General features: G+C 40.3%; 3 protein-coding genes across 5 annotated transcripts in view; all 3 read right to left on the bottom strand.

The window, feature by feature from the left end:
• The window catches only part of LOC124283297 (GTPase IMAP family member 9-like), a 7,428-nt gene extending 4,890 nt beyond the window's left edge, over positions 1 to 2,538 (bottom strand). For 2 of the 3 annotated variants that reach the window (XM_046719326.1, XM_046719328.1), the window contains exons 1-2: positions 2,271 to 2,538; positions 1,776 to 1,880 (exon numbers count right to left, since the gene is read on the bottom strand). In XM_046719326.1, coding sequence (XP_046575282.1) covers positions 1,776 to 1,779 — 4 coding nt within the window. In that variant the 5' untranslated portion in view covers positions 1,780 to 1,880; positions 2,271 to 2,538. Of the gene's footprint in view, positions 1 to 1,775; positions 1,881 to 2,149; positions 2,242 to 2,270 lie in introns of those variants that run through there. The other variant, XM_046719327.1, reaches the window with a different exon arrangement.
• Positions 2,539 to 10,427: 7,889 nt separating this feature from the next.
• LOC124283298 (GTPase IMAP family member 9-like) lies at positions 10,428 to 17,603 on the bottom strand. The gene is made up of 4 exons (XM_046719331.1): positions 17,516 to 17,603; positions 17,021 to 17,056; positions 14,454 to 14,615; positions 10,428 to 12,957 (listed from the first exon to the last, which is right to left on the bottom strand). Exons 1-4 carry the CDS (start codon positions 17,586 to 17,588, stop codon positions 11,858 to 11,860), a joined length of 1,371 nt encoding a protein of 456 aa, XP_046575287.1. The 5' UTR covers positions 17,589 to 17,603; the 3' UTR covers positions 10,428 to 11,857.
• Positions 17,604 to 35,468: 17,865 nt separating this feature from the next.
• LOC124283276 lies at positions 35,469 to 45,926 on the bottom strand. Its single transcript, XM_046719303.1, has 5 exons — positions 45,719 to 45,926; positions 44,325 to 44,548; positions 38,046 to 38,209; positions 36,592 to 36,770; positions 35,469 to 35,644 (listed from the first exon to the last, which is right to left on the bottom strand). Exons 1-5 carry the CDS (start codon positions 45,924 to 45,926, stop codon positions 35,601 to 35,603), a joined length of 819 nt encoding a protein of 272 aa, XP_046575259.1. The 3' UTR covers positions 35,469 to 35,600.
• Between the last annotated feature and the right edge of the window lie 20,987 nt (positions 45,927 to 66,913).

Here is a 66,913-nt window from a genome sequence, read left to right as displayed (position 1 = left end):
GGTTTAATGAATTGTGTCAGGTGGGTTTTATGATTTGAATCATGTGGGGTTTTGATCAGTTGTACCATGTGACTGACTGACTGACTGAATTTGGTTTTACGCCGCTTTTAGTAATATTCCAGCAATATCACGGCGGGAATGGGCTTCAATCATTGTACCCATGTGGGGATTCGAACCCCCCGGGTCTTCGGTGTGACGAACCAACGCTTAAACCACTAGATTACCCCACCGCCCCTGTACCATGTGAGGTTCAATTAATTGTACCATGTAGGGTTTAATGCATTATACCGTGTGGGGTTCAATGAATTGTTCCATGGGTGTTGAATCAATGGTAACATTTCGGGTTTACTATAGAGTACAATTTGGGGTTTAATAAATTGTAGCATGTGGGGTTTGATTAAATATACAACAGGGGAACCCATGCTGGCCCCGACGTGTGGGCAGAGAGTTTAGTCACTACACTATTGCAGTCACGAGGTGAATGTTTAATGCGGTATTTGCAACTGGTTTTCTCGTCATTCGATGGTGCGTGCATCAACGTGTTATCTGTGTGTCGCTGTTGATAGTTATAGCGTATTTGGCTTCTACTTAGCCTTACCTTGATGAGGAAAAGTGTCAGTATCTAACAATAATCCCTGATAAAGCTTTACAAGGTCATTGAAATGGCGAATGTGGCCCTGTTAAATACCTACATAAAATATTCTAATCCCCCAACTTCCACACTACCGATTTATCGAGGAACCTCACTCTCTCCTCAGTATTTTGAGTACTGATCAACACCCCACACCCTTCACCCCAATCAACGATTACCCACACTCTTCACCCCAATCAACAATTACCCACACTCTTCACCCCAATCAACGATTACCCACACCCTTCACCCCAATCAACGATTACCCACGCTCTTAACCCCAATCAACAATTACCCACACCTTCACCCCAATCAACGATTATCCACACCTTCACCCCGATCAACGATTATCCACACCTTCACCCCAATCAACGATTATCCACACCTTCACCCCAATCAAACGATTACCCACACCTTAACCCCAATCAACGTTTACCCACACTCTTCATCCCAATCAACGATTACCCACACCCTTCACCCCAATCAACGATTACCCACACCCTTCACCCCAATCAACGATTACCCACACCCTTCACCCCAATCAACGATTACCCACACCCTTCACCCAAATCAAAGATTACCCACACTCTTCACCCAAATCAACTACTATCCACACCTTCACCCCAATCAACGATTATCCACACCTTCACCCCAATCAACGATTACCCACACTTTCACCCCAATCAACCTCGATTATCCACACCTTCACCCCAATCAACGATTATCCACACCTTCACCCCAATCAACGATTACCCACACTCCTTCACCCCAATCAACGATTACCCACACTCTTCACCCCAATCAACGATTACCCACACTCTTCACCCCAATCAACGATTACCCACACCTTCACCCCAATCTATCGAGTACGAGTTCACACCCTTCCACCCGAACTATCGAGTACCCACACCCCTCACCCCAGTCTTCGAATACTGACATCCCACAGTTCTCATTCCCAATCTTCCAAGTACCCCGACCCCTCCGATCTATCGAATGCGTTAGAAATGTTGACCAACAAAGACCCAACACTAAATACAAAGAAGGAAATAAATCAACACCATATTTAGACATGGAGAAAGTTACACATCACAAACTGGTTTCACGGTACACTTCCCACCCCACTAGCCCACCTCGTAGTACTTACCCATGTGTGTCTCTACTTCGATTTGGCTGACGAGATCTGCAGTCTGAACACACTTGTCAACCAGCTATATCCACAACGCAGTTGAACACGGCAGAAAAATACAAACTGGAAGCAGAGATGAATGTGTGCGTATATTTATTGCTGATAACATAGTCCCTAGTTTCGCTTTCACATTCGCGAGATATCAAAGATTATTTCAATGGTTTTTATATTAAGTTTTCTTATTATGTTAAAGTAAAGTATTGGTTGCTATTAAGAGAATGAAACAATGCCATATAGATGTATTATAGAGACATAAATATCAGCCGAGATTCTAGACATGAACCGTGACGGCGACGAAATCAGCATTAGAATGCATTATATAACCTACTTACACAAACTCCACAGACCTCGGTCCTTTCAACTTACATCAACCATTTGTTAAATTAAAGATTCTGTATTATTTGAAGACAAGGAAATGTTAATCATCAGTGAGCTTTAAAATGATTTACTCACCGTTCAGCCCAGTGTCAGCTTTCAGTACGGTCGGGTTTTCCGGATCTATTTTTAGCACATGAGCTGGCGCACATTCTTTCTTCAAAACATCCCCGTGTGGTGTGATGACTTCAGCTTTTCCTGGCAGTGTTCCAACTAACTAGCTACGTCGACACGTTCTGCGATCCAACAAAGCCGGAAAATCACACTAGCAGTAATAGCATACAAAGTATGCGAATATTACAATGGCTGCCGTGCTAACATGTTGACATGGATGTCAATCGGTAAAGTCCGCCACTTTTCGTTTAAATAGCGTATGTGGCGAGTCGGTTAGAGGCGCGTTCAGAGAGAATCAGATGCCTTGAAATAACATCTAGAACATGTGCCTGATAAAGAGTTTTCCTATTGCAAAAGAACCTGTTATCCATCAAAGTGATGTGTATTGTTATAATACATACGCTTTAAGATTTTTAGTTGTTTGTTTTCATTCTTAAGCTTATTTGTTATTGAAACGAAATCAGCAATATCCCAAGTGTATGTAATTGGTCAAGGCTGTTCTTAGTAAACCAGTGATTGATATGATGAGCGTAATCCGACGACGCGTGGTTCAATAGAAGATGTGCCGACTTCTTACGAATAGTATGTAGACTGTGTGGGATTGTCTGTAATTTGATAAGCTATTTCTATTGAAAGTTTACATGTATTTACCTAGTATCTTATAGTTTCTTACTATCTGATAGTTGGAACATTGCCAAGAACGGCGTTAAACAACAACCAAAAGAAACCATAGTTTCTTTAAATTGCGTGTTTCTTTGGTAGGTCTGAGTATATGCAAGGTCAACGTGGATATCTTACATTCGCTTTACATTCCGATCACTAACGACAATCAGATCACAATGGTCGCTCTATACAATGGTCCCAGGCAATAAAATCAGCGATCTGTATTTCTGGTGTAGTAGTCTAAGGGAGGTAACTCCAGCGTTCTTTCACCAGTGGTTGTCACTTTTGTCAGATATCGATACCATCGCTTTTCGTACCCTGACAAAATTCATTATGTTCGTTTTAATCATCACTCATTTCTGTGGCTGGGTAGCCTTTGTAAAAATATAACTGGTTCAATTAAAACTGCGATGCGAAACGAATTTGGGACTACTCTACCATGTAAACGGTGTACATTTCTGCCCCAAAAGAAGGTATTTTGTTTACAGATAAGATGACTCAGATACCCACCAGCATCATTCGATTATTATGTTTTATTTCTTACCGGTCAGGCATCATATGAAGGGAGACTGGCTAAAGATACAAACTGACCAAAGGAAGCTTCCCCAAACATGGAATGAGGGAAGCCGGATACGGGCCAGGAATGTCAGTTATGCTAAGTAATAGAATGTATGTACATGGAGTAGTAAGGGGACCGCACATTTCCGAGGTGACGTAACGTGACGCAACCTCAGAAATGTGCGGCCCCACTGACGTCATACACGTATGACGTCACGACGATAGGTCTCGTGACGTCACGATCTACAAACGAAGGTGGTGACGTCACTGGTTGTGACGCAGCCTCGGAAATGTGCAACCACACTGACGTCATACACGTTTGACGTCACGACGGTAGGTCTCGTGATGTCACGACCTACAAACGAAGGTGGTGACGTCACTGGTTGTGACGCAACCTCGAAAATAGGCTACTACACTGACGTCACGGAGACGGTCATGAGCTGACCATCCCTGTGACGACACACAAATGGCGGCAATAAGAATCCGAGTGCGTCCGTCAAACTAAAACATAAATCTCAATTGCTCTCGCACACATGTTTTTTACCTCACCATTAGCGTGCCATTAAATACTTCAATACTTAAATACTAATATCTGGTTTGAAGGAGGCTAGGGAATGTCGTACTGTCTATGTAAAGCTCTCTACAATACTAGACCGCAAGACATACCTAGACACTCTTAATCACACGTCTGTGTAAAGCTCTCTACAATACAAGACGGTGATATTCTACATAAAAACAAATCTGTGAGGTAGAAAATGGCAAAGCAGCAAGAGTAGTACGGAGTGTTACGTTCTTTACCTCGTATAGTAAACCCCAAACAGGGAACGAATAACAATTTTGAAAGAGGTCTGTAAATGTCGTGCTGTCAATGTAAAGCTCTCTACAATACAAGGCAGCAAAACAAATGTACCAAGACGCTCAATAACACGCCCTCCGGTTTATGTAAAGCTCTCTACAATACAACACGGGAAGGCGGTTATATTCAACCATAGAAGACATGACTTGATTGACCGCACACAATTCCAGAAGGTCCGGATATCAAGGTCATGGGATTGTTCGAGTTCTTGGAAAGTCTGTGAGATATGGTTATCACTTGCTTGCCTCATGTGCTTCCTGAAGTCACGGGGTTTGCCATCAGCAAGCCAAACACGACGCTTAGCAGTCATGCGATTATGATAATCATTCACAACTTTGTTCCAGTATGGTTTCAGGAATGACCTGAATGATTTCATTGGTAGTGTCTCCCTGCTGGCATGCAAAATAGTACATGTTATTGCTGAATAATATTCATCAATATCAGTCAATTCACAATCCTCTGTGGGAGGTTTAATACTCCACAGCAGATGGGAAACAGCAAAGGTATAATCCTTCAACATGTCCTGACTTCGCGCCTTTTCCCATGAGACAATCCCTCGTCCCTCTCGCATGAGTGTTGGTAGAGGTGATGGCAGGGACAAGGTGCAGATGACCGGGTTGTGGTCAGACACATTGAAAGGGGCATCGTCTAAGATACGGGCACATAAAACATCACTCAGGGTCGTCTCAGGCACCAAGATATGGTCAATCATAGTGCGTGGTCCATGCTGATAAGAGCAGAAGGTCCAAGTTGGACCTGAACAGAGATCCAGAGTGTTCACTGAAGTAAGGCCTGACCTTTGAATTGTCTCGTTCATTCTTCTTGATCGAATATCTTCTGTGAATCTGTAATGAGCACATTTGACTTTTGTATTTAGATCCCCCCATGATAATTACTTCACCAAGTTCTGAGTAGGCAGCATATATGTCATCGACAATGTCAAGGCAAGTAAAGAACAACTCATTTGGTCTAGTCACAGCCGGTAGGTACACATTAAATATGTACAAGGAGATTATATACCCGATCCCGTTAGTCGCCTCTTACGACAAGGATGGGTTACTGAAGATCAATATTCTAACCCGGACCTTCACGGGTCACATTGAATGTGAAAATAGTATACCAGTGTAATAGGTGTGGTTCTCAGTAGACAATCACAGCCAGTGACAGCTGAGTTAACTTACATAGTGTGTAGGAACATGATGTTTAATCAACCTTGTTTTGACTTTGCGTTGTGTACTTTTCTTTTTATAGGGGTGCGTTCAGGTTAATCTGTTCTCTACTCAAAACTCAGTGACCAGTTCGTAAATCGGGCATAAAGCCTATTGGGAAATAACAGACACAAGATAACACTGATAATAATTTATTACAAAAGACAAACAAAACCTTAACAGTCTGTAAACTACACTTCTCTCTCACATAATTAAAAAAACCAGCTTTGTGTGAGAAAAAACACCAAACACCAATAACCTCTTTAAAATAGAACCTCCCGAAACCAACCCCGTCTAACTGGACATTACCCAAAGTCTATAACCTAATTCCTATTCCGTTTCCTACTCCTAATTCTCCCCCAACCCGACCTAACACTAGTTTAACAGGAACCTAACTTCCCCATCTCAACAATCTATAGAGAAACTTCTTCTGAAAAGCCACCCCAAACCAACCCCGTTTAACTGGACATTACTCAAAGTCTTAAGCTTAATACCTATTCCGTTTCCTACTTCTACTTTTCCCCCAACCCGACCTAACACGAAGTTAGCATCCCCCTACATAAAACCTAACATTCCACTCTGCAAATGGGGAGGGAATGATCCTGAAACAGGACCTCGGGACAGAGATATTACCTGATGCTCGGATGACCGAAAGCTAGACACTGAATCCAGAGAGCCAGGTGACTTATATAGTGCTCTAGAACGACCTCTGACATGGGTCAAAGTTCACCTACTGATGACGGACGTCTCCGCCAATCAGAGCCTACCCAACATATTTAGCACCAACCACGTGGCCTACCCAATGTATCTAGCGCTACGATGAACGGTAACCCCGGACAAGAAGTTGTCCCGTAGTAGAGCAAGTGAAACAATGTGCTACAAGACTATCTGGTAGACAGTTATTCTACATGTGGTACGTATAGTTTGAATATCCTGTTATGAAGCTCCTGCCCCCCCATGCTTACGCTATAATTTAACCCAGTATTCCTACACCAGTATACATCTGCAAAACTGGATGAGTGACAAAATGCATGATATGTATATAACCATAAGAACACAACTGGGAAAATATGTCTTGCTCACTGATTATATGCAGGCATGCATTAATCTTCAACAGTTAGAGTGCGCTAATAGTCCTACAACCTTCGTGAACACCTCACAACACTGAGTCAACGACTGTATCATGTCAAACAAAATTCGTTTGGCCACAAAATCAGACCCCAAGTCATTTTGGGGTATCCTAAAATCTTTCTCAGCAAAACGTAAAAATAGCAATATTGAGTTGGATAAACTTTTCAATCATATTGAGTGCCTGAATGAAGTGGATCTAATTGATGTTGTAACTTTTGACACGAGCGAGCTTGGTGAGTGTGAAATGTTAGATAAATTGCGTGTTCTGTGAAAGCCCTTAAAAACGATAAGGCTTGTGGGCTTGATTGTGTCTTCAACGAATACATTAAATCCTCACTTGGTGTAATGATGTCTGCATACGTAAATCTTTTTAATTGTGTTTTAAACAATGGTGTGGTACCTGAAGCTTGGGTAACAGTTATATAACACCAATTTTCAAAGGCAAGGGGGACCTATCAAATCCTGATAACTACAGGGGTATTACTATTGTAAGCTGCTTGGGCAAACTATTCGCCTCAATTATTTCGGACAGGCTTCAAAATTAAAGTTGATAAATAAATAACAGGCAGGCTTCCGTAAATCCTTTTCAACTGTTGATCACGTTTACGTACTTAAATCACTCATCGATATACAAAAATCTTAATAAGAAATTATACTGCGACTTCATTGATTTTAGCAAAGCTTTTGACACTGTATGGGGAAATGGGTTATGGATGAAATTGATCAAGGCTAATGTAAGTAAAAAATGTTTTATAGTTATTCATAACATATATCATCAAATCATGTGTTAAGCTTAACAATGACACGTCACCCCTATTTTCATGTAACACTGGTGTTAGACAGGGGAGAATTTATCCCCGTTTTTATTTGCTTTAGACATAAATGATCTTGAGTCTTTCCTCTGTGAAAACAACGTACAAGGTCTTACTTTTGTAAATAGCTTCATTGATGAACAACTTAGTATGTATATTAATACTGGTTTTACTATATATATGCAGATGATACTGTTCTACTAGCTGAAAACGCAGAAGATTTACAGTTAGCTTTAGATAGATTCTCAGAATATTGTGTTTTATGGAAACTTAAAGTTAACATTAACAAAACTAAGATTATGATATTGTCAAAAGGCTATGTTAGGTTGTTCGAGAATGTCTATATTTGGGAATATTATTTAATGCTAATGGTAAATTCTCAAAGGCAATTAAAGGACTCTCGGAACAAGCATCAAGAGCCATGTTTTCCATCTTCAAAATTATCCAAAAATTACAAATACTAATCGATTGCCAAATAAAACTCTTTGATCAATGCGTCTTACCAATCCTACTTTACAGTTCTTGGAAAGAACGCACCTAAAGGTTTGTAAATATATTCTTAAAGTAAAACAATCTACTCCAAATTGTATGGTTTTTGGTGAATTGGGCGTCCTATTGATGTTCACATAAAAGTAAAAGTCATCAGCTACTGGTGTAAAGTTACAACTGAAACCTGTAAATTTCCCCACATTCTCTATAACATTATGAAATGTAGACCATCTCTACAGAATGCTGATTTCGACCAACTAAAAGCATGTCAAAATTTCATAAATTGACCAGTTCAAACATGCATGGTATGCCGATGCTCAAAATTCATCTAAAGGAAAATACTATCATTTATATCAAACCTCACTCGCTTTAGAACCTTATCTTTTATATCTCCCATCAAAATTTCGTATCTGGTTAACAAAATTAAGAACTTCTAATCATAGATTACCCATTGAAACGGGGTGATGGTTTAATATTAATCTAGAAAACAGAACATGTACAATTTGTAAAAATAATGTTATTTGTGGCGAATTCCATGTAATTTTATCATGTACATATCTTAATGTTAAACGTAAGAAGATACTTCCCTCTTATTGTTGCCATAATCCACATATGGACAAATTTATCTTACTTATGAAATCAGATTATATCCCACTCCTATTGACACTTTCTCTGTTTACCAAAACTGTTCTTAGTCATTTCTAAATCAATATACCTACTCATATGTTATTGTATTATAAACGATTGTATGTTCTCTATAACATTATGTATGGTTTACGAGAATAAAATTCTGTTCTGTTCTGTCAGATCTTTAAAAGCAAACGTAAATCTTGTTTGGACAACAACAAATGTCAAAGTCATAACAATGATATAACAGATCACTCAAACCTTTATCGCTAGCAATATCATACAACTGATGTTGACCAAACAACTGATCTATCAGAGATTGGACGTTGTTCTTGCACGTTGCCTTCTGAAACGAGTCAGCTTCTAATTCCGTGATAAAATTGGCTCGCGTGATTGATAAACGGAACACAAACACACTGACGCAAGCCTGAGAAGCATCTCGTTTCTAACGAGAAAACAAACGAGCCACGGTATGTTGCTAGTCTTAGTCACAGTAAGTTGAGATAGATATACACGTTATCTATCTAGCTGTACATTCCGTCTTCTCGGTTGTTACAAAGCAAGTGCATGTCATTGATACAAAAGTCATCAAACAAATTTTCGTTGGACTCATCGGAACCGTCTATCTCTGTGACGTTTGCACCGTTGGCGAGGAGGGTGGAAACGACATCCCCGAACCCCACCCTGCTGCAAGACGAAGAGGGGTCTGACCCCCGTAAGTCCTGCAACAAATGTCAAGATGACGCTGTGACAACAGGAAGTCAAGAAGAATATTCCAGCTATATGACAGCGGTCTGTAAATAATCAAGTCTGGACCAGACAATCCAGTGATCAACATCATGAGCATCGATCTACGAAGCTGGGATACGATGACATGTGTCACCAAGTCAGTGCACCTGACCACTCGATCCCGGTAGTCGCCGCTTTCAAAAAGCATCGGCTGTTGAAGGCCAGTTCTAACCCGGATCTTCACGGGAACTAGGTTATCGGGCTCCGGACAAACCAGGTTACACTATTTATGTATGTCAAAGGTGGTTTGTGTTCAAGTTAATGAGGGCTGTCCCCGCAATGTGTTAACAATGCCATAGAAGGATCTCACAAACAAAAAAACAGATGTCGTGAACAGCCGAGCCGGATATGCGATAACCATTTCCGCTTCGCGCTGCATCATGTAAACATGACAGCAGGCAGGAACTTATTTTCACATTGATGCGATGCTGACTCGATAAGTCAACATCTCCTTAAGTTTAGCCATCTTGAATGTGTGAACACACATGGCTCACGAATGGATCAGTTAACTCTGCGATCTCTTAAACATTACAATTTACAACTTGAATTATTTTCGGAATAAAATTGTACTATAGCCGCCGAAAAAAAATTGAATCCCGTTATGAGATTCGAATCGTTGACCTTCTAATCCAAGGTCAGACGCCCCCATGATCACTGAGGTTAAAGATGTCATCTATGGGATAGACCCGTGAAGATCCGGGTTAGAATTGATCTGCATTAACCCATGCTTGTCGTAAGTGGCGACTAACAGGATCGGCTGACTTGGTTGACACACTCATGCTGTTGATCACTGGATTGTCTGGTCCAGACTCGATTATTTACAGACCGCCGCCATATCGCAGGAATATTGCTGAGTGCGGCGTAAACTCACTAACTCATCTGTGGGATAACTCAATGGTGTGCCAAAGGACGATCGATGCAGGTAGTATTATTTCTGTTTTCGAGTCGTGGCCAATATATTGGGAATAAACTACTGCATCACTCCCGCTAAAAGATCGTATCATGTCTTTTATTCCAAAATATATTTCCTACATAAACAACATAATATACTATCAATCACTATTGACATCATCCTTGATATGTCCAGGGTATACGTTCCGATACCGTATACCCTGGACATATCGAGGACGTATTGACATATATATGTTCTCCAAAGGTGCCTCTCTTTTAAAAGAGTTGAAATGGTTATAGGTAGCGTGTCCTTGCGGTATAGACATTACCTTATCTTTTAGCACTATTCCAACAATATCACGGCAGGAGTCACCACAAATAGGCTTCACATATTGTACCCATGTGGGAGAATCGAACCCGGATCATCGGGCGAAAACTTTAACCAGTCGGCTAGCCCCATTGTCCCTCTAATGGGCAATGAAGATGTACGCAATACCGCTGGGTAGATATATAGGGTTTCTCTATTCCATCTACACACAGAGCATCAACATGGAAACAACATAACAGTACCTTCACATCAAAGGTGCATTAACGTTCAAGCATATGTTATAATTGACATTCTTTTAAAGTTTGCATCAGTACTGCCATATGTATTATCCTAATACTTGTGCTGGAATACAGTCAAAACATAGTTTGTTGATGAAACATCGCTATTCCAGACCGTATCGTTTGTAGTTAAATGTTCGGATTACAAATTTCTGTAATAGCAAATCATTGGCTTTGACAATGTTCCTTTGTATTCGATAGATGTTTTTGAAAAAATTGTCCGTTTTAAACGGGTTTCATGTTAACGGTGTTTCACCGAACTGAAACAGTTCCATATTCATGGCATCAGTAACATCCCATACATCATTACTTGACTGTAAGACAATATTTACAGCTGAGAGGATTCATGTACATCAGCTAAAAGTGAATCCCCATACATCCCATACATCATTACTTGACTGTAAGACATTATTTACAGCAGAGAGGATGCATGTACATCAGCTAAAAGTGAATCCCCATACATCCCATACATCATTACTTGACTGTAAGACATTATTTACAGCAGAGAGGGTGCATGTACATCAGCTAAAAGTGGATGTGTAAATGCACAGCGGGTAGGTCGAACGACTTCTGGAGGGATGTGTCACATTCTCGTTTGTCCTGAATATCAGAAACATTCACTTACGTTCTCCATCTTACCATGACCTGACATCAGTGATAAAGAATTCTATACTGAGTTAACGTTTTGTGAAATTATGAAATTTGCCCAGCCCTAAGCGACATTTAAAAAACATTGATGAAGTTTGCAACCCAAACCAAACTTAACTCACGAATTGTGCTATAGCAATATGACTGGTAACTCTTGTAAGCGTGTCGCAAATCAAGACGAACATACATAATTAAGACCACAATGTCCACATACAGCGAACAGTATTTTTAAAGTCATACAGCATCAGTATGACATTCATTTTCTATGTAACTTTATGAGAATATGCTTGTAATTCCTTTCCAAAGCCCCTTCCCAAAGTGCTTGATTCCTTTCCATATCTCCCCAAGAGAAGACTCTTCCTCCTTTTCAACAGCTTCCCGTGCTCTCTCCCGCGCTCGTTTCTCCAAGTCCCTATTCTTCCGTTCCAGGTTCTCCATCCTTTCCTTGTGGCGTCGTCTGCGCCTCTCTTGCTCTTTTTTGGCTTCTTTCTTCATTACTGCGATTTGCTTCCGGAGCTCTGAGACATCAGAGTTACCTTTCCTTGTCGTCTTTTCAGCCTCCATTGCGGTTATACTCATCTGCATCTGTTCAATGATCTCCTGCTGTTCAGACATGTCATGGTTGTACTTCTTCTGGAACTCCCTCTCAATAGCCTCTTTCTCTCGCCTCTTCTTCTCCTCCAGTTCCATCCTGAAAACCTCCTCCCTCTTCACCATTGCTGCCTCGGCCTCCCTGAACATCGAATTCGTGTAGTACTTCCCACCATTTGCTCGGACATTCTGGTCAATCATGTCCAGTAAGCGACTGACCTGTTCCTCCTTCTCACACTGCTGATCATTGTTGTTAAAGGCGATGTATCGTCCACCACACGCCGAGAGAATCTGTTGGAGTTTATCTGGAACATGTTTCACATATTCATCTATGTTAGATTTTTCATGATCCAGATCGTCCTTTCTCGTGAACAACACAAACATGTACTTCATCATGCCATCTCCGAACACGTCTCTGAAATGATCCACCGTATCCTGCTCTTCCTTGGTAAACCGGTCGATCCTGGTGACCAGCACGATAGCATGAGGGCCTGGGCTGGTCATCCCAACACATTTAACAATCTCCTTGGTAATAGCAACATTTGTCATATCTGTGTCAAACAACCCTGGGGTGTCGATCACGTTGATGTAGCGTCCCATCCTGGTAGCATTTCCACCTTTACAGCTCTTGGTGATAGACGACCCTCCGGCCCTGGAAGTGAACAAGTCCGTACCGAGAAGGGTATTCCCTGTAGCGCTTTTCCCCGAGCCTGTCCGCCCAATAAGAACAATACGGATCTCTTTGTTTAAGAAGGAGCCTCTGCTTTGGTCGACCATAGCGCCTGGAATACAAGAAGCAGTTCAACATATAACTGGAGCGGTGGCATAGCCTAGTGGTTAAAGCGTTCGCTGGTCGGTAGTCACTCTGATGACCCGTGTTCGATTCCCCACATGGGTACAATGTGTGTGTTGATGTAGGTGCACCGGCCACATGTCCACTCTGATATGGAATTAACAAGGAATTTATATCACAGCGTCCTCAACACGAGGCATATGGAGAGACCGTGGTCTGGTGGACAAAGCATTTTCTGGAAAGCGGAAGGGTGGGGTTCGATACCCGACCCCACCGTGTCAAACCAAAATACGTTCCAAGAGGCAATTGTTGTTACCCCGCCTGGTGTATTATAAGGAGATAGAACAAGGACTGGAGGGCATAAAGTTCGCTTTAGTCCGTACTATTAATAGCAGATACACACATTGACACGCACACGCACACGCACGCGCATACGCACGCACACGTCGCTACGAACGCGACTATTAAACCCAACTTCACATCTCCCTAACTACAACGTCATTACATCAAAAACGGGGCGGTGGGGTAGCCTAATGGCGTTCGCTCGTCACGCTGAAGACCCGGGTTCGATTCCCCACATGGGTACAGTGTGAGAAGTCCATTACTGGTGTCCCCCTCCGTGACATTGCTGAAATATTGCATAAAGCGGCGTAAAACCATACTCATTCAAAAGCGAACACACATGTCGAGTGATCACTTCCCTGTCGTTACAAGCGAGCCAGTATGCACTGTTGTTTGGTTGCATTAAACGGATCCAGACACGGATATGCTATTTTTAAAATCGCTTCTTCCGAAAGACGTGATTTTCTAACAATGAATCTAAGATAATCATAGTTAATTTGCAACATACACAAGGAAAGCCGAATCTGTGCATACAACGCTAAAGTTGTTTCTGGTACCAGGTTAAGAAATTTAGCGTTCCAGACCAAACAAATGAAAAAGGTAGCCAAATGTAAAAACAATTTTTAAGTGGTATGAAAGACTGTACCTGTACGTTAAGATAATTAATTGAAACATCTGAGGGTGAGATGAGATGTCTAAATAATTATCTCAATATTTTGTATTTCATTCAGAGCATTCGTGAAGGTGCCCTCCCTCAATCATTAACCTGAACAATGCATCACACGTCACAACCAGTGCGTCACACTCTGATTGGGGCTCTTTTTTCCCTCACACGTTTCAATTTAATGATGATTAACATTCAATAATATACCTGTGTCTGACAAAAATAAATAAATATACATGACATAGAATATTTCCTCATGACCTATAGTGCACCCGTGAAGCTAAATTAAATAATGTATCAGAAATTCGACTTATCTATTTTACCCTTGAATCAACCGCTTATTTATTAGTTCAAAACCAAACGTTCGCCTCAAATTAGCGCCTTCATGTTTAACAGGTAAATCAGCTCTTCACAGAATGATCATATTTAAATAGTATCGGTTTAAGTGTGTTGGTGAAGTGTACAGGACAGCCGCTGACCTCCGGGTAAACTTGTCTCTGATCCCCCGAACAGGAAGTCATCTCTGGGGGGAGGATCCACATGGTAGGCGGGGTTAGGGGCGTAGCATACGGAGCAGTAGCGTCTGCCAGGCAGGTTGATCAGGGTACAAGCTGGACACTCCCACTTCCTACCTGATGAAGCTGCAACCAATCAGACAGATGTAATGTGTAGTCGTGAGAGTATTGCTCAACGATGGAGCCTCATTGGGAAGGTACACAGAAGAAGTACTGTGTGACAATACAATGTTCCGGCTGGGTTACGTTGTACCGTGTGGGGTTTGATGAATATTTTACCATGTAGGTTTTAATGAATTGTACCATATGGGGTTTAATTAATTGTACTGAGTAGGGTTTGATTTAATTTACCATGAGGAGATTTATTAATTGTACCGTGTGTGGTTTAATGAATTGTATCATGTAGGGTTAAATAATTGTACCATGTAGGGTTTAATTAGTTGTACCTTATGTGGTTTAATGAATTGTGTCAGGTGGGTTTTATGATTTGAATCATGTGGGGTTTGATCAGTTGTACCATGTGAGGTTCAATTAATTGTACCATGTAGGGTTTAATGCATTGTACCGTGTGGGGTCCAATGAATTGTTCCATCGGGGTTGAATCAATTCAGGGCTACAGATAAGGGGCCTCAAAATCAATTAAGTACGACATAATATAAGATTTCAAGCGTATTGTGTACGCACATAAATACCTTCGTACGTCTAACATTTAATTTCCGTGCGTATCGTGCAAATGGAAATCTATTTCGGATAAATACTTGTTCAGTTTCTTTTTGCGAAACACGATTTGACACATAAGGAAACCCCGACAGTAGGAATCCCTTGCGTTGCCATGCAACGATATGCGTCACTATTTTTCGATTGGCTAAAAAACCACACTGTTCCTATCTATATCCAGTCGGACATGACATTTCGCGCATCACACGGTCGCTCAGTTATTTCTCACGCGTCTTCAAATACAATTACATGGTTGGAAATAGTGATCGATGAATCGTCCAGACAAACCACATCAACTCACTCACACAAAAACATGTCGGTACTCTTTCAAAATTCTCAGTACACCTTCACTTGCAATATGATGTGTAAGTACACTCACCCCCCCAAAAGTTATCTGGAGCCCTGCAATTGTAACATTTCGGGTTTACTAGAGAGTACAATTTGGGGTTTAATAAACTGTAGCATGTGAGGTTTAATTAAATCTACAACAGGGGAACCGATGCTGGCCCCGACGTGTGGGCAGAGAGTTTAGTCACTTCACTATTGCACTCACGAGATGAATGAATACCTTTAATGAGGTATTGAGGCAACTGATTTTCTCGTCATTCGATGGTGCATCAACGTGTTATCTGTGTGTCGCTGTTGATAGTTATAGCGTATTTGGCTTCTACTTAGCCTTACTTTGATGAGGAAAAGTGTCAGTATCTAACGATAATCCCTGATAAAGCTTTACCAGGTCAATGAAATGGTGAATGTGGCCCTGTTGAACACCTACATAAAAAATTGTAATCCTCAATCTGTGAAGTTTCTCACCCACATTATATCGAGTACCCACAAAACCGATTTATCGAGGACCCTCACTCTCTCCTCAGTATTTTGAGTACTGATCGACACCCCACACCCTTCACCCCAATCAACGATTACCCACGCTCTTCACCCCAATCAACGATTACCCACACTCTTCACCCCAATCAACGATTACCCACACTCTTCACCCCAATCAACGATTACCCACACCCTTCACCCCAATCAACGATTACCCACACCCTTCACCCCAATCAACGATTACCTTCACCCCAATCAACGATTACCCACACTCTTAACCCCAATCAACGATTATCCACACCTTCACCCCAATCAACGATTATCCACACCTTCACCCCAATCAACGATTTCCCACACCTTCACCCCAATCAACGATTACCCACACTCTTCATCCCAATCAACGATTACCCACACCCTTCACCCCAATCAACTATTACCCACACGCTTCACCCCACTCAACGATTACCCACACCCTTCGCCCCAATCAACGATTACCTTCACCCCAATCAACGATTACCCACACTCTTCACCCCAATCAACGATTATTCACACCTTCACCCCAATCAACGATTATCCACACCTTCACCCCAATCAACGATTATCCACACCTTCACCCCAATCAACGATTACCCACACCTTCACCCCAATCAACGATTACCCACACTCTTCACCCCAATCAACGATTACCCACACCTTCACCCCAATCTATCGAGTACGAGTTCACACCCTTCATCCGAACTATCGAATACCCACACCCCTCACCCCAGTCTTCGAATACTGACATCCCACAGTTCTCATTCCCAATCTTCCAAGTACCCCGACCCCTCCGATCTATCGAATGCGTTAGAAATGTTGACCAACAAAGACCCAACAATAAATACAAAGAAGGAAATAAATCAACACCATATTTAGACATGGAGAGAGTTACACATCACAAACTGGTTTCACGGTACACTTCCCACCCCACTAGCCCACCTCGTAGTACTTACCCATGTGTGTCTCTACTTCGATTTGGCTGAAGAGATCTGCAGTCAGAACACACTTGTCAACCAGCTATATCCACCACGCAGTTGAACACGGAAGAAAAATACAAACTGGAAGCAGAGATGAATGTGTGTGTATATTTATTGTTGATGACACAGTCCCTAGTTTCGATTTCACATTCGCGAGATATCAAAGATTATTTCAATGGTTTTTATATTAAGTTTTCTTATTATGTTAAAGTAAAGTATTGGTTGCTATTAAGAGAATGAAACAATGCCATATAGATGTATTATAGAGACATAAATATCAGCCGAGATTCTAGTCATGAACCGTGACGGCGACGAAATCAGCATTAGAATGCATTATATAACCTACTTACACAAACTCCACAGACCTCGGTCCTTTCAACTTACATCAACCATTAGTTAAATTAAAGATTCTGTATTATTTGAAGACAAGGAAATGTTAATCATCAGTGAGCTTTAAAATGATTTACTCACCGTTCAGCCCAGTGTCAGCTTTAAGTACGGTCGGATTTTCCGGATCTATTTTAGCACATGAGCTGGCGCACATTCTTTCTTCAAAACATCCCCCGTGTGGTCATTCTCTTCCCACAGAGGTTACTTGTCATATCTTCCTACGAACCTCTGTTCTAATACGGCCACATTTCCCGGTTCTCATAAAATCCCCTAGCGGCACAAAATCGCAACACAAATTGTCTCCCTTCTTTCTATCCAATCAGAATACGTGTTACATCGACTTAGATCGAACTTGACTAATACCAGCCTGGTTCCCTGGGTCCGTTGCGCCTGCGCTACGCTCCGACACTGACCTAGGCCACCACTGCCGAATGGCGGCCTTCGCTGCAGGGAGACGCGCCATACATTTACTATAGGAAAATCCAAGAACGGGTGGTTAGAATTTTTTCATAGCATTTTCATCGATACTATGGGAAAATATACGTCACCAGAACAACGGCCATCGTTACTTTCAGTGAACAAACACGTTATTTAAGCAGTTTCGAGACACGAAAATCGTCGTTACATTGGCGATATGTAAACAATGACACACACCCTATTTTCATCACCGACATGTGCTTTGATATTTCGTGTCAGCTCGCTATTGCCACGAAGCAGTAATAGCATACAAAGTATGCGAATATTACAATGGCTGCCGTGCTAACATGTTGACATGGATGTCAATCGGCAAAGTCCGCCACTTTCCGTTTAAATAGCGTATGTGGCGAGTCGGTTAGAGGCGCGTTCAGAGAGAATCAGATGCCTTGAAATAACATCTAGAACATGTGCCTGATAAAGAGTTTTCCTATTGCAAAAGAACCTGTTATCCATCAAATTAATGTGTATTGTTATAATACATACGCTTTACGATTTTTAGTTGTTTGTTTTTATTCTTAAGCTTATTTGTTATTTGAAACCAAATCAGCAATATCCCTAATGTATGTTATTGGTCAAGGCTGTTCTTAGTGAACCAGTGATTGATATGATGAGCGTAATCCGACGACGCGTGGTTCAATAGAAGATGTGCCGACTTCTTACGAATAGTATGTAGACTTAATGGGATTGTCTGTAATTTGATAAGCTATTTCTATTGAAAGTTTGCATGTATTTACCTAGTATCTTATAGTTTCTTACTATCTGATAGCTGGAATATTGCCAAGAACGGCGTTAAACAACAACCAAAACAAACCATAGTTTCTTTAAACTGCGTGTTTCTTTGGTACGTCTGAGTATATGCAAGGTCAACGTGGATATCTTACATTCGCTTTACATTCCGCTCACTATCACAATGGTCGCTCTATACAATGGTCCCAGGCAATAAAATCAGCGATCTGTATTTCTGGTGTAGTAGTCTAAGGGAGGTAACTCCAGCGTTCTTTCACCAGTGGTTGTCACTTTTGTCAGATATCGATACCATCGCTTTTCGTACCCTGACAAAATTCATTATGTTCGTTTTAATCATCACTCATTTCTGTGGCTAGGTAGCCTTTGTAAAAATATAACTGGTTCAATGAAAACTGCGATGTGAAACGAATTTGGGACTACTCTGCCATGTAAATGGTGTACATTTCTGCCCCAAAAGAAGGTATTTTGTTTAGAGATAAGATGACTCAGATACTCACCAGCATCATTCGATTGTTATGTTTTATTTCTTACCGGTCAGGCATCATATGAAGGGAGTCTGGCTAAAGAAACAAACTGACCAAAGGAAGCTTCCCCAAACATGGAATGAGGGAAACCGGAAACGGGCCAGGAATGTCAGTTATGCTAAGTAATAGAATGTATATTCATGGAATATTGTGAACCAGCCGTGAACCCACAGACGGACTTGTGGTCTCAATAGAAGTCATATCCGCCAGAGCATCAACCAATCTGGTCTTTGAGGGTAACATAATAATAGTAATAATTTCAAATCACCCCCGTAAATCAGTATAATTAACAATCTATAATAGTTGTAGTTCCGGTATGAGATATGAAAGTAAGATTACCTGGACTTCCTATGTTTGGTCTAATCAGGTCTACCATTGACGAGTGAGTGAGTATGGTTTTACGCCGCTTTTGGCAATATTGCAGCAATATCACGGCGGGGGACACCACAAATGGGCTTAGCACATTGTGCCCATGTGGGGAATCGAACCCGGGTCTTCAGCGTGACGAGCGAACGCCTTAACCACTAGGCTACCCCACCGCCCCCTACCATTGACGAAGTGACCGCCAAGTAATTTACTCAATTCATAGGTATTTAAATGAAAATCACCAATGGAAAGTGGTTGAGGAAACTCCTCTGAGATGTGTTATGTATTAGTGGGAAGAGAACCTTTCAATCCAGTAAGCCCTTCATCCATCATGTTAATGGATAATAGAAACAAACTGTTGTTCTAAGTTGTCTGTGTTACTAGTCTCTCCGTTATCATATATTGGAGAAACGTCAGGGTGGATGGAAACAAACAATGGGAATGTTTGCAGCGAGATAATTCCTGTTTGAATCTGGAAATAAATCCCAGGGCATCATCCCATTGAGAGTACACTCGTTCAAAATACTGTAATGATTTCAATACAAACAGAAATCTCCTCAAGAACCGGAACGCTTTGCCTTATATTAAAACATAATATAATTCCATAAGTTGTGTAACACATTGCATTTACACATTATAGTTTCCAAGAGACAAATAATTTAAAATAATATTTTATAATCTTACAAAATAAAATATAATGAAAACACTCAACTCTTTATCTAAAGGCGTGAATATGTACATTTGTATTTTAGTTGTGTCATCAATGTTGACGGATTGATCATTCCTGTCTGAAACATTTGGTTCAGACAGACCCATTGTGTTAAGCAACATGGACTTTCTTCCAAGGATTGTATTAGTTGTTGCACCATCTATCCTCGTCGTTCAGACTTCCTGGTGCATCATACAATTAGTAACAACTGTTGAACAGTGTTTCAGTGTAAACTTACTGTAACCGGTGCCCTGTTTACAACTGTAGCCATGGCAACTAGGGCTGGATATTGCCCTGATTCTCATATTGCGATATATTGCAATAATTTAAGAGATATTGCAATATATATTGTGACATATTGGATGGACGGTTTCTGCCCAAGTGCGTACACCATAAATTCATAATAGCTCTCGGTTCCCACCTACTTAGTTCTGGGGAGCTAGTGGGGTCAGCAATTTTATACACTCGCACTGGGGGTGGGGGTTGGGGGCAGCAAGTTTGTATATAACGATAATATTAAAATTATGCTACCCCCAAGCCATAAATTATGAGCGGTCCCTTCATTCCTCCAAAACGACGTAACGCATTTGGTAGAATATTTGGCACTTTTGGACGCACTTATACATATTATCCCACTTGTAAAATCTTACATGAAACCAACAGAGATAAAAGAATGTTTGGCACTTTTTTTGCTTTGGAAATCAAGGGCAGATAATGCAAAGGGAGCTAACTCTGGATGACCCAATATATTGCAGAATCTGAACCATATCGCGATAATCGTATCGCGAGATACTGTACCGGTATATACCGGTTTACCGGTAATATTACACAGCCCTAATGGTAACACCCCGAGCAGTAGTGTAGAAGCACACCCAAATGAAGCTGTTTCTGGGGTTGACTGTCTGTGAGATCCGGTGACGTCTTTGTCCTATATCACAAAGACCATCGTGTCCCTCATCAAACACAAACACAGATCCGTCGATCACCAACTCAACATAAGTTAGACAGTTTTGCCATCGTCTCTGGCCCGATTCATAACGGGAAGCAATTTCGAGCGGACATTTCGAACTCTGCATTAAGTCTTCAGATACTCTAAAGTTTCTTGCAGCGATCCGGGGTATCTCACACCGCCTCGACAATCAGCTTAGAGGTGTTGCTAATAGTGCTTTAACCTTTAATATGGCAGCAGCCGTACAAGAAACATTAAGACGTGTGCTGGAGTCTTAGCTGTACAATATAAGGAGATGGAACACGTGAACAAAGGGAATAGTTTAATACGGTTAGAAAGTCAAAGGGTCAATACAACATCGCAATGATACACAAAACTATTTGGGAGTGGGATGCACCTAAACACACATCTACCGTTAAGTTGAGTTCAAAACAGGAAAAAAGGTGAAAGTTTGGTTGATGTTTTACTTTCTATGACTGCCATAGGTTCAAGGAGGAGGAACGACTTGCGAGGTTTATGATGCAACTGTCCATTAAATAGCAATATTTCGAAAACGCATATGGGGCTTTTCGTAACATTTCACATTCATCAAAAAGAATTGGGATGAGTATTTAGGCATGAGGTAACTCCAGCGTTCTTTCACCAGTGGTTGTCACTTTTTGTCAGATATCGATACCTATCGCTTTTCGTACCCTGACAAAATTCAGCCATGTCTCGTTTAATCTCATCACTCTACTTTCTGGTGGCTAGGTAGCCTTTGCAGTGCCAAAATATAACTCAATCTCAATGAAAGCTTCGCGGGATGTGAAACGAATTTGGGACTTCCTCTGCCGCTGTAAATGGTATGCATTTCTGCCCAAAAGAAGTTGTATTTTGTTTAGAGATAAGATGACTCAGATACCTTCCAACCTGTAGCACTCATTCGATTGTTATGGTTTTATTTCTTACCGTATCAGGCATCATATGAAGGGAGTCTGGCTAAAGAGCAAACTGATCTTCAAAGGAAGCTTCCCCAAACATGGAATGAGGGAAACCGGAGCAGACTTTCCGGAAATGTCAGTTATGCTAAGTAATAGAATGTGTATTCATGGAATATTGTGAACCAGCCGTGAACCTAACAGACGGACTTGTGTGGTCTGGTTAGGGGGTCATGATCTGCCAGATATCAAATCCAATCTGATGTTTGAGGGTAAGCATAATAATAGTAATGTTCAAATCACCCCTCGTAAATCCGGTATAATCTTAACAATCTATAATAGTTGTAGTTCCGGTATTGAGGATATGAAAGTGAATTACCTGGACTTCCTCATGTTTGGTCTAATCAGGTCTATACCATTGACGATTGAGTGAGTATGGTTTTACGCCACTTCAAGCAATATTGCAGCAATATTTCACGGCGGGGACACTTACAAATGGGCAGTAGCACATTGTGCCCATGTGGGAATTCCGAACCCGGTCTCTTCAGCGTGGACGAGCGAACGCCTTTAACCACTTCAGGGCTACCCCACCGCCCCTACCATTGACAGAAGTGACCATAAGTAATTTACTCAATTCATAGGTATTTAAAATGAAGAAAATCACCAATGGAAAGTGGGTTGAGGAAACTCCTCTGTTGAGATGTGTTATGTGTATTAGTGGGAAGAGAAACCTTCTCAATCAGTAAGCCCTTCATCCATCATGTTAATGGATAATAGAAACAAACTGTTGTCCTAAGTTGTCTGTGTTACTAGTCTCCGTTATCATATATATTGGAGAAACGTCAGGGTGGATGGAAAAAACAATGGGAATGTTTGTAGCGAGATAATCCTGTTTGAATCTGGAAACAAATCAATGGGCATCATCCTAATTGCGAGTATAATTCGTGTTCAAAATACTGTAATGATTCTCTAATACAAAATAGAAATTTCCCTCAAGAACTGAACGCTTTGCCTTATATTAAAATATACTATAATTCCTTAAGTTGTAAAACACATTGTATTTCACATAATTATAGTTTCTAAGAGACAAATAATTTGAAAATAATATTTTATAATCTAAGAAAACAAAATATAAATGAAAACATCAACTCTTTTTATCTAAAGGCGTGATCCATTCTACTCTTTATTTTAGTTGTATCATCCATGTTGATTGATTGATCATTCCTGGTCTGAAAGACTTTGGTTCAGACCCATACAAGGAATATTGACTTCACTTTCCAAGGATTGTATTAACTGTTCACCATCTTCCTCGTCGTTCAGACTTCCTGGTGCATCACAACTAGTAACAACTGTTGAACAGTGTTTCCATTGTAAACTTACTGTAAACCGGTGCCCTGTTTACAACTGTAGCTATGGCAACTAGGGCTGGATATTGCCCTGATTCTCATATTGCGATATATTGCAATAATTTAAGAGGATATTGCAATATATTGTGACATATTGATGGATTTGTTTCTGCCCAAGTGCGTACACTTATAAATTCATAATAGTCTTCAGTTCCCACCTACTTAGTTCTGAAATTTAGTGGGGTCAGCAATTTTATACACTCGCACTGGGGTGGGGGTTAAAGCAGCAAGTTTGTATATAACGATAATATTAAATTATGCTACCCCTGCCATAAATTATGAGCGGTCCCTTCATTCCTCCAAAACGACGTAACGCATTTGGTAGAATATTTGGCACTTTTGGACGCACTTTATACATATTATCCTAATTTGTAAAATCTTACATGAAACCAACAGAGAGATAAAAGAATGTTTGGCACTTTTTTGCTTTGAAACTCGGGGCAGATAATGCAAAGGGAGCTAACTCTGGATGACCCAATATATTGCAGAATCTGAACCATATCGCGATAATCGTATCGCGAGATAACAATACTGGTATATACCGGTTTTACCGGTAATATTACACAGCCCTAATGGTAACACCCCGAGCAGTAGTGTAGAAGCACACCCAAATGAAGCTGTTTCTGGGGTTGACTGTCTGTGAGATCCGGTGACGTCTTTGTCCTATATCACAAAGACCATCGTGTCCCTCATCAAACACAAACACAGATCCGTCGATCACCAACTCAACATAAGTTAGACAGTTTTGCCATCGTCTCTGGCCCGATTCATAACGGGAAGCAATTTCGAGCGGACATTTCGAACTCTGCATTAAGTCTTCAGATACTCTAAAGTTTCTTGCAGCGATCCGGGGTATCTCACACCGCCTCGACAATCAGCTTAGAGGTGTTGCTAATAGTGCTTTAACCTTTAATATGGCAGCAGCCGTACAAGAAACATTAAGACGTGTGCTGGAGTCTTAGCTGTACAATATAAGGAGATGGAACACGTGAACAAAGGGAATAGTTTAATACGGTTAGAAAGTCAAAGGGTCAATACAACATCGCAATGATACACAAAACTATTTGGGAGTGGGATGCACCTAAACACACATCTACGTTAAGTTGAGTTCAAAACAGGAAAAGAGGTGAAAGTTTGGTTGATGTTTTTACTTTCCTATGACTGCCATAGGTTCAAGGAGGAGGGAACGACTTGCGAGGTTTATGATGCAACTGTCCATTAAATAGCAATATTTCGAAAACGCATATGGGGCTTTTCGTAACATTTCACATTCATCAAAAATTGGGATGAGTATTTAGGCATGAGATATTCAGCCATAACAATGGCATCGGGCTGGTTTGAATCTCATGTAGTGAGATACGAGATAAACTAGAGCAGAGAAACACGTATTGTCCTATGGATGAAAATCTTATCCAGCGTTTTCATTGTGTGTAAGTACAGAAAGTCGTAATGGACCATAGACAGTTTGATGATGGTTGCCATGGCAGCAGTAGTTTGTTCGAGGTGGTCGTTGATGTGGACGTCTACAACTTCACCATGATCGCCATCACATCGGCGGCGACTAAAACAAAATGATAGAGATAAAATAATGTTATACATTCAGCATTACATTTCACAGATGCTATAATAGCTACTCGTTGTTCATAAAACGTCCGTAGACCGCCTCCGTGGTGTAGTGGTTAGAGCGTCCGACCGGAGAGCGGAAGGTCGCGGGTTCGAACCAAAAGAGTGGAGAACTGGTCGGTCGGTGTCAGTACAATGTGTCATGTGTTAATCGGGTGTCATTGCATGTACAGTAAACTATAAAGAACTCGAAGGGATTCGATGTAACCGTAGTTCGTTATATCTGCCATTTCGTTATAAGTGTGGTCGTCATAAACGTAGTTTACCATAAGTTCACTTATCTATTGCATATGTAACGTTGATTACACGTCAGCATAACCAAACTGTGTGGATCAATGCTCGGGGCATCAATAACTAGAACGTCTGATCCAGACTGGATTATTTACGTACCGCGCCAGCTGGTACATCACTGTGATAAACAACCAACACATGCAAAGTCTGTAAATTTACACTCACTGCCGTTGTTCCAGTTTGTGCTTGTTCCTGTAGCTGTGGTCAGGATGTAAGGGAAACTGGTGGCGCCTTGCTCCCATGGACACCCATCACCTCCAGCTTGGTCCAGCACCGACAACCAGCCCTGGTCGTTGCTACAGCCGTCATAGATTTCGTTGATGACGAAATGTCGAATGCCAGTATATCTTTAAGCAAGAAATGTTTGGTTCGAGAGATTAAAATTGTGTTGTGACACAAATCTATTTAACGTTTAACTTGTAGGCATCGGAATCTCTGTGCTTCATCACACCAGTCGTCATTCAAAATTATCTAACTGGATTATCAGCTTTATCTGGATTACAAAGTTTATCGATCACTCTGGTTTGCCTTGTTTCTTTACAGGCCGACGTTGCAAGCGTCTGGCAAAAAATATTTTTCATTTTCCATTTTTTCCATAAATTTTGTGAATGGCGAGAACTTCAGGTCCTTTTCGCGAACACCAGATATTATCAGTGATCAATTCATATACATTCCACCGCTTTTTCTGTCCCAGTACACCAAATGGAATTTCTTTCGGACGATAGTCAAGAGTTTTGCTCTTTGTCATTTTTGAAGGAGGTTGGATGGGCGGGGGACTGGATAATCCTGAAGCGCGGGCCAGATGTGTACATTCTTTTGTAGGTCAGCTTATATGTTAATCCGTTAATCCTGTATCGTGCTTGATTACGATGTAAGGGCCTGAGACCAAAACCTCGTTGTATACAATAAACAAGAACTGACTTACCAACTGATACCCGGGGGCGGTGGGATAGCCTAGTGGTTCAAGCGTTTTATTACCAACGTGGTCAACGTATGGGTAGCTGCATACTAATCTCGTACGTCACACGCTTGATAACGGTATAACAATCTATACCGTAACGTCGCCATTGTCAGAAATAAAGAAGTTGATCATCCATAAAGTCTAGTCATCTCCAAATGAAGGTAGACACCAATACTTGACGGTGGCTAAAATGACACACACAAGAAATATACTCAAAGGCAAGAGTTATTGTGTTTGAACTGAAGTTAGATCTGTGAATAAACAACTGATATTTTTATGATGAGACTTTTTTTAATATTGCAAGAAAATCATTCCACAACAGAAAATCATCCCAAATTTTAAACCTTTTTGGCGGACACATGCTAATGAGGTCACAGTGAGAGAACGGTCAAAATTAAATTCACACCACAGTCAATAATGTGTATGTCACCATGAGCATTGATGCATGCTTGACACATGTGCCTTCTAGAGCCAATCAAACGTCGCAAGAAGTCTTGTGGAATGGCATTCCATACCTGTTGAAGCACGGGGATTTGGCCAACGTCTAAATCTCCTCTCCATTACGCCCTTGACATGTTCGATAGGTGACTGAAGTAGGCGTTCGGGCATGTGGGCGATTCAAGAGGAATCTGGATTTGTCAGTGAAGCGAACATGTCTCGATTCACTGGCTCTCCACCGCAGATGTTGTCTGCACCACTGCTGTCGTAGACGTTGGTGACGTAATGTCAAAATCTGTCGTCTGGCAGGACGTCTAGCACGTATCCCGTGTGCAGCCAGACGCCGGCGAATGGTCCTTGGCGGTATCTTGTTGACACCAGGAACTGTTCGGGCTGTCAGTGTGGCTTGTTGGAATCTTTGGCGCAGATGGTTGGTTCGAATCCAACGATCGTTGCGTGGCGTGGTTACAGGTGGACGGCCACTTCGGGGACTGTCTGCAACGACGGCGTTTTCTTGATAACGTCTCAACAAGCGGCATATGGTGTTCCTGTGCACGTTAAACTGGTGTGCAACGTTGCACTGGGGTGTTGCGGTTTCAAGCTTTCCAATGGCTCGCCATCTTTCATTTTCAGCTAGCCGTGGCATCGACAAATGGAAGCAGATTCTTCCAAATTTGTGTTTTTCGGATAAGTCGACGTTTAAACAATTTATCTTTAAGGTGGCAATGATTCGAGGTTTAGAGCCACACTTTTTAAAGGGCACGTTTTATGCCTGTTTTCCACGGACTTCTTGAAATCAAGAAAAACGCATGCAAAACAAAAACTACCGACAGGGCCCTCTTTTGGTTATGGATAAAGTGTAATATAAAGAATATTAAAATGCGTTATAAAACTTTTCTCATGTATATAAACAAATATGTTGAGCACACTAACTTTTGCCTGTGAGTATAGTTTCATGGTTGTGTTTTGGACCGTATGTTTGCGGTGTGACGTGGCAATTTTGGATTCAAATTTGGATGAAACATTGCTGAAATTGATATTTAGTCAAGTACCGGTCAATCGAAAGTACACAGTAATATATCTTTAAGCAAGAAATGTTTGGTTCGAGAGATTAAAATTGTGTTGTGACACAAATCTATTTAACGTTTAACTTATAGGCATCGGAATCTCTGTGCTTCATCACACCAGTCGTTATTCAAAATTATCTAACTGGATTATCAGCTTTATCTGGATTATCAGGTTTACCGATCACTCTGGTTTGCCTTTCTTTCTTTAAAGGCCTTACGTTGCATGCGTCTGGCAAAAAATATTACGTTTGCTGTGTTTCCAGCCTTCATACGTTTTGGCGTCAAATCCAGTTTTCAAGTATATGCTATATTTTTTTTCCAGCAGTGTATATCCGATGTACAATATATTAAACTGGTAAAATTTGTTTCTTACCCTTCAATGCTGAAGATGTTGGTGGGTGTTTCTGGTGCCACCAAATCGTTCCATGAGGAAGCTATCACGTGACTACGTTCAAGCCAGGAAGTAACGTTGCATCCGTTGCAGTCAAATGTCACGTTGCCAATCATGTCGCCATCTTTGTAGAGACCCAGTAAAACCTGAGAAAATCATGGTTAAAAAATCATGGTTATATGATTCTGGATACAGACCCACTCTTTGGAGGCTCCATAAGACATCATAGTATTACAGTATAAGTCTTTTCTAATAAGGGAAGGGTTGACGTTTCCCATGGCAACGAGACGGAAGTGGGGTACAAGACATTTTCATATATAACTTCGATATTTACATCGTTATCATTTAATTATGTTTGACCCAAACATTTCTGTCATTTGACCACAATTGTTAGTATTTCAGCAAAATATCCTTTTCTTACAGGTGTTAGCACGTGCCTGTGAAACTACTTAAATATATCACCTGTGAAACAACGATCATGCAATCCACACTTGAATATATCACCTGTGAAACTACGATTATGCAATCCACACATATATCACCTGTGAAACTACGATCATGCAATCCACACATGAATATATCACCTGTGAAACTACGATCATGTAATCCACGCTTAGATCACCTGTGAAACTACGATAATGCAATCCACAAATATCTAACCTGTGAACCTACGATAATGCAACACACACATATCTCACCTGTGAAACACCCCAGTGGTCCCACGTCTCCAGATGTCTTGTTCTGTAGTGACGGTCACACGGTATTGAACCGTTGAGGGACAGGCAGCCCTTGGGGACGTTGTTGACGATGGTGTACTGGTCGTCGCGACGAGTGGAGTTTGTGTATTCCTCAAGAGCTGATTGGTTGATGCCAGCAGTTGCTCGGAATACGAGCGTCCACTCGCCCAACTTGGGGGCACCTGGAACATCACAGAATATAGGCCATGTTAACATTGATGTGATTGTGACATATTCTTACATGGTCTTACGTACCCTCTCCTGTGGACATCTATTTTACACTACTTCAAAGCCCTTTGAAGGAACAGAAACTCGCATCGTCTTCTAGTCCCGTCTCAAGACATTTCTGTTCAGACTATCATCAAATGAAAAGTACATGGAATATCAACAGCAACAGGCATCTATTTGTCTTGCATCTATGACGTAATAGCAGTGGTGATGTACCTATTTAAGTAGTACATTCTGAGATTTCAATTCACGTACACCTTTGCTTTTTTCTCTTAGTTTTCCGAGCATTCTAAGTCATCCTTTTAGGGGTATAAATGTTATTTGCAAATATGTGAGCGAATTCTTCCCTAATAACGGCACCTGTCTCAAACACGTACAAGGGCCAATGAAAGTTTTAAATGGTTAGGACCTTATTATATTCACATACACCTACCGTTCTGCGGTTCCAGGATAACCCATTCGGTCACGTTCCCCTCCACGGTGGCGTTGTTGTTCAGAACGCTGGCGTCATGGAGTTGGCACACGCTGGTGACGGTGTTGAAGTTGATGACAACACAAGCAGCATTGCAGCGACAGTGACCACTACATTTTGCCACTGTGCAGTGGTTGTCGGATGGCTGACAGGGAATAGACTCCAACATCCCGCTTAGAATATGATAGCCATAGTATCTATCAAATACTTCAGTATTGGTACATATAGTATCAAAACTGGTCAAGATTAGAAAAAGTATGTAAGGATGTTTGTACATTGTGAAAATATGTACTGTTTGAATATCAAGTCCTATCTGCTTTATATCATCGCACCTTCCTAGTCCAGATGCAAACTTCATATAGATCAATCAGTTGTTGTCAAAGCACTGAGGAACAGTTTACACTTACTTGATCGATACTTTCTAATGTCGTTCCATTCCTTATGAAAGATGATGCGATCGAACACCAAGTACACTACTTTGTTTGCGTAATTAAACAACACACGACCCATTACTGTGGCCGTGTACCGCTTTGTTTCAGGGTTTGTATTAATGTGACTAAGCGTCAACTACAGTCCAGACAATAATTACCTGACGCAGGTGTCAAGTACATACATTGTCAAATAGCTGCTAGTGTTTAAATAACTACATTAGAACGATAAAAATACCTTTGTTGTAAGTAAGTGACAAATGCAATAGCTCAATACCTTCACGGTCACAAAATCAATATTTTGTTTAATGAAAGTCACCATTGTGAGGATATCAAGGGATAGGTTATCTCCCCTGTTTAATCTATTGCCACTTGACAATAGCATTACATATTAAGAGTTTTATTTACGTTTTTCTAGGCCACAGGCCCACAGTACAAAACATTTCAATATTGTGATTACAAATGGAGTGATTCATACAATTTCAAAGCAAAATATATGTATTTAGACAAATTCACAGAAGTAAGTTGATGATTTGAGGACATAAGTCGAACAAATGTTTCAAATGAGGGGTTACCGTAGTATTTGTACTCAATATACTGCTTTCTTAAGTCGGTGAAGGCACAGCAGACAAGGATAAAATGGTACTCGTTTTCGACAAGCTGGATGTTATATCGAAGGCAGTATCTACATAAACGGTTCTCGATGTCTATGCCCAAACGTCTCCCCATTTCGATCATTAGCTGGTGGCAGCCACATCTGAATCTAGTTAACGCTTCAATGGCGGGGAACTGATTTGTGAGAGATAGGATTCCGCATGCAGAACTGTTTTGTAAGATGAATAAGCTGTCAACTTGGAGTTAGATGCTACTGAAGCCTGCCATCGTTGAATGTTGTAGTCAGACACTCTTTGTTTGAACTCAGACATGAAAATATCAATATGTCCAATATCTTGCATAACCCAAGCGTACCCGAATCCAAACTGGAATAGAATATGTTTGATTTTTGTGGCCCAAGAAGATCTGTTGACGTTGTCTAATCCATATAGCATAAGATAGGTTTGCTTCGGTAATCTGACGTTATTCATGTTGATTATTTTTGCGCAATATTTAACACATTTATTTACATAAGAAACATATAATAGAGGTCGTCCACTTTCGCCGAGCACTGCATCATTGCAGGTTGTCAAAGGCAGATGTAGAATTCGTTTAATGAACTTTGTCTGTACCCTCTCAATTTGTTCTACCACCTCATATCCCCAGAGCTCGGCGCCGTATGTAAGTATTGGAAGGACCATACTGTCGAAAATCCTCATTGCAGTGGTGATCTGTAATCCGCCACACATATAGTGAAGTCTGTATATGTGTAGACATACCTTCTCCGCCTTCTGTGCTAACACCTGTCTCGATCTTGTCCACACTAGTTTGGGTGTAAAATGAAGTCCGAGATACTTATAATACGAGACAGTTTCTATTTGGGATCCTCTGTAGTACCATTTTTCATATGAACGTAAATATCCACCTTTTCGGAATACAACGATTTTGGATTTCTGCATATTCAACGTCAATCCCCATTTTTTACAAAAATTACTGACACAATTGATTTGGTCCTGTAGTTTTCCGGCGGAGTCCGCGGCGTTAGCAACATCATCGGCGTAGAGCAGTGAACATACATTAGGGAATTCCTCTGATATAAATATTCCTTTACAGTTAGACGTTGACATCTCAGTGACTAGTTCGTTGATGTATAAAATGAACAACAGTGGACTGACCATGCAACCTTGGCGTGTACCAATACATCACTGAAAAAAATCCGTAAGCCCTTTATCTGTACGGACACGACTGAAGCTTAGAGTACATATTTCTTAAAACTTTCAAGATGTTCCCATGTATTCCATATTTGATAAGCCGATGCCACAGTAATGTATGATTGACGCTATCGAAAGCCTTAGAGAAGTCAATAAAGAAGACGTACATTCTCCCTCCAGTTGATTTAGACAAGTATTTCGCGATCATACCGTAGAGAGAGAACATGTTGTCAACTGTACTATACCCTTTCCTAAAACCTGACTGATTCTCAAGAATGATGTTGTTTTCTGTGATCCATTGTTGAAGTCGCTGATTTAATATTTTAGTGAAAATCTTTCCAATTACCGGCAGGAGCGAGATTCCTCTGTAATTATTTGGATCGGATAAGGAACCATTCTTGTGTAGTGGACAGATAATAGCTTTGCACCATGTAATTGGGAAATTGCCAGTTGCTAATATTTCATTAAAAAGGTATGTCAGACTAGCTGAAATGTAATTGACAGAATGTTTCAATAACTCTGATGAAAGACCATCACAGCCTGGCGCTTTTCGGCATTTAAGATTCCGTATAGTATCTGTGACTTCACGCAGTGTTATTTCGTCGTTGAGTTGATAAGGAAATAGTTGGTTACAATCATTACAATGTGAGTCATGATCTGATAGGTCGTTTGTTATGCCATCAATAATGGTTGAATCCGTTGTTACAGAGTTTAGCAAGTGTTCGAAATAGGTAAACCACTCGGTGCCACTGATTTTGTTGGTAGACGAAGAAGTAGCTTTAATTGATTTAATAGCTTTCCACAATTCCTCAGGGTTGTCATGAATGTTATGGAACTTCTCTTTAATATGTAACTGATGAGAGGATTTCGTAAGTCTGCATGATGATTTAAAGACACGTTTCATTTGTTGGTATTTTCGAAAATCCATTGAAGCGTCTGTCAATCTGAACTTGTCGAGAATAGCATTACCAACTGAATGAAAAGCCGTCAGACCCAACCATTTTGAAAAGACGTTTCATTTCCTTCGTGAAGGTCAAATTTCCTTCTAAACTAGAATTGATTGGCTTGAAATACTGATTTGCTGGCGAATTATGTTTAAGATCCATTCCGTTTCACAGATCTTGGTAAAATTACGACATTCGACTGCAAGTATGAATTGATGCAGGTATAGTTATTTTATTAGTGTGAAATATTAAACATTGGTACCAAAGAAAACCCAGATTTGACTAACCTCAGAAACATATTTCATTTGGTGTAATGGGCAAAATAACTGTGAAAATCATATCAACTGACCACTGAAAATAGGTGATGACGCCAGGTGTTCGTAGAACCACTACTTAAATTTAGGCCCTTCATAATATACTAATGGGTACACACATGTTCTGCCTTCGAGACTACCATGTAAATATCGTTTTGAAAAACGTATCGCCAACTCGGCAATCAGCTATGAGGTGTTGTTTCCTTTGCTCTTCGGTTTATACATTCAGTTCAACAAGGATTTAAACATAATATGGCAGCAGCCGTACAAAAAAAACATTAAGACGTGTGCTGGAGTCTTAGCTGTACAACATAAGCAGATGGAACACGTGAACAAAGGGAATAGTTTAATACGGTTAGAAAGTCAAAGGGTCATTACAACATCGCAATGATACACAAAACTATTTGCGAGTGGGATGCATCTAAACACACATCTACGTTAAGTTGAGTTCAAAACAGGAAAAGAGGCGAAGGTTTGGTTTATGTTTTTATTTTTCTATGGCTGCCCTAGTTCAAGGAGGAGGGAACGATTTGCGAGGTTTATGATGGAACTGTCCATTAAAAGCAATACTTCGAAAACATATAGCTGTACAGACGCACTTTCAAAACGCATATGGGACTTTTCGTAACATTTCACAAACATCTAATAAAGTTGGTGTGAGTATTAGGAGTGAGATATTCAACCACAATAATGCCATCGGACGGGTTTGAATCTCATGTAGTGTGATACAAGATAGAATAGAGCAGAAGAACATACACTGGCCCCCCAAAAAAGAACGCATAACCAAAATATATGTTTTCCTTTACATGTTTTATAAAATCGGATTACACAATAAATAATGAATGTGCAACAACCAAATTTTACACAGGGTTAGGCACACGTTTCCTCAAATACATACAGTATGTTAAAGCTCTCGGAGACTTATGTGTCTGTGGCGGCACTGTGCCAAAGTCAGTACGTGGTGTGACCACCACGAGCATCGATCACTGCTCTGCACCGCCTGGCCATGGACTGAATGAGTCGTCGAACCTGACGTTGTGGAATCCTTCTCCACTCATCCTGCAATGTATGGCTCAGCTGTTGTAGCGTCTGTGGTTGAGGCTGTCGGCGTCGTACACGTCTGTCTAGCAGATCCCACAAATGTTCAATGGGGTTGAGATCCGGCGATTTGGATGGCCATGGCAGCATATTAACATTGTTGTTGCCAAGATAATTCATGGTAAAACATGCAGTATGCGTTGTCCTGCTGGAAAATCTCTCTTCTGACGTCAATGGCGGGAATAAGGTGACGTTGGAGGATTTCATCAAGGTAGCGTACAGCAGTTAAATTGTCCTGCACGTGCACCAGATCTGTCCCACCATTCGAGCATATGCCTGGTCACATCTTGACACTTTCACCGCCGAATCTTTCGACTATCGCGAATACAGTGTCGAGTGTAGTGTTCATTTCTCCGCCTGTAGACTCGCATCCTACCATCATGGCGATACATCATCACTAAACAGGAACCTCCTCCAGTTCACTAGGGTCCATGGTCGAACGTTTCTGTTCCATTGCAGACGTGCACGACGATGCTGATGCCGCAGAACAGGCGCTGTATGTGGTCGCATTGGTCTTCTCTCATGCTGTCGCAGGTGATTTCTGATGGTTTGCGCTGATGCTCTACGAAACCCCGGGACATTGTTGGCTGTGTATGATTCACTGACTGTCCGGTTGCGAAGATGCAACACCCGGATGTAGCGGTCCTGTGACTGAGTTGTGATCCTTGGTCTACCAGATATCGGTCGATCTTTTGTAGAGTTGTGGAGTATGTAGCGCTGCCACAGACGGGAGATGGTACTGTACCTCACGTTGAAGTGCCTGGCTACTGATGACGGACTTTATCCAGCTTCCAGACGTCCAGTGGTTCTTTTTCTACAGTCTTCATTCAGTCTTGGCATCTTGAAGATCGCTTATACGGATCATCTTAGAGTGATTCGCAACGGGACTGCCAGATTTTATACCCACCGGTATGAAGCTTTAGTACCCGTATTTGCACGTGCAACATGCTTTTTCTCCATGCGATTTCTCCCAGTTTTCGCCAAATGTTGTGTTCGTGTGCAATAAAGTATTGTAAGCGCCATATTCACAATTAGCAATGACATATTGATTCATCTTTAAAAAGATTCTACTTTGAAAAACAGATTTTAGCTATGCGTTTCTTTCTTTTTTCTTTTTTGTTTGGCCAGTATACATGTATATTGTCCGATGGATGAAAAAATTATCCAGCGTTTTCAATGTCTGTTAGTACAGAAAGTCGTAATGGTCCGTAGACAGTTTGGTGATAGTTGCCATGGCAGCAGTGTTTTCTCAAGGTGGTCGTTGTTGTGGACGTCTAGAACTTCACCATGATCGCCATCACGTCGGCAGCGACTGGATCTGAAACAAAATGATAGAGATAAACATCGCATCTTACAAATGCTTTAATAATGCCTACGTATTGTTCATAAACGTCCGTAAGTCAAGTTATGCCTAAAGATGCGGTCTCACAGTGCGACCTGTAGCAACATCTTGTACAACTGTCACACCCAGCTGCTTTGCACTCTCTTTCCACTGAAACGTTGCTTTTGACAGCTCATTTTATTCTACAGCATCACAGTGGGAGAAATGCCTGGTCTGTTTAGTCTACCATCTGATGAATCAAAACTGGTTGCAGAGCGTTGCGAGCAATCACGGTAACCACAATACATCGAAGCTAAGTCCACCTTTAATTTACTGAATTTATACTTTTACACCAGAACCCAAAGAATCAGCTGAACTGAAGCACGAAGTCATAAGGACAAAATTCTAGTCACCCATCGTTGGATATAGAAAGAACCCCAGTGTTAGTTTTTCTATGCAAACAGCTTCGGGTCTTCTCGTTCAGCGACGTTCACGATATAAACTGCCGGGCAAAGTATACACCCTTGTTTGAATGAAGAAAGAAGAATTGGGCATGATACGTGTGTCATAGCTGTGTTTCTACCTTATATATACCCTATTCTATTTTACTCTCTTCAGACTTACATCGTTCGATAATGTTCGAATTTCTGGGTCAGATCCAGTTTTCAAAAAGTAAACTTTCTTTTCCAAGGCATTGTTTCAAAGGGGTTATAAGGGGCTATTATAAGCGTGGTCATCATAAGCGTAGTTAACCATAAGTTCACTTATCTATTGGATATGTAACGTTGATTACACGCCATCAGAACCAAACGGTGTGGATCAATGCTCAGGGCATCAATAACCGGAACGTCTGACCCAGACTCGATTATTTACGTACAACCATCAGCTGGTATATCGCTGTGATAAACAACCAACACGTGCCAAGTCTGTACATTTCCACTCACTGCCGTAGGTCCAGCTTGTGCTTGTTCCTGTAGCTGTGGTCAGGATGTAAGGGAAACTGGTGGCGACATTCTCCCATGGACATCCATAACCTCCGTATTGGTCCAGCACCATCAACCAGCCCTTATCGTTACCACAGCCGTAGTAATGTTCATTGATGACGAAATGTCGACTGCCATCTCTACAAGCAGGATCCATGCACGTATTAGTATTTTAACCAGGGTAACAAAACCATTTCAGTAATCACATCGAGACCAAACTAGTAAATATGTCAAAGTGGTTCGGTGTGGTTGAGATGTGTCATTCGTCTGATGATGGTCTGCCTTCTAGTGTCAAACGTTCGCATCTATTTTCCCTTTATACCAAACGGAATATGTTTCCTCGGATAGCCAAGACTGGGTAATATGCTTTTGCACTCAGTCTGACATTCTATATTTACCAGGTATACCACTAACTATCTCAGCGACTGTATTTGATAATATCGGCGCATAACATGCACGTGCGATTCAATAAAATCGTGATATTATATCCCACGCACAAAATTATAAATTATATCTGTTAGGTTTTGGCAACACAAACGCAATTTTAGGCTTGTAAGTCACAATAAAAACACTTTTCACATCATTTACGTTGTTTTGGGATTGGTTTTAGTTGGTGGTCAGTTTGTATGTTAATCATTTTCTATGAATTGCTATCAGTTGAAGGTATATAGATAACGATGTAAGAATCTACACCAATATATCACTCCATACAATAAACAAGAAGTTGTTAATCATAAATTAGTTGACTCTCCAACTTCTATGATGCCGATCAAACACTATCAGTTAGTGATAATACCATGTTTTCGTGAAAACACATGCAAAGGAAAGTCAACTATTCAGAATCAGACATACTTTTTGTCATAGATACACGTGCTTTGTAAGTTTCCTCTGATTGACAGCCATGATATATTTTAGGCCGTCTCTTGAACAATGGCTAAAGAGGAACAAAAAGTCGTAGTTTAATATGAATACAAACTGAAATTGTTTGGTATTTGGTATGTCATCGGGAAAAGGAAAGAAACCAATTTACCTTGTAAAATCAAGATGGTAAGGTTCAGATATAGTTCTGAAATATCTCACAAGCAAAACCGGTGTCATCTCTACATGTAATGTGATATAACAGGGAGGGAATTTGGATTTCAAATTAGGATGAAATATTGCTGGAAGGGATATTTAGAGAAGTGCCGTTCATACGACAGTATGTATCCACCAATATTTGATGGTGGCTGAACATGACATAAATAAGTAATGGTTATTCGATGGTTGTGTTTTTGTCCTTAACTTTGGTATGTTTACAGCCTTGTTACGTTTTAGCTTTTATCCAGTTTTAAAGTGTATGCTATATTTTTCCCGAGCAGTTAATATCCGATGTACAATATAAATGTGCATCTTAAACTGTTTAAATTGTTTATTACCCTTCAATGCTGAAGATGTTGTAGGATGTTTCTGGTGCCATCAAATCGTTCCATGAAGATGCTATCACGTGACTATAATGAAACCAGGAAGTAACGCTGCATCCGTTGCACTCAAATGTCACGTTGCCAATCATGTCGCCATCTTTGTAGAGACCCAGTAAAACCTGAGATAGAATTTCGTCAGTATGAAATCATTGTTACATGGTTACATGAAATCATGGTTACACAGAACCATCGTTTGGAAGCTGGGAGTTTGGAAAACGTGACAGGATTAAAGTATAAGGCTTAACTTAAATTTCTGAGATGTCTTAGTTATCTTAGTATTTAAACAGTGTCTGTTAATCAACACGGAATGAAGGTTGCGAAATAGTATCAACGTGTAACTGGATACAAAATAGATAACACTAACAGCTAAACAAATGTGTTTGATATTTACCCTGGACTATTGTTCATGTTTGATGTGTGATCTTTACGGATTGTCATGGTAAAAAACAAACATACATCTATGTCCTGGTAGTTGACCTTTACGGGTGAACAAACAGAGTGTGTGTAAATCATTAATTGTCAATAATGGGAATAAATATGTATTGTATTGCTATGGCAAAACTTATATTTTCCCATGCTTCGTAATCCACACTTGATTATATCACCTGTGAAACTACGACAATGTAATCCACACTTGAATATATCACCTGTGGTACAACGATTATGCATTCCACACTTGAATACATCACCAGTAGTACAACGATTCTGCAATTCCGCACTTGAATATATCACCTGTGAAACTACGAGCATGCAATCCACACTTGAATATATCACCTGTGGTACAACGATCATGCAATCCAGGCTTGAAGATATCACCTGTCATACAGCGATCATGCAATCCACACATGAATATATCACCTGTGAAACTACGATCATGCAATTCACACTTGAATATATCATCTTTGAAACTACGATCAGGCAATCCACACATGAATAGATCACCTGTGAAACTACGAGCATGCAATCCACACTTGAAAATATCACCTGTCAAACAACGAGCTTGCAGTCCACACTTGAATATATCACCTGTGAAACTACGATCATGCAATCCACACTTGGATATATCACCTGTGGTACAACGGTCATGCAATCCACACTTGAATATTTTACCTGTGGTACAACGATTATGCAATCCGCACTTGAATATATCACCTGTGAAACTACGTTCATGCAATCCACACATGAATACATCATCTGTGAAACTACGAGCATTCAATCCACACTTGAATATATCACCTGTCAAACAGCGATCATGCAATCCACACTTGAATATATCACCTGCGAAACTACGTTCATGCAATCCACACATGAATAGATCACTTGTGAAACTACGAGCAAGCAATCCACACTTGAATATATCACCTGTGAAACAACGAGCATGCAATCCACACTCGAATACATCAGTTGTGAATGTACGATCATGCAATCCACACTTGGATATATCACCTGTGGTACAACGATTATGCAATCCACACTTCAATATACCACCTGTGGTACACCGATTATGCAGTCCGCGCTTGAATATGTCACCTGTGAAACTACGATCATGCAATCTACATATGAATATATCACCTGTGAAACTACGAGCATGCAATCCACACTTGAATATATCACCTGTCAAACAACGATCATGCAATCCACACTTGAATATATCACCTGTGAAACTACGATCATGCAATCCACACTTGAATATATCACCTGTGGTACAACGATCATGCAATCCACACTTGAATATATCACCTGTGGTACAACGATTATGCAATCCGCACTTGAATATATCACCTGTGAAACTACGATCATGCAATCCACACATGAATATATCATCTGTGAAACTACGAGCATTCAATCCACACTTGAATATATCACCTGTCAAACAACGATCATGCAATCCACACTTGAATATATCACCTGCGAAACTACGTTCATTCAATCCACACATGAATAGATCACTTGTGAAACTACGAGCAAGCAATCCACACTTGAATATATCACCTGTGAAACAACGAGCATGCAATCCACACTTCAATATACCACCTGTGGTACACCGATTATGCAGTCCGCGCTTGAATATGTCACCTGTGAAACTACGATCATGCAATCTACATATGAATATATCACCTGTGAAACTACGAGCATGCAATCCACACTTGAATATATCACCTGTGGTACAACGATCCTGCAATTCACACTTGAATATATCACCTGTGGTACAACGGTCATGCAATCCACACTTGAATATTTTACCTGTGGTACAACGATTATGCAATCCGCACTTGAATATATCACCTGTGGTACAACGATTATGCAATCCGCACTTGAATATGTCACCTGTGAAACTACGAGCATGCAATCTACACTTGAATATATCACCTGTCAAACAGCGATCATGCAATCCACACTTGAATATATCACCTGTGAAACTACGATCATGCAATCCACACATGAATAGATCACTTGTGAAACTACGAGCAAGCAATCCACACTTGAATATATCACCTGTGAAACAACGAGCATGCAATCCACACTCGAATACATCAGTTGTGAATGTACGATCATGCAATCCACACTTGGATATATCACCTGTGGTACAACGATTATGCAATCCACACTTCAATATACCACCTGTGGTACACCGATCATGCAATCCACACTTGAATATATCACCTGTGAAACTACGATCATGCAATCCACACTTGAATATATCACCTGTGAAACTACGATCATGCAATCCACACTTGAATATATCACCTGTGAAACTACGATCATGCAATCCACACTTGAATATATCACCTGTGGAACTACGATCATGCAATTCACACTTGAATATATCACCTGTAAAACAGCGATCATGCAATCCACACTTGAATATATCACCTGTGGTACAACGATCATGCAATCCACACTTGAATATATCACCTGTGAAACTACGATCATGCAATCCACACTTGAATATATCACCTGTGAAACAACGATCATGCAATCCACACTTGAATATATCACCTGTGAAACAACGATCATGCAATCCACACTTGAATATATCACCTGTGAAACTACGATCATGCAATCCACACTTGAATATATCACCTGTGAAACTACGATCATGCAATCCACACTTGAATATATCACCTGTGAAACTACGATCATGCAATCCACACTTGAATATATCACCTGTGAAACTACGATCATGCAATCCACACTTGAATATATCACCTGTGAAACTACGATCATGCAATCCACACTTGAATATATCACCTGTGAAACTACGATCATGCAATCCACACTTGAATATATCACCTGTGAAACTACGATCATGCAATCCACACTTGAATATATCACCTGTGAAGCTACGATCATGCAATCCACACTTGAATATATCACCTGTGGTACAACGATCATGCAATCCACACTTGAATATATCACCTGTGAAACTACGATCATGCAATCCACACTTGAATATATCACCTGTGAAACTACGATCATGCAATCCACACTTGAATATATCACCTGTGAACATACAATCGATCATGAAATATCACCACGACGATCACCTATGAAACTACGATCATGCAATCCACACTTGAATATATCACCTGTGAAACTACGATCATGCAATCCACACTTGAATATATCACCTGTGAAACTACGATCATGCAATCCACACTTGAATATATCACCTGTGAAACTACGATCATGCAATCCACACTTGAATATATCACCTGTGAAACAACGATCATGCAATCCACACTTGAATATATCACCTGTGAAACTACGATCATGCAATCCACACTTGAATATATCACCTGTGAAACTACGATCATGCAATCCACACTTGAATATATCACCTGTGAAACTACGATCATGCAATCCACACTTGAATATATCACCTGTGAAACTACGATCATGCAATCCACACTTGAATATATCACCTGTGAAACTACGATCATGCAATCCACACTTGAATATATCACCTGTGAAACTACGATCATGCAATCCACACTTGAATATATCACCTGTGGAACTACGATCATGCAATCCACACTTGAATATATCACCTGTGAAACTACGATCATGCAATCCACACTTGAATATATCACCTGTGAAACTACGATCATGCAATCCACACTTGAATATATCACCTGTGAAACTACGATCATGCAATCCACACTTGAATATATCACCTGTGAAACTACGATCATGCAATCCACACTTGAATATATCACCTGTGAAACTACGATCATGCAATCCACACTTGAATATATCACCTGTGAAACTACGATCATGCAATCCACACTTGAATATATCACCTATGAAACTACGAGCATGACAATCCACACTTGAATATATCACCTGTGAAACTACGATCATGCAATCCACACTTGAATATATCACCTGTGAAACTACGATCATGCAATCCACACTTGAATATATCACCTGTGAAACTACGATCATGCAATCCACACTTGAATATATCACCTGTGAAACTACGAGCATGCAATCCACACTTGAATATATCACCTGTGAAACTACGATCATGCAATCCACACTTGAATATATCACCTGTGAAACAACGATCATGCAATCCACACTTGAATATATCACCTGTGGTACAACGATCATGCAATCCACACTTGAATATATCACCTGTGAAACTACGATCATGCAATCCACACTTGAATATATCACCTGTGAAACATACGATCATGCAATCCACACTTGAATATATCACCTGTGGAAACAACGATCATGCAATCCACACTTGAATATATCACCTGTGAAACTACGATCATGCAATCCACACTTGAATATATCACCTGTGAAACTACGATCATGCAATCCACACTTGAATATATCACCTGTGGTACAACGATCATGCAATCCACACTTGAATATATCACCTGTGAAACTACGATCATGCAATCCACACTTGAATATATCACCTGTCAAACAACGATCATGCAATCCACACTTGAATATATCATCTGTGAAACTACGATCATGCAATCCAGATATGAATATATCACCTGTGAAACTACGATCATGCAATCCACACTTGAATATATCACCTGTGGTACAACGATCATGCAATCCACACTTGAATATATCACCTGTGGTACAACGATCATGCAATCCACACTTGAATATATCACCTGTGAAACTACGATCATGCAATCCACACTTGAATATATCACCTGTGAAGATACGAGCATGCAATCGACACTTGAATATATCACCTGTGAAACAACGATCATGCAATCCACACTTGAATATATCACCTGTGGTACAACGATCATGCAATCCGCACTTGAATATATCACCTGTGAAACTACGAGCATGCAATCCACACTTGAATATATCACCTGTGAAACTACGAGCATGCAATCCACACTTGAATATATCACCTGTCGTCCAACGATTATGCAATGCACACTTGAATATATCACCTGTGGTACAACGATTATGCAATCCGCACTTGAATATGTCACCTGTGAAACTACGAGCATGCAATCCACACTTGGATATATCACCTGTCAAACAACGATCAGGCAATCCACACTTGAATATATCACCTGTGAAACTACGACGATGCAATCCAGATATGAATATATCACCTGTGAAACTACGATCATGCAATCTACACTTGAATATATCACCTGTCAAACAACGAGCATGCAATCCACACTTGGATATATCACCTGTGGTACAACGATCATGCAATCCACACTTGAATATATGACCTGTTGTACAACGATTATGCATTCCACACTTGAATATATCACCTGTAGAACGATTATGCAATCCGGACTTGAATATATTACCTGTGAAACTACGAGTATGCAATCCACACTTGAATACATAACCTGTGAAACTACGATCATGCAATCCACACTTGAATATATCACCTGTGGCACAACGATTATGCAATCCACACTTGGATATATCACCTGTGGTGCAACGATTATGCAATCCGCACTTGAATATATGACCTGTGTAACTACGATCATCCAATCCACACTTGGATATATCACCTGTGAAGATACGAGCATGCAATCCACACTTGAATGTATCACCTGTGGTACAACGATCATGCAATCCGCACTTGAATATATCACCTGTCAAACAACGATCATGCAATCCATACTTGAATATATCACCTGTGGTACAACCATCATGCATTCAGCACTTGAATATATCATCTGTGAATTGACGATCATGCAACACACACACATATCTTACCTGGGAAACGCCCCAGTGATCCCACGTCTCCAGATGTCTGGTTCTGTAGTGACGGTCACACGGTATTGAACCGTTGAGGGACAAGCAGCCCTTGGGGACGTTGTTGACGATGGTGTACTGGTCGTCGCGACGAGTGGAGTTTGTGTATTCCTCAAAAGCTGATTGGTTGATGCCAGCAGTTGCTCGGAATACGAGCGTCCACTCGCCAAACTTGGGGGCACCTGCTACATTACAGAATATAGGCATGTTTACATCGATGTGAGTGTGTAAGTCAGAGACATTCACACATTTTAAAAACCTAACAAGAATTCTGCAATTAAATCCCTGGCATTGATACCGCATACTTTGAATGATATGGTCTTACGTACCCTCTCCTGTGGACAAATATTTTACACTACTTCAAACCCTTTGAAATCTACGTCATCTGTCCAGTAGTAAGAATATATCCTACATCCTACTGTACAGCTATGTTATACATCCTGCCATAAAACAACTCCTTCAGTGAAACTACCCTATACATTATCAATTAAAACATTGTTCTACATCCCACAGTATAATTACACCAACCACAGTACAATGGAATTATGTCATACACACTATAGTAAGTAAGAATGTCAAGTATAATCTTAGTATGATATAGTGTTATAGCACAGTCTTGCTAGAGTGTAATCTTAGTATGCTATAGTGTTATGGCACAGTCTTGGCTCCCAAGTTGAAACTCAACGACAGAACAAGATCCTAACTTTACGTTACATTACCACTACCTTCATAGTTAGGCGGCCTTTACATCATCCGACCTTATCAAAGTATATCAACCATCTACATATCTCTTTCTGACAAGAAACGTCGCCTTTGACAAACTACAAACGCTCTGAAGGAAGCAGAAACTCGTATCGTCTTCAGACTTTCACCAAATGAAAAATACATAAAATATCAACAGTAACTGTGCCATCTGTTTGTCTTGCATTTATGGCTTAATAACAGTGGAAGTGTATCTATTTTAGTAGCGATAAGTAAACTTTCTTTCTGGGATTTCAATTCTCGTACATCTTTCTCTAAGTTCTCCGAGAATTCTAAGTCATCATTTTAGGGGTATAAAGGTTATTTGCAAAATTACCTATTTCCAGTCTTCAATTCAAAACATACCAGGACGGTCCTAAACCAACTCTGTCAAACACATACAGACAGCCCCAAAGGCCAAATAATATTCCGTAATCATACGAAATCTCTTCCACGATTCCTAATCTGTACACGTGTTTACAAATCATGATAATATAAGGTGTTCACAAACAGGTGAGCGTATTCTTCCCTAATAACGGCACCTGTCACAAACACATCCAAGGCCAATGAAAGTTTAAAATGGTTAGGACCTTATTGTATTCACAAACACCTACCGTTCTGCGGTTCCAGGATAACCCATTCGGTCACGTTCCCCTCCACGGTGGCGTTGTTGTTCAGAACGCTGGCGTCATGGAGTTGGCACACGCTGGTGACGGTGTTGAAGTTGATGACAACACAAGCAGCATTGCAGCGACAGTGACCACTACATTTTGCCACTGTGCAGTAGTTGTCAGATGGCTGACAGGGAATAGACTCCAACATCCCGCTTAGAATATGATAGCCATAGTATCTATCAAATACTTCAGCATTGGTACATACAGTATCAATACTGGTCCAAATGAGAAAAAGTATGTAAGGATGTTTGTACATAATGAAAATATGTACCTAGATGAATATCAAGTCCTGTCTGCTTTATATCATCGCACCTTCCTAGTCCAGATGCAAACTTCATATAGATCAATCAGTCACAAATTGTTGGCAAAGTATTGACGAAACAGTTTACATTTACTTGATCGATACTTTCTAATGCCGTTCCATTCCTTATGAAAGAATACACTGCTCTGTTTGTGTAGTTAAACAACACACGACCCATTACTGTGGCCGTGTACCGCTTTGTTTCAGGGTATGTATTAATGTGACTAAGCGTCAACTACAGTCCAGACAATAATTACCTGACGCAGGTGTCAAGTACATACATCGTCAAATAGCTGCTAGTGTTTCAGTAACTACATTAGAACGATAAAAGTACCTTTGTTGTACGTAAGTGACAAATGCAATAGCTCAATACCTTCACGGTCACATCAATATTTTCCACATTTATTTTAATGAGCGTCACCATTGTGAGGATATCAAGGAATGGGTTATCTACCTGTCTAATCGATTGCCACTTGACAATAGTACCACCAAATGAATAAAAAGCCGTCAGACCCGACCTTTTGGAAAAGAAGTTACATTTGCTTTGTGGAGGTCAGGTTTCCATCTCTCCTCTAACTCATTGGCTTGAAATACTGATTACTGGCGATTTGTGTTTTAGATCCATTCCGTTTCACAGCTTGGTAAAATTACGACGTTTTACTGTACGTATCAGTTGATGCAGGTTTATATAATAACATTGGTTCCAAAGAAAACCCAGATTTGACGAACCTCAGAAACATATTTCATTTGGTGTAATAGGCAAAATAACTGTGAAAATCATATGAACTGACAACTGAAAATAAGTGATGACGCCAGGAGTTCGTTGAACCACTACTTTATTTTAGGCGCTTCAAACACTAATGGGTACAAACACGTTCTGCCTTCGAAAACACCCTGTAGATATTGTTTCGAGAAATATGTATCTTACATACAGTCAGTGAGTATTATATCATGAGTACAATTTGAAAAATATATCTTGCCAGACTTATGACTTACAAGAGCGTGTATGCGTTACCAATACATCATGGAAAACAAAGCACTCGGTGAGAACTTTCAACTGAATGTCAGTTTACTTCGAATCCTTCACTGTTTCTGGTTATGTCTTGTTTACTTGTCTACTCCAGTCATGTATTACACTGATGGCTCAACCCAACAAAAGTACTAGAATCTGTACTTTACTGAGAAAGTGTAATCCCAAATATAACACATCTTAACTTTGACCACTTTCTAAATGTCATTGTGTATTCATACAGATTCTAGGACTTTTGTTGGGTTGAGTCCCATCCAGGATTCGAACCCACCCTCTGAGTCAGGCACCTAATCGCCAGCACACAAAATCAGATGCCTAACCCGCTCAGCCGTTTAGTCAACAAACAACACAAGACGGGAAAATGATGTTCGGACGTTGAAGGGGAAGTCACTCTCATTACCACGTGTGGATACTGTTTCCCTACAACATAACATACATAAAGCAATTTGTTTACCAAAACCATACCTTCTACAAACATACATTTGATTGAAAGCAGTACAACTCATCACTACGTTGATACCAATCACGGAGATCCGGGTTACAATTGGTCTTCAACAACCCATGTTCATCGTAAGAGGCGACTAACGGGATCAGATGGTCAGGCTCACTTACTTGGTTGACACATGTCATCGTATCACAATTGCGTAGATCGATGATCATGCTGTTCATCCCTGGATTGTCTGGTCCAGACTTGATTATGTACAGACCGCCGCCATACAGCTGGAATATTGCTGAGTGCAGCGTTAGACAGCAAACACACTGCGGTTGATAAAGCTACTACAGTTCCTTCTATTTGGGGCGATAGTAAAAACAGACATCTTCAAGCCTGGGCCTTAAACTGGCCTTACTTCGCCTTCACGCTTTACTTATTTTACTGATATCTACCTCATTCAGGACCTAGATTTTCGAAGCTCTCCTTCTTTTAAGATGGTCGTAAGTGCCATACATTAACATTAACTTACGACTATCTTAGCTCTAACAGAGGTTCAGTAATCTAGGTCCGTTGTCTAGTGGATATGTCTAGTGGATAGGTTAGCAAACATTTGTGTCTTCATGGGTGATCTAAACTGGCATAATTGTTTGCGGGGAAGTTCAAGCACTAACCGACCGGGAAACACAGTCGATGAATGTACATCCGATAACGACTGTTTATGTACATCAGCCTGATGACTTAGACACTTACGTACGTTCTGTTACTGATCAACTGACGCATGATTCTGCATTAGCTGTGATTCTTGGAGATTAAAATGTAAGTGTTAGTTCTCTACGACCTCGGTGGAAGTGCGTAAACCCATTAATCCCATTGCTGGTGCACCTTCACCCAGCTGATCGTCATTCATTTCAATCATTATGCTGGAACAATTGAACCTGACAGTATTGAGAGTATTATTGACCGAATCCAGTCGTTTTTCAAGACAAATTGATGGTGAATCAATTCGTAAGTCCTCTGTCCTTTCGTAATCCATGGTTTGATGGTAATCGTATGAAAGCTTGGGATTAATAATACATAATGCCCCTTTAGAATGTGGTCAAATGTGACTTATGTTACATTTAGAATTACACTGTCGTAGTGAAATACACATTTTAATACCCTTTCGCGTACATCAAAGCCATTGACAAAAGATTAAATAGATAAAAGGATCCGAATCAATCAAATTAAACAGTTAATGATTAAAGGGTTGGGGATAGCCATTACACTCACTCCAGCATTCATATCCATCTAATTACACATATGTTCCTGAATTTAAAAAAAAGAATCAGCAATAAGGTGGAAAGATAAAAATTATTTGGTTTTGGTTTTCATTTGAAAATGAAGACACTTATAATGGAGTATATTTAATGCATAAGCTACATGCAGAAAACCTTGGTTAGAATTGGTCCACAGCAGCCCATGGTTGTCGTAAGAGACAAACGGGTGGTCAGGTTCTGTGACTTTGTTGACACATGTCATCGTATCCCAGTTGTGTAGATTGATGCTGATGATGTCAATCAGTGGATTTTCTGGTCCAGACTCCATAATTTACAGACTACCGTCATATAGCTGGAATATTGCAGTGAGCAGGTTAATCAATAAATAAACAAACATACAAGCAAGATCGTGACACTGTGGCTGGTGGAGATATATACATGCATGCATACTAATATTTGTATCATGGCAGAGTGTCACTTTGGCACCATGATCAAATTATTGACCTATATCTTCTAGAAGCTGTGTTAAAGACCACGAAACACATCGTGACTATTCCATTGGTGTGTTGACCGCCTCCGTGGTGTAGTGGTTAGAGCGTGCGCCCGGAGAGTGGAAGGTCGCGGGTTCGATCCCCAACCGCGTCATACCAAAAGACGTTAAAATATGGTACTTGTTGGTCCCTGCCTGGCGCTCACTATTAATGGGTACAACAAGGACTGGTCGGCTCGTAGTCAGTATAATGTGTCTGAGTGGGGTATTCATGCTTCACTGCGGCATGGTATCTCAGTGGGCTAGCACTATAAAACCAGCTTAAGTCTGGGCTAGTACAAGCAGCCGCACATACACATACACACGTATGCACGTCGTCATATGAGCGAAATATTCTCAAGCACGACGTTAAACCCAATTTCATCTCACCTCACCATTGGTGTGGTAGTGTGGAACTGATGGTATAATTCTATAAATACAAAGCAGTATCGCTCATGCATCATTTTGCATCAATGCAAAATAATCCAGTCAACACATATTTACTACCAAATCGCACTATTAAAAAAGTACATTGATTTTACATATATTAAATTACTTCACCGAATAACGTACCGGAGTTGCTTCAACCTTATAGCGTTTGTTTACAGTCAGGGTTCTGATGAGAGTTATGTCCCTTGAGAGGTTTCCATATAAGGGTTGTACACCACAAGCTTGCGTTAAATTTCAGAACGTTACTGCAACATGACTTCAACTCAGCAAGGGTGTAAAACACAAATGAACAAATAAAAACAATTCATGCAAGGGACCCTTCCAATCATCATCGTGATTCGTACAGTACGTTATCGATGGATTTTATACAAATGATTAAAAACAAGCATATAGTTTAGAGTAATAATGCGCCGAGGCGACAATTAATTGTGTACCTGGTATAATCAAACCAATAAGCTGTCCCTATGAGATGTAAGAACTGCACATCTGTACCTTCTCAAGGTGGAATGGGTTAATGAAGTCTAATGACGTCATTCGTTTATCTATTAGCACCATTGGCAGCATGGGGACATCAGTCATGGATAAATGTGAAAGATATTAATCAATATTGTCCATTTATTCATAACAGATTATCTCGATGCCCTGGCTATTTCTACTGAGTCGTAATTGTACTCATACAAACAGGACGAAAAGTGCAATTAGTATAATTTACTTGTGTTAGAAATGACAGTACCAATGAACACTATGCAAGCTTTGTAATATGAAAGCCATCCAAACTGTGCTCTGACCTGTTAAAGATGCCTGTATATACGATCGATGATCGAAGTCGTTGACGGTGTGTGAAATTTACATTAATGTCAGAAAGCGCACTTAAAATCTCCAATTCATCATCATCATCATCATCATCATCATCGTCGTCGTCCTAAAGTCCCGAGTGTGTATGTCGGAGAGCACACTTAAAATCTGCAATTCATGATTATCATCGATTTCCCGTGTGTGAAAATCGCATTAATGTCGGAAAGCGGACATAAAATCTCCAATTCATGATCATCATCATCATCGAGGGATAGATGGTCCAGGATTCAGTTACTCTTGAGCTTACTCTTATATTTATCATCCTAACTTCTACTAAGTTTCACTGCCACTGTATATTAGTGTAGGCCAAATTTATTATCACTTCCTTGATAACATATACTCATGGAAACGAATAAAGGAACACACGAAAGTGCAAGTGTTCCTATACTCTTTTCCGGGTTTCTTGCGATGCTTTATATACTGTGGGTGAAAATCTGTAAATAAATAAAGGAACCCTTGTACTTTCTTGTTTTCCCTTATTCGTTTCCATGAGTATATTATACAGAGTACCACTTTCTGAAAACATTCAAGCTGAAATAAATATATATTTCTTGGTGATTGAGCCTTGTCAATACTTCATGGTAGTATAGATATTTATACTCTTAAAAAAATAGTAGGGGAACGTGAACTTTCAATTTGGATAGGAAGTATAAGCGTTAACAAACTTTTCAAAGACAGACATCTATTGAATGCACCAGCATTTCTCTTCATCAACACCCCTAAACACAACGCATGGGATGCACGTGCACAACACAGTAGCCCCATATATGGGGTGTCATATTTGACTTTGACGGTTTTCAAGAAGGTCGATAAATCAATGTAGACCATTAATGTTGACAATTATCTTGCATCACACAGTTGTTAGTGTTTGTTTCTATCCGTTTTTTTGTGAATGAAAATCGTACACATGCAAATTTCAAGCCATACACCAATCATCTTTCAAGACCGATTATCGTACAAACAACTATGGTCATAAGGAAGTGTAAGTGGTGATGCACTCTCAAAATATTCATCATTATCATATCAACATTGATTGACTCCGATATATCTCCCAATTGTTTCAATCGTAAATAAAGAATGAAGTTCCCCTGCTTTTTTGAAAGAGTATATTAGCGTCGTTTATTTATCACATCGTTGATAAGTTACACCTACACTGCGGCCATTTAAACAGAATTAAACGTAAAGTTGCTATACAAACTTTGCTTTTCATATTTCGTCATTTCTTTGTGTTATTTGTCTTCACACATGCAGCCTGTGTTATAATGTTCACCTGGCAGAATGGTTCTTCATAGACTGATGGTCTTGGTGTAATGTGCGATGTTTGTTTGTTTGTTGTTTAACGTCCAGCTATTTGACGGCGATCTGTAATATACGAGTCTGGACCAGACAATCCAGTGATCAACAGCATGATCATCAATTTACGCAATTGGGATACGATGGCATGTGACAACCAAGTAAGCCAGCCTGACCACCCGATTCCGTTAGTCGCCTCTTACGATAAGCATGGGAAAGTGAAAAAAACATTTCTAACTCGGATCTTTACGAGTCTAACGCCAGCACACTGTTGGATATACGAAAAAGCTTCCAGAACTTGCCAGACTACATTGTATGCTGGAAAGGTCTGTGTTGTTCTAAAAGCTTCCAGATCACACATTACGTATTGCAATAAGCACATAACTGGCCACTACGAAATCTCAACAGAAACAATGTACTGTAATATGACATACGCTGCCTGATCCTAGTCTGCCTTAGGGAAAGGTTTTGAAGTTTGTTATGGACCGTGAATATTAGTAAACATCACACATGACAGTCTTGTGAATATATATATTTACAAAAGAAATTGTCATGTTTCCAGACAAACCTGATCAAACTATGTGCGTTGATAGAGTCTAAAGCTTAATAAATTCTTCACAGGCCGAAACCCTGTATGCGGTACCCTTAGTGTTTGCTGATCAAAGATTTGTGGCGTCGAGTTTCGATGGCTTCCAAATGTTTTCTTTTCGTGAAGTCCTGATTCTTGATGGATAGGATTTGTCAAACTGGATTAGATGGATAGTAAATTTTTGTTGGTGATCTGAGAGGGCGGATTTGTTGGCATGTCTTGGCTGTTGAGGCTTAACTCACTAACTTCTAGAATTCCGTTAAAATAACTATTTGGTCAGTCCTCTACAAATTCACACATTCATAAGCCATGGTTTGATGTCGATTTCTAGCAGGAAAAGAAGAAAGAAAGCGGAAAAGTATTTTCGAAAAAATCCCACTGTACCTAATTTGCATAACGTTAAAATATCCAGAGCCAAAGCAAGACTTACCTTCAAACAAAATAAACGCCATTCATGGTAAACATGCGTTTTTATTCCCATACACGTATATCACAGGTATGGAATATGACCCAGAGGATTAAAGGCGTCAGGTTAAAATCTAGTGTTAAACATCTTAAGGAAGGGGGCATTTTCCCCAAAGATGCTTCAGATATTACAAATAGACTTGGTGAAATGTTGGCTAAACACCCCTCTTCATCAAACTATCTTCATGACTTTCAGAAATACCGGAAGTTCCAGGAATAGCAACACACTTATTTCAAATGGTGACAACTACAATGAAGTAGTTTAACGACATGAACTATAAACTGCCCTGAGTCAAGCATTTTCAGCACTTATCTGAATCATGTCTTGTAACACTTCGGGAAATTTCTATCCTTGGCGTAATGCCATTGTTGTCCCTATACCTAAGCCTGCAAAGATAATACAGATCCATCCAAGTATCAATCTGTATTATTAACTAGCTCTGTTTCCAAAACTATGGAACGAAAGGTCGTTTAGTGTAATATTTGGAAACCAATAATTCAATGCGGTTTCCATAAAAATCGAAGTGCCATGTTCAGAAATGAATTTATTTGGGTTAAATACGGTAAAGCTTGCCTACAGCAGCGAGCGTGTATTGCACGTGCGAGTTGTGAAGAAGCCACGTGACGAAGGTGACGTGGTAAGATTGAATACGAGTTGAGCCATTCGTGGTCTTCGCACAACACACCGAGCAGCTTTCTTCAATCGAGTGTATTTGAACTTATGATGGAAAGTGTCAGTATTGAATATTTTATCCGTATGGAGGATTACAAGCCGAATCGTTCATGTGTGCAGTGTTGCAATTGGTATTAGCAGTGAGGTACTAAGGTTCTGATGTAAGGTGAGGAGCGGTCTGACCTGGTGTGCTATGACATGGAGTGACCTGGTGAGGAGACCTGACCTGAAGCAGGGATTTATGTCGAGATTCAAGATATTGGAGATGAGTATTTTTGGCTTTTTCTCATATTAAGTTATTACTTGTATATAATTTATTTTCTCATAAATAAATAAAGTTATTACTTGTATAATTTATGTGTATGAATATTTCAAAATAAATAAATAAAGATAAATACCAGTACTGCTTAAACATATGTTATATACTTCATGTATGTGTAAGTAGTATTTTCTGCTTTTGGATCTTGTTTTGCAGGGAAGGCTGGAGGTGCAGACTCAGTGAGGAGACGGATACGTACTATACTACTCAATCGGCTATATGTATACTCTGTGTCAATAAACCTGCTCGTCTGTGACCAGCTGCGGTAGGCATTACCCATGCGAAGTGTTTTGTTGTACATAAATCAATAATTTATGTTCGTTTGATCGAAGAGAATTAGAACATAACATTTGATAAAAGTGGCCTTGTAAACGAAACGGCATTCTGTATCTATCATTCTTTCTTATTTTGAAAAAGAAGCTTGTGATACCACATAGTATTTTGAAAGATGTACATAATTTTGGGTTAAGAAGCCAATTTGTTTCCATTTTTCCTACGCATAGAAATGTTCAAGTATGTATGGAAACAAGCTTCTCTGACCATTATAATCAGGATGAGGGTGTCCCACTGGGCAGTGCCATGCCTGTAACCTAACTTGGCATTAAAAGTCTGGGGTATTAAAAGATTCAATAGCTGGGTCACTATTTAAGTGCTTAAAGGCTCTTGATTTACTGAGAGTTGCTAATTCTAAGTGGGGAGGGTATCAGACAACCCTTCTTCAACTGTACAGATCTGTTTATCGATTTAAACTAGATTAATGTTCGATTGTATTCCAAAATAATTTTCAATAGTCAAATGACTGAGGCTCTGCAGTAGACAGGCTGATGAGCCTTCCCTCAAACAACGTCGTTCAATTTGATCCCTTCCGTATATGTTACCATCAAACCCATCAAAACTATCTTCTCGTCCTCTTACGAAGACGTGTTTCAAAATACACCCAAGCTTGTCCCGCGACTTAGAATTTGGTTCAAGCTCCCTATTACAGCTGCTGACATCGACAGGATATAACATTTCCATACCGTCTTCTGTCTGCTCCTTTATGGCAATTACTCAGTACCTAGGTCAGTTCAAACTAAATCAAAATATATAACATCAACCAGTATTTTACTGCCCAAGTGGTATTTTGATGTTTTCGTTGTATTGGTTAACATTTTCCACAACCATTGGTCACCAAAGTGATAGTGGAAAACCTGATGTGAAATCATGCAGGAAGCAGAAGCACCGTAAGACCCCATGATCCCTGGTGAGGTGATCCTACTTTGGTTACTGGTGGTCTAAAGCCTTGTTTTATATATATTTCTGATGAAATTAACGAGGTTAAATACCGATGTGGTCTATTTTAAACTGTGATACATACCTTACTGTTTTAATGTCCTTTGCTAACATATATTTTATTATAACTAACTTGATCTCATCCCACCATAGCTACAATGTTACAGATGCGATGTAAAATCTCACTCATGCACCCATGTTGATCAATCCACCATGCACCCGTTGGTATTATATGGCTCAAAATCACCGCGTTACCCATTGTTGTTTTGTGAAACTGCATACAATGTCTCGTATTCGGCATCCGTTAAAAGATCTGTTGTAGTATTTATGACCACGTGTTAGATTTGCTCATTTCTTTACTTGAAGCTCTCCAACATATGGATCACCGAATCCTTTTCTGGCGGTTTGAACTATTCTTATCCGACCATAATACAATAAAACATATAATAAGCACAATACTTGTGACCCCTGGAGTTAATGCCAAGTGGAATTTGATTAACTCAGGGGATTAACTTGAGTTAAGTTGTGTCAAACTTTGTACACCACTGTCCCATATGGCAATCTTTAGGGGAAACATTCCTTGATCGATTAGCTTGTGCCGCTAAATGTGTTGATATAGCTACATCTTGGTCCTGTCTTCAAAGGGTCAGGATAATGTTTGTAAACTTAAAGTTTGTCTCTATCTGAAATTCACCTAGGAACCATGACCTGAAATGTTGCACTTCATCTGCAGCCTTTGGCGCCATGCTCTGAAGCATGCTCTCTCCAGGAAGAATTCAAGGAGTGCCACGTGACTCCAAGAAGAACGTGTGAACGTTACAGCGTTACAGTTTCCAACGTACAAAACAGACCTTAAATGTTAATCATAATTGTGATGGGTTAGGTAACACATATTTTAAAGATTAATTTTCTTGCTATTCAGTTTTTCTTGTTACTGACAAGGTCTTTCGGAGTGAATAGACAGTATTGATCAACAGATATGTCAATGAAGATTCGATAAACCTGGCATGGCAAGTAATATAAACCGCAGTGGCCATAACGCTAATGGCTATAATCACGTACAGTCGGAGGGCATAATTATAGTTTTCATATATCCTCGGATTGATTGGCTTGAAATACTGCACGTTATTACCAAGTTGTGTGAAACGGCAGAGTTCTGAAACAAAATTCGGTACCAAATCAGTATTTCAAGCCAATATACTGTGATCCCATGAAGCATCTTTTCATAATGATCGGGTCTGACGGCTTTGCAGTCAGTTGGTACTAATGAAATCAACACAAGGGACCATAGATTAGGCAAGCTAAAGTAACACACCTCTACAATCCTCACAATCGTAACACTCATTACACAAAAATGGGAAATATGGATTTTGTGGCTGTAAAGGTATTGGGCTATTTCATTTGCCACTTACTTCTGACACAGCTCGTTTCATCGTCATTCTGTATTCACTTCTGTAATAGTATCAGCAACTATGTGAATGTGTTTGTACCTGATACCTGCGTCAGGTAATCATTTTCCAGACAATATATGGAACTTAATTATAGGAGTATATACGGTGAACCGAAGCGGTGCTAGGTATCAATATTGGATCGTGTGTTGTTCAAACAAAGAAGTGTAGATGTTGTTCGATCGCATCATCTTCCACAAGGAATTTAACTCAAAAAGACAAGTTCGTTATTGAGTATTGATCAAATAAAGGTAAATCGTTTCGTCAGTGCTTTTCCAACAATTTGTGACTGATTGGTCTATGTGAAGTTCACATCTGGACTAGGAGGGTGCGACGGTACAGGGCAGATAGGACTGGATATTCAAATAGGTACATGTTATATGTTTTCACAATGTACAGAAGGCATTACACACTATTTCTCATTTGGGCCAGTATTGATACTATATGTACCAATGCTGAAGTATTTGATAGATACTATGGCTATCATATTCTAAGCGGGATGTTGGAGTCTATTCCCTGTCAGCCCTCCGACAACCACTGCACAGTGGCAAAATGTAGTTGTCACTGTCGCTGCAATGCTGCTTGTGTTGTCATCAACTTCAACACCGTCACCAGCGTGTGCCAACTCCATGACGCCAGCGTTCTGAACAACGCCACCGTGGAGGGGAACGTGACCGAATGGGTTATCCTGGAACCGCAGAACGGTAGGTGTTTGTGAATACAATAAGGTCCTAACATTTAAAACTTTCATTGGCCCTTGTATGTGTTTGTGACAGGTGTCGTTATTAGGGAAGAATACGGTCACCTGTTTGGGAACAACTGGAATTGTCATGATTTGATGGCGATTTGGAAACTCATGAATAAATTGTTTATGATTGTTGAGCATTTTGGTAGGCTTCTTTTGTTATTTTTTTTCGGAGCGAGTGGTTGGGATTGTGGTGTTTATGTGTGTTTGGCGGAAGTGGAGCGACCGTGAGTGGGTTTAGGGTTGTCCTGGTATCTTTTGAAAGAGAGACTGGAAATAAATCATTTTGCAACAGATTTTTACCCCAGAAAAGATTGCGCATCGATTTCCAAAATGAAATCCATGTGATAACTTGAAACTAATACGGACAGACGCAATAATCGCATTCTGAAATCGGTAAATACCCATACAGAATCAGTTTATAATCAGCTAAACACGTTTCAAATACTTGTTCTGTAATAAATTAGGGCAATGCAATGGATGAAATGCATGGAAGCAGCAATACATAAAAGTACCTGGAATTTGTATCAGTTCACTCACGAAGTAATGTAAGTCTTAATCGTCTTGAAGGTGTCTCCTTTAAATTCTTCAATTCACACTCGCGTTGGAATCTCGCAGGATATTGGTATTTCAGAATATATATTTAAAAAAGCAGAAAACAAGAAAATATGAAATAAGGCATTTGTAAACGCATTGAAACGCTCTCTCGCCTCACTCAGATTGGTATACCTAGCCCTGACCCATCCACAAACCTTTACAATGATCGAGTCGGTCCAGTCTATGTAAAGGGAAGCAAGGGAAGACAACAGTACAAACACCTGTCTGGAAAGGTCCGCTCGCTGCTCTTGTTTGCTGTTCAGCTGTGGCCACAACAACGCTTCAAATTCTTTTACATGTTGTTCAATCATTTTTTGCAACTGACAATCATTCCCACAACATTATGTGACCTCCTATTCCTTCTCTTGAACATCGTTCGCATGATAAATCATAACTGCAAACATACCTCTGGCCAACGCATTCTTCCTCATTAACAATTTACCTCAGTTCCAAAACAATCAAAAATAGCAACAAAAGAAACCCGCTAATTTCCATTCAGATAATGGGGAAATTAGAATGAAATATTGTCAGTTCATGAGCTCCATTCTGCTCATGAACAGACTGATACAGCTGATATAATTATATGGTCATGGTTGGAAACCTTTAAAAAAGGATGGAAGATATATTAGACGTGGAATTTACTTTTGGCCTCGAGGTATGACATATAATTGCTACCTAACACCTGGACGTTATTTACCGATCCTCGAACCAAGGATTTATATGCACTTGAGGACCATGGAACGATGATCAATAATCGATTAGTTTGGTGCCTGAAATGACAGTTAATGTATGGCATGGTGTCTTTACTCCGAAGGATATTATCTTAGAGGGTTTTTACTTTAGGGTGTATGACATTAATGTGCGGCATGTTTTTTCACTTAGAAAAAAGGATATGTCTTGGGATTGTTACGGTTTTAGTTGTGGAATGTATGTCCATTATGTTGTATTGTTAATGGTTTTACTACAAGGATATGCATCTTGGGATTTTACTTTTAATGGTTCGTATGACAGTTTATGTGTCATGAATACAATTTGTTTTGTACGGCATGGTTTACTATTGATAGGATATATCTTAGGATTTACTTTAGGGTGTATAACATTATATATGGCATGGTTTTATTAAAGGATATATATATTTGGATTTTACTTTGGGTGTATGACATAATGTATAGCATGGTTTTACTAAAGGATACATATTTTACTCCAGCATGCATACATTTTCTGCATCATAATTATATGAGTCAGCTCAGCAGGTTTACTCTTGAATGTGTAACATAGTTTTACTGTAAAGCTAATGATGTATCTAATATGTAGGATGCACACGTACGATGTAGTATTGCCTGTTACTACTGTATTCGAATATTCGAGATTTCCTATGTGGGGCAAATGATTTCCATACAAAAAATGATTTGGATTGGTTTAAGATAACGATATGGTAAATCGAATCGAATGTGGACAGATATGTGTCATGGCGGAAAATACATAAAAGAAAATACACAGAGTATTTACTCCGGAACAAGAGTAAATACCATCTAACTATGTTCTAATAATGGCGAATGCACTTGACATACGCCATGTTTGACAAGATTCTAGAAGATGTGAATATCGGGTTATGTCTATGAACCAATGATCCTAGTTATTAGAGCAAAAAGCCTATGAAGAGCTTTTCTATAATCGGACCACTGTTCTGCCTCACAGTCCCTGAATCACAACAGGTTACCTTCCGTCCGGCCTATTCTGCAAAAGCTCTAAATATAACTGATATAGATGCAGGCGATCGGCCCTGAGTCAGTGTACTGTCTGAGCAGTGTAGCTATGCTAAACTATGGAATGGTAAGCTATGACGCGTGGGTTTAGATAAATAACACAAACCTAAACATGTTTGGGATTGTTTTTAAATGTGTGAATGTCTGATTCACAGAATCACATCAATGTAAACATCATATGACCTACATTTTGTAATGTTCCAGGTGCCCCAAAGTTTGACGAATGGACGCTCGTATTCCGAGCAACTGCTGGCATCAACCAATCAGCGTTTGAGGAATACACAAACTCCACTCGTCGCGACGACCAGTACACCATCGTCAACAACGTCCCCAAGGGCTGCTTGTCCCTCAACGGTTCAATACCCTGTGACCGTCACTACAGAAGCAGACATCTGGAGACGTGGGATCACTGGGGTGTTTCACAGGTGAGATGAGTGTGTGTTGCATGATCGTAGTTTCACAGGTGAGATATGTGTGTGTTGCATGATCGGAGTTACACAGGTGAGATATTCAATTGTGGATTGCATGATCGTTGTTTCACAGGTGAGATATTCAATTGTGTTGCATGATCGTAGTTTCACAGGTGAGATATGTGTGTGTTGCATGATCGTTGTTTCACAGGTGAGATATGTGTGTGTTGCATGATCGTAGTTTCACAGGTGAGATATGTGTGTGTTGCATGATCGTAGGTTCACAGATGAGATATGTGTGTGTTGCATGATCGCAGTTTCACAGGTGATATATTCAATTGTGGATTGCATGATCGTTGTTTCACAGGTGAGATATGTGTGTTTCATGATCGTAGGTTCACAGGTTAGTTATGTGTGTTGCATGAACGTAGTTTCACAGGTGAGATATGTGTGTGTTGCATGATCGTTGTTTCACAGGTGGGATATGTGCGTGATGCTTATCGTTGTTTCACAGGTGAGATATGTGTGTGTTGCATGATCCTAGTTTCACTGGTGATATATTCAAGTGTGGATTATATGATCGTTGTTTCACAGTGGATATATTCAAGTGTAGATTATATGGTCGTAGTTTCACAGGGGATATATTCAAGTGTGGATTATATGATCGTAGTTTCACAGGTGATATATTCAATTGTGGATTGCATGACCGTAGTTTCACAGGGGATATATTCAATTGTGGATTATATGATCGCAGTTTCACAGGGGATATATTCAAGTGTGGATTGCATGATCGTAGTTTCACAGGGGATATATTCAAGTGTAGATTGCATGACCGTAGTTTTGGGGATATATTCAAGTATGGATTACATGATCATAGTTTCACAGGGATATATATTCAAGTGTGGATTGCATGATCGTAGTTTCACAGGGGATATATTCAATTGTAGATTACATGATCGCAGTTTCACAGGTGATATATTCAAAGTGTGGATTGCATGATCGCAGTTTTACAGGTGATATATTCAAGTATGGATTGTATGATCGTAGTTTCACAGGTGATATATTCAAATGTGGATTGCATGATCGTAGTTTCACAGGTGATATATTCAAATATGGATTGTATGATGTAGTTTCACAGGTGACATATTCAAGTATGGATTGTATGATGTAGTTTCACAGGTGACATATTCAATTGTGGATTGCATGATCGTTGTTTCACAGGTGAGATAGGTGTGTGTTGCATGATCGTTGTTTCACAGGTGAGATATGTGTGTGTTGCATGATCGTTGTTTCACAGGTGAGATATGTGTGTGTTGCATGATCGTTGTTTCACAGGTGAGATAATGTGTGTGTTTGCATGATCGTAGGTTCACAGATGAGATATATGTGTATGTTGCATGATCGCAGTTACCACAGGTGATATATTCAATTGTGGATTGCATGATCGTAGAGTTCACAGGTGAGATAGGTGTGTTGCATGATCGTAAGTTCACAGGTTAGTTATGTGATTGTTGCATGAACGTAGTTTCACAGGTAGGGAATATGTCAAGTGTGTTGCATGATCGTTGTTTCACAGGTGTGAGATATGTGCAAGTGTGATGCTTATCATTGTTTCACAGGTGAGATATGCGATGGTAGTAAGGGAATGATCGTAGTTTCACAGGTGATATATTCAAATAAAGACATGATCATCTATCCAAAGGTAATAAATTGCGATGTATATAATGTTTCCCGTGAGGAAGCATAACCGCAGAATGTATATTTGTTCCTATTATTGACAATCATTCATTTGCACGTGCTCTGTTTGTTCGCCCATTAAGATCACACATCAAATATAAAGAACAGTCCAGGGTAAACATTAGCCACGTTTGTTTACCTGTTATATGTTTAGGGTTATCTATTGTTGATAAGCCAGTGCTACTTTTTATACTATTTCGTCTTACTGTTCTGAAGAGTGTGACTTAAGGTTGAAAAAGTGAGTGAGTGAGTGAGTTTAGTTTCCATCGCTTTTAGCAATATTCCATCAATATCTCGGCGGACTTACCTACCAACAGACGGGTGAGTTAACAGAAACTGTTTAAATACAAGATAATTGAGCTATTACATGTAACTGGTTTTCAACTCTATCTCAGGTTTTACTGGGTCTCTACAAAGATGGCGACATGATTGGCAACGTGACATTTGACTGCAACGGATGCAACGTTACTTCCTGGTTTCATTATAGTCACGTGATAGCATCTTCATGGAACGATTTGATGGCACCAGAAACATCCTACAACATCTTCAGCATTGAAGGGTAATAAAAAATTCAACATTTTGAGATATAAAGTACATCGGAAATATATAATATATACATTGAAAACTGGATTTGGCGTAAAAATTATAAATTTCATCAAAACGTATCAAGGGTGAATTGAAAACACTGCAAAGTTAAGGTCCAAAACACGACCATCGAATAACCATTTCTTGTTTGTTTTAAAATCACTTTCAGCATTATTTCATCTGATATAAAATAGAAATTCCCTCCCCGTTATTTCATCTAATACTGCATAGATCAATATGTGGGAAGATCCGGGGTAGAATAGGTCTTCAGCAACCCATTCTTGTCGTAAAGGCGACTGCTTATCGTAAAAGGCGACTAACGGGATCGGGTGGTAATGTCGCTGACTTGGTTGACACAGTCATCGGTTCCCAATTGCGCAGATCGATGCTCATGCGTAGATCACTGGATTGTCTGGTCCACACTCGATTATTTACAGACCGCCGCCATATAGCTGGAATATTGCTGAGTGCGGCGTAAACTCAACTCACTCATATGTGTGATTCATACTCTGTATCATAAATACGGGTTTAACATGCAAACTGACGGACAAAGGAGTTCACTGCAGGTGTTTGGGGATTGTCTATTGCTCTCTCTCCACACACACACACACACACACACACACACACACACACACACACACACACACACACACACACACACACACACACACACACACACACACACACACACACACACACACACACACACACACGTTAACACACACACATACAGGACACACACACACACGTTTTGTACACTTCCACTTTCAAACCATAGATAAAATCAACATGGATAAAAGATGAACAACGTAGTGGTATGCCTGTTTAAAATGCCAAGATTATCAGAAGGATGCATTCAGACAATATTAGAACGTTCGCACTGGTATTTCCTTTTGTGTTAAATGTAAGTCTGGCGCTGGTAACGTCGCAAATGAATACAGGAGAATCTATGACGTTTTTGCAACACATTCTACAGAGTGATTTATAAGTTACAGTCAAACCACTTTCCAAAACATTTACGGTTTCGCAAAAAAAAATGTTTTGTAAATTTATAAGTTACAGAGTCGCACAACGAACAATGCTTTTAGTGGCAATTCCTTTTGTGATTATGGAAATTGTTTGTTTGTCAACTCGTATATGTTTGGTTGATGTAAAATACGCTCACGCGAAGACTTGCGAACACTTCGAAGTCATTACTAGTTCTCTTTCGATGTGATATGGCTGAATCATTGCCGATGACGTTAAATAATAACTCAATCACTCACTACTCTCTTCTCGATGTGATTATTGAAGTGTTTTGTCACTGTTGTTAAAAGGCAATGGGAAACCTAATAGCACCGAAAGCTACAAAAGTATCTATGAATGGTCTACATACTAACGCGTGTTCACATCTTGCTAGAAGATCTCCTGAAAGGCGACATTTCGTCATCAACGAAGTATACGGAGGCTGTAGCAGCGACCAGGGCTGGTTGATGGTGTTGGACAAGTCTGGAGGTGAAGGGTGTACATGGGAGGAAGGTGCCACGAACTTCCCTCAGATTCTGACCACAGCTACAGGAACAAGCACAAACTGGACCTACGGCAGTGAGTGTAAATGTATATACTTTGCATGTGTGTGTTTTAAGCATAGCAATATATACTCTTAAAAAAGTATCGGAACTTCATTTTTAAAAATTTATGATTGAAAAAATTGGGAGATATATCGGAGTCAATCAATCATCAATCAGGTGTGTGATGCAAGATGATTGTCAAAATTAATGGTCTACATTGATTTATCGACCTTCTTGAAAACCGTCAAATTCAAGAATGACACCCCATGCACGTGTATGGGGCTACTGCGTTGTACACGCGCATCCTATGTGTTGTGTTTAGGGGTGTTGATGAAGAGAAATGCTGGTGCGTTCAATAGATGTCTGCCTTTGAAAAGTTTGTTAACTCTTATACTTCCTATCCAAATTGAAAGTTCACTTTCCCCTATTTTTTTAAGAGTATACCAGCCCTTGGCGGTACGTAAATAATCGAGTCTTGATGAGGCGTTCCAGTTGTTGATGCCCTGAGCATTGATCTACATGTTCGTTTATGACGAACACGCTTGTAATGAAATGGCAGATATGTCGAACGCTTTTAAGGTTCTGGTCGCTTTCTGTAATTTAGAAAAATGCGCATAATATATACTCTCCCAAAAAAGAAACGCATATAGGAATTTCAACTCTCCTTTTATGTGTATTTTGAAACATCTTGTAGGCTTTATGAGTCAATGAAATATAGCGAAATTGCACACTGGGAATGCAGACTTATGCGTCTTTGGCACCAACTCGAGGAAAGTCAGTTTCAGTGTCACATGGAGACGTGTGGTGGCGCTGAAGTCAATACCTCGTGTGACCACCATGGACATCCAGAACTGCACGGCATCGCCTCGGCATCGAACGAATAAGTCTCAGAATCTCGTGTTGCCCAAGCGCAGCCCACTCTGCCTTTAGTGCCTGTGCGGGTTGCTGAAGTGTCTGGGGCTGAGGGTTACGGCGTCGCACCCGTCTGTACAGGGCATCCCACAGATGTTCGATCGGGTTTAAGTCCGGTGATCTTGAGGGCCAGGGGAGCACATTGATGTTGTCCTTCTGGAGGAAGTCTCAGTACCGTTGAGCTGTCAGGTTGCCCTGGATCATCACCAAATCACTTCTCCTACGGCAGGTGATCGCTCCCCACATCATAACACTGTCCCGGCCGAATCTGTCCACCTGGGGAACGTAAGCGTCGGCGAAACGTTCACGTCGACGTCTGTACACCCGCATTCTTCCATCGCGTCGTTCCAATAGAAATCGTGATTCATCACTGAATCAGATTCTACGCCAATTCGGTAGGTTCCAGGCCTGAACGTTGGTGCAACATTGAACTCGATGTCGACGATGTTGTTGTCGAAGCACAGGGCCAAAATAAGGTCTTCTGACACGTAAACCAGCCTCTCTCAACCTGTTCCTGACGGTCTGTGCACAAAGCCTCCTCAATCCGGGTATTTGTCGAGCGGTACTGGTCGCCGCAGCTGTTCGATGACGCAGGTGATGTACCCGGATGTAGCGATCCTGCGCTGCAGTGATCGCTCGAGGTCGCCCACTACAAGGGGCATCTGCTACCGCATTCTGCCGGTGATATCTCTCCCAGAGCCGTGAAATGGTGCTTTGGTGAACATTCATGTGTCAGGCAACTGCACGTTGAGACTGGCCAGCTTCAAGCAAACCAATGGCGATATGACGGTTGGCTTCACTTAGACGTGGCATTTTGCGTTCGTCAACAATATTCCAAATACAGTCAATAATCGACAGACAGCGATCAACCTTTTATACCCATCATTGAGACTATCTGATCCCCAACGTTCACGTGCATTGCATGTGAATTGTGTATTCTGTGACACTACACGCCGAAATTGAAAATCATGCTGTTAAATACGGGTATTTTACGGATGGTGCGTTTTGTTGTGATGTTTCAAATCATAAACACCATAGGACTCATAAACAGAGCACAAAACCTTTTGTAAAATGAGTCATTTTTTAAGTCATTGCTACATGAAATTGCTATTTTCATGATGCGTTTCTTTCTTGGGAGAGTATACTACGGTTTTGTCGAACTAAACTTAGTGGTCCTTTGGATTTCTGTACCTGCAACAATGCCCTGTTAACTCGACCCCCTTTGAAGCAATGACGGGCAAAAGAATGTTTGCACTTTGAAAAATGGATTTGACTCCAAAATTCGAACATTACCGAACGATGCAATCTGAAATGGGTCACCAGAACAGGTCAAACATAAGGTGCAAAACACAGATATGAAGCACCGATCACCATAGAATGTCAGTTTCAGTTTTCCTCAAACATTACAGGCACTCTCTATACTTAACTATGGCTAACTCGATTTCTCTCCCTATACATAGCGTTAACGAGAAGATCCGAGACTATCTTCATTGAAAAACTATCGCTGGCACTCTCTTTGTATCTAACTATGGCTTACTAGAATTTTGTCCGTATGACTTCGTGTATCGGTTCAGCTGTTTCTTTAGCTTCTGGGTAAAATTATAAGTTCAGTAAAGGTAGATTTAGCTTCAATGTATTGTGGCTGACGTGATTGCTCGTAACGCTCGAGGCCAGTTTGGGCGGTGGGGTAGCCTAGTTGGTAAAGCGTTCGATCGTCCCGGTTCGATTCCCCACATGAGTACACTGTGTGAAGCCCATTTCTGGTGTCCCCCGTCGTGATATTGTTGGAATGTTGCAACAAGCGGCGTAAAACCCAACTCACTCACCCACACTCACTCTAGACCAGTTTTGATTTCCCAGATGGGTGAATAACAGGCATTTCTCCCTGGCGATGATGCAGTGTAAAAGATGGCCTAACGT

Source organism: Haliotis rubra, unplaced genomic scaffold (assembly GCF_003918875.1).
Source record: "Haliotis rubra isolate DU_JTF1 unplaced genomic scaffold, ASM391887v1 Scf312, whole genome shotgun sequence".
Taxonomy (NCBI): domain Eukaryota; kingdom Metazoa; phylum Mollusca; class Gastropoda; order Lepetellida; family Haliotidae; genus Haliotis; species Haliotis rubra.
The sequence above is the reverse complement of the archived record's forward strand: the minus strand, read 5'-3'. Positions and strand labels throughout refer to the sequence as shown.

Coding starts and splice junctions, on each gene's coding strand:
- LOC124283298 (XM_046719331.1), bottom strand. CDS start 17,588: ATGTGCGCCAGCTCATGTGCTAAAATAGATCCGGAAAATCCGACCGTA. Junction 14,616..17,020: donor CGAAGTAGAGACACACATGG/GTAAGTACTACG, acceptor GATTGGTTGCAG/CTTCATCAGGTAGGAAGTGG. Junction 12,958..14,453: donor AGAGACAAGTTTACCCGGAG/GTCAGCGGCTGT, acceptor CTTGTATTCCAG/GCGCTATGGTCGACCAAAGC.
- LOC124283276 (XM_046719303.1), bottom strand. CDS start 45,926: ATGTTGGAGTCTATTCCCTGTCAGCCATCTGACAACTACTGCACAGTG. Junction 44,549..45,718: donor TATCCTGGAACCGCAGAACG/GTAGGTGTTTGT, acceptor TCTGTAATGTAG/CAGGTGCCCCCAAGTTTGGC. Junction 35,645..36,591: donor CACAAGCTGGACCTACGGCA/GTGAGTGGAAAT, acceptor ATTTTGTTTCAG/ATCCAGTCGCTGCCGACGTG.